The 72,089-nt window shown below is 42.9% G+C and overlaps 1 non-coding gene across 1 annotated transcript; it reads left to right on the forward strand.

The window, feature by feature from the left end:
• The first annotated feature begins 18,255 nt into the window (after positions 1-18,255).
• TRNAN-GUU (transfer RNA asparagine (anticodon GUU)) lies at positions 18,256-18,328 on the forward strand. Its single transcript has one exon. It is a non-coding gene; the product is annotated as a tRNA-Asn (tRNA).
• Positions 18,329-72,089: the final 53,761 nt, after the last annotated feature.

Below are 72,089 nucleotides of genomic sequence, written 5' to 3' on the forward strand. Positions count from 1 at the left end.
ATTCATTTGCTAAGGCAGGAGACTTGAGTTCAATACCTGGGTAAGGAAGATCCCCTGGAGAAGGAAATGGCAACCCACTCCAGTATTCCTGCCTGGGAAATCCCACTGACAGAGAAGGGTGGCAGGCTACAGTCCATAGTATTGCAAAGAGTCAGACACAACTTAACGACTAAACAACAATTCAACCAAACTATCAATCAAGTATGTGGGTAAAATAAAGATATTTTTTGTTCTCAGTATGCCCCCAAATTGTCTTCCGAGGTAACTTTCTTGGGAAACTACTGGATGATTCACTACCTCACAGAAAAGACTTGGGCAAGAAAGGAAAATGTGGGACCTCAGTAACAGGGCTTTAACATAAGAGAGATGAAGGACCCCACAAAATAATAATGAAGAGTGGCTCCGGATGGCAATTCTGCAGGAGGCCAGAGAGGAACCAGCTGGAATGGAACAGGGGAGAGAGGTTCCCTGGAGGAGGCTGTCAAGAAAAAATTAAAATAATAGAAAACCTGGAATATTCAGAGAAGCTTCTCTGACATGTTTCAGAGGAAAGTTGGAGAGATTAATGATTGGAACAAATAAAACTTAGTGAATAAAAAAGTGACAATAATTACTCAGAGAAAAATTCATTTTTATGAAAAAAGAAGAAACGGTGTCCTGGCATAGTTGAAGCTCAGCTGTGAATACTAGTTACACAGCGATAATAACGTAACCACTGGGGAACGATTTAACCAAAACTTTTAAGAAAACAATATTAGAGAAAAGAGGGAGTGATAGGAGAAGAAACATGTGTGTGTGCATGTACAAGTGTGTGTGTGTGTGTGTGTATGTGTGTGTGTCTGTGGGTGTGTGTGTGTAAAGTCAGTATGTCATTGATAAAACAAGAAGTACTAATATAATCATGGACTTTCACTGGGAGAAGGAAACAAAACAAACAAGAACCGGTGGTCCAGCGGTTAAGACTTGGCACTTCCGCTGCAGGGGCACGGGTTCTATCTCTGGAAGTTCCATATGCCTCAAAGTGCAGCCCGCCCCCCGACAAAAAAGAAAGCATCACCTCAAGAATATGAGAATAAGAACACAAAGTTGGCAAAGAACTGTTGTTTTCATTATATGTCTCATATTATTTATTGACTTTTAAACTATGTACATGATTTACTTGGATACAATTCAATTAAAAATTAAGTTGCATGGGAGGGAGTGTGTGGGATGAGACTATGACAGATTGTGAAGAAATTCTGGAAAAGTAAGAGAATGAGATAACCAGGGGTGAAGAATAAGATTGCTCCTCAGCATTAAGTCCACTTTAGATTCAAGGTCATGGTTTTAAAGTGAGACTACCCAGTGTAATTATACGTTTTCCTCCATCTACATTTCTTTAGATATTTACTTATTTTCACTGTGCCTGTGGCACGTGGGATCTTTGATCTTTGTTGTGGCATGTCAGGAAGATCCCCTGGAAGAGGAAATGGCAACCCACTCCAGTATTTTTACTTGGAAAATCCCACAGACAGAAGAGCTTGGTGGGCTACAATGTATGAGGTTGAAACTATCTCAGCTTCATATAACACATTCCTGGACTTCTCTGGGAGTCCAGTGGTTAAAACGCCACACTCCCAATGCAGGAGGCATGCGTTCAATTCCTACTTAAGGAACTAAGATCCCACACGGTGCAGCCAAAAAATAAATAATAATGATTCATTCCTACTGCCTATCCCAGGCCTACAGCTGGGCCAGGACACTCAGCATATGAGTCTTGGCAACAGTGAATACAAAACCTGTCCCAGACATCTTTTCTTCACATTCTCACTAAACAAGGAAGATGTGTCGAAAATTTTAACTAAAAGATATATACAGTTCCACTGGATTCTAATCCTGTGGCAGCATCTTTTCTTCTGGAGATAAAAATGAATAATCCAATACTCTTGCTCCTGGGATACGCATTCATGTTCTATGTCTACCACTCCATTGCTTTTCATCAAACAAAGTCTATCAATTATCTTGCATGTGCCTGGTACAGAGCTAGGAAGTGTGGCAAAAATAAACAGGACATAGTCAAGCTTTCTACAATTCTTTAATACTTAAAGATTACAAATGAGTTTTAGTACAGATTTCCTCTGCTTCTGCAATTGAAGACTTTGTCTACTAAAACAGTAATTTTTTGCTTAATACCCTAATTTGATTGAAGTATGAAAAAATTGAATCCAATTAAAACTTTACTGTCAATTATCTCAAAATCCTTCTCCAATTTTGCTATTAGCTAAGGAATTTATACGGCCTAAAAATAAAGTTTAAACAATTATTTTAATGTTGCACTTACCATTTTTTCATGGTGATTTCAAGGGTATTTTGAATTATTTTTCCCAGAGAAAAAATAATTGGATTTAGCCAATTAATAGGCTCTTTTCAAATCTTCCACTGATTTTTTAACTTCTCATCCATCTTATTTTCTCAACTAGGACAGGGACAATTTCTAATCTTTCCTTATACCATTTACAACATCAACTTCATGGAATATACACAAAATGGCCTTAATACCTGTGTGTCTGGAGATTCGGGGAAGGTGGGTAGCTTTGCTTTGTTTTGTTTTGTTTACAGTAAGACACTCTTTAAGTATGGGCTTCCCTGGTGGGTCAGACAGTAAAGAATCTGCCTGCAATGCAGGAGACCTGGATTTGATCCCTGGGTTCGAAGGGCATGGCAACCCACTCCAGTATTCTTGCCTGGAGAATCCCATGGAAGGAGGAGCCTGTCAGGCTACACAGTCCATGGGGTCGCAAAGAGTCGGACATGACTGAGCAACTAAGCACACACTCTTTAAGAAAGGTATGGAGAATATTTGTTGTCTTTGAAAACTTTATGCATTTTCTTGTAACTACACTATACTTATGTAAGAGAATATCCTTTTTTTTAGAAAATATACACAAGTATTTAGGAGGAAAAAGGCACAATGTTTCTAATTTACTTTCAAAAGTTCAGGGAACAAAAACAGAAAAATAAAGATGGAAAGAGAGGGAAAGGGAGGCAGACATGATAGAGCAAAATAGAAAATGGGGGAAACTGTCAACAGTGAATGAATCAGTGAGGAAAGGTGTATATTCTTGCAACCTTACTAGAACTTTGACATTATATTAAAAGTGTCCATAAAAAACAGTATCTAGAAGGAAGTGTACCCGAGAGTGAAAAGGCCTCTCTCACTACGCTCTAGAAAGCAAGAGGAAAGTTATTTTGAGCGCTGCATTACGATGATGGATGAGGTGGTGAGCACTCCATGGTTTCAGCAGAGAAAGAGGCCCAATGGTAAATGAATTTTCACTTTTGCTCATCTTGGTTTGGCTCTCAGACAATTCATCAGTCAGATTTTAAGGAGCTCTGAGAAAATCTTAGAGCACATGTCTGAGCCCTCTCTAGGACTGCTTCTGGAAGCCTTGCCCTGGGACAAGTCCAACCCAGACACTGTCCTATGGAAAAGGAAGTCAGAGGAACAATGAGTTATAATTACTAGGGAGACTAGACGGCTCAGAGGCTGGGAAATAGCTGATATCTCTGGGCTTCTGAAAGTAAGTCAAGGTTAGCTCCCTCATGCTAGATCAGCCCCTGAAGTCTCAAACACTGCCTTTTCTCCCTCACATGAGTCATGACCAAATGCCAAAATGCATCAGCTGATGACTCTATCTCCTGTGTATTGATGGGAACTTACAATGCAAAGACCAGCCTCAAGGCACACTCTGCAAAGCGTCCTGGCATTCTGGCTCCCCGCTGATGCAAACTGCTCAACTCTTCTGCAGTGACCTGTGAAACCCAGGGTAGGCTTACTGTAAACCAGGCAAAAAACTAAGTCAAGAAGCTTCAAGGCAATAAGCAGATGCTCAGGGAAAGCAGGGGACTGCCGAGGCCTGAGCACAATTGAGGTCTGAGTCAAAAGTCAAGAAGTCATTCACATGCCAAGGGCCATTTCCTCCACCGCACCCCCACCCCGCTATGCTGGAAGTCAATTCTCCACAGTCCGTGGTGAGTCAGGCGTGAGTACTTTGATTACCGCTCGGCTGATGTCATTCAAGAAAGCAGGGGGTCACCCACTGCATCAGAGGAAGAGACATTTCACTAAGACAGGTCCACCCTTTAGCCCTCTGGGGAGCCTGACATTTCCAGGACACAGAAAACAAACTTCCTCTTCAGAGGGAATATGCTTTCAGTGTGGGGGAAAAAGAGAGAGAAAGAACCCGGAGAGGGTCAAGACGTGCTCACCCTTGGCTGAACGCCCACAATCAGGGAAATTTCTGTCCTTTCAGAAAAGGTGAAAGCATCAAATGTCCTCTGGTTCAAAGGCAGATCCAAGTTACTGCACGTAGGCAGAGAAAACTCAGTCTTGACTCAACAGGACTAGCTGCGCCAAGTAACCTCCTAACTCTCTGTCCACGGAACCCTTTGTTCTCACAAAAGTTAACACTTCGTACATATAATGAGTATGTGTTGAGAAGCTCCCAATGTTTGGCACCAGACTCATCCTTTGTGGTGGGGAGAGAGGCCTCAGAAACAATAGAGCCAGCAGGAGAAGCCATGTTGTTTAACAGCTAATCTTGAGTGTTATGTTTCTGCCACACCATTTATACGGATTATCTTATTTGAACATCAACAGTTGTGTGAAGTTGGTACTACTATTTTCTCCACCCTATAAATGAGTGAACTGAGACACTGAACGACTAAGTAGTTTATTCAAAATCACAAAGCATATGAACAGAGGTTTGAACTCAGACGGTCTATACCAGCACTGTCCAATAGAAATTTCTGCAATGTTTGAATGTGTTCCCGGATCCAATATGATAGCCACAAACCACATGTGAGACGTACTTGGTGCACCTGGATGACTAAATTTTAAATTTTTATTTCATTTTAATTCACCTAAATTTCAATAGCCATCTGTTGCTGGCGTCTACCAAACCAGACGATGCAGATCAGAACCAATGTAATTAACCATGTGCTAAATTGCAATATTTAGGATTGACCTTCACCTTCTTTTAAGTCATGGAAAGCCAAATTACAACAAACATCAACGTCATCCTTGCAGGGGAGGACGGTCGTCACGTGCCTATATGGGAGAACGGCAAGTGTTGCACTTGCCAGGAAGAGAATGAGGCATGCCCTGAGCTGTCATTCAGGCACTAAACATATGTGTCTTTGGACACGATAAAGGCAAGTGTCTCACCTCCCTAGCTATCTCCACCTGTCATCCCTGTCTCCATTCAGCCACCAACAGCCTTCTTACAAGTTTGACTTCTGGTCCTATAGATGGGTCAGCTGGTCCCAGAAGAAAGGACCACCGGATGCTCCTCTTTGTGACAGTATTGTGCTTAACACTAAGGAAGATGCCAGAGAAAAGATCTGCCCTGGACATTTGTCCTCTATGAGCTCTCGCTCCAGAAGGCAGGCTTACAAGCCTGACTGAGCTCACCAAAGCATATACAACGAAAGACAGTGTGTAAATGTACCAAAGCACATCTTATGTGCTCAGCCACAACCACATATGACTTGTGGCTACCATAGTGGTTAGTGGGACAGAGAATGGATTTCAGAGGGGGTATAAAATAGGATACTAAATTTGGGCTGGGTGAACAAAGATGGTATTTTGCAGGAAGAGGACTTGAGCTGATATAAACAACAACAAAAAGTGGGTGAACTTGAAAAGTCCAAAAGGAGGGCAAATGACATTTGATGTGGGGCATGGTCACAGAGACCAAGTGAGTCAGTGCTGGTGTGGTGAGGGGCTCTGAGAAATCAGCTTAAAGTGTGAGATAAGTTGGCAAGATGAGGTGGTGGTCAACTTTTTGGCTAGTCCCTCCTCACCTCAACGTTGGGAGCTCTGTTAAAAACATTTTGTATCTCAGAAGAGAACCTAAGAGATGATTTAAGATGGCAGTTGGCCCCCACCTGCAGAACTTTTTTAAATATATAGATTTCAAGCACCACCCTTAGGGATTCCCTGGAACTAGGGTGAGGACCAGGGGGTCAGTTTTCTTTGATTTTAATTTGTTAACCAATGACTGAGATCATTCAAATGCTTCTGAGCCCTCTTGGATATCTGCAACCAGAGATTTCAGCCAGTCCCTGCTCCAAGTAAGAACCTACTCAATGGAGAATTCCCCGAGGCTCACTGATTCACTGGTTAGGGCTCCAAGCTTCCACTGCAGGGGGCACAATTTCATCCCTGGTTGGGGAACTAAAATCCCGTATGCCCTGGGGCACAGCAAAAAAAAGTAAAGAAAAAAAAAAGAAAGAAAAACATTATTTTGAAATATAACTTTTTTAAAAAAGAACCTACTCAAAGGCCAGAGGTAAAGGAGAATGTACCCCATTTTCAAAGTTGTCCAGGCAGCATTATCCAGCCCCCCTGGGGAAGCCTTTCTGAGAGGTTATGAGTTTATCCCAGGAGGGGAATCATTGAGGGATGATAGAAAGGAGTATCTGGTTAAAAAAAAAAAAAAAAGGGAATTTCAATGAGCTGCATAGAGATTCAAGATTTCTTTGTAGGAAACTGAACACCATTTCTCTGATCCTTCACTGTACAGTTGAGTATGCTGAGCTTTAGTAAGAAGAATGACTGATCTAAGCTCACACAGCCACATCAGGGCATAAACAGCAGGTGAAGACAAGTGCCCAGCGAGCCTTGACTCTACTCTGTGGCCTCTCATCTGCCTCATCCTGGACACAGAAGATCTTCATCTTTTGGCACCAAATTCATAGCGCCAATCAAAATAAGAGAGAAATTTTTCTTTGGACTCTTTCATGCTATTTTCATTCCACCATTTTACTTGACAGCAATTCTTTATTAAAAAGCAGGCACTTATCTTTGTAGGACATGTCCTTTGTTATATCATCTCAGTATTTCCCAAAGGCTCAAGGAGATCTAAGGCAAGATAAACGTCTGCCAATAAGACAAATATTATCATTTATTAAAGGGGAAAGAAAATGAAGTCCCTTAGTGCTTCCATTCTGTTCCCACAATGGAAGTAAGCTTTGTTTGTAGTCTGAATTTCCTCTTGCCAAATGCAGGGTCCTTTCTGGTCTCCCAGCCAAGCCAATACACTCTTTTGAAACAATCACTAATTTGCATTAAAATGGAAGAAACAGTCATGTACATATTGCTTAACAAAACCCTTCTTACCTCTGAAAAGCATAACTTTTTTTATTAAAGTATAGTTGATGTACAATATTATATGCTACAGGTGTACAATTTAGTGTTTCAAAAATTTTAAAGGTTATACTCCATTTATAGTCATCATAAAATATTGGCTATATTCCTCATGTTGTACAATATATCCTTGCAACTTACTTTATACATTATAGTTTGTACCTGTTAATCCCTTTCTCCTACAGGTATAACTTTGGGAGAATTAGGCTCAAACAAACAATTTGGTTTACTTACACAGTTGTTATTAGAACCCTTGATTTGTCGATTCATATTATAATAAACACCCATGCCACACACATGAAAACAAATAAATAAACAATCCTTATTCCTAATGGCACCTCTCATTCTCCAGCTCTGGTATATCCATTGGAAATGGGTAAGATACAAAAGCATTACTCCTCTTTCTGCTGTTGGTCAACACCATCTTGTCCACACCTAGCATGATGGGCATCTCTCAGAGGCCAAGCATCTTGGTAAGATAGAAAATACAGATCCCAGCCTCTTCCAGGCATGATAACTGGATTTCCCATTCTTCTGGGAGTTGCCATGTGTTACTCCCCAGTAATGCCTTCAATCCCCACATGTACACCCACTCGAAACCACTTTATAGGATGGAAAGAAACATGGAGTGTTGGGACTTTACAAGGCATTCATCTACCCTATCATTGCATAAACGAAAAGAATGGCAGGTCAAGAATTTTAAGTGATCTGTTAAAAGTCACACTCCCATTTTGTGGCAGATCAGGAACTAAGCACAAGTCTCCTGAGATTCTAGAAAGAGCTATGTGTTCCCTATTATCACTTGGGAACACTGCATTAGGTTTTGGTCCTGACTTTGCAATTGATTTCCTAAGTTCCTGAGGTACTCCCTGCTTCACATTTTTTTGTCCAGAAGATTGGAATTAAAATGTCTATTTCAAAAAAATTAATAAATAAAATGTCTATTCCCCTCAACTCACAGAGATGCTATCAAAATCAAATGATACCATGAAATTGAAAATGTTCTAGAATGTGGAAAGCACTATTTTCTCATTTTTATGACACTTTTCCCATTTCAGATATATCTTCTAACAACCTCCCCCAAAGGGTAGCCATTTTTCATATGTAGTTAGAAAATAACCTCTCAGAAAGAAACTGAGGCAGGAAGACACATGCAAAGCCCATCTCATAAACAGATTGTTTTTAGTCTGATGAAAATGCCCAGGTTGTGACTATTTCTGACAAGTTGGCTCACAAGACAGAGGATATTGCTGGGGAGTGCAGGGAGGAAGATCCCCACTTGAGTCATTAGTCACAACTGGGCTTTTCCTATTAAAAAAAAAAAATTACCCTACGTACAAGAGGAATTGAAAACCCATTTCTCCTTTTGGAGTGATTTCAAGTTTGTGATAGAACATGATAGAAACAAAGGAAAATCTTCTGCAGGTCACTAATCTCCACTCCAGAAATTAAGACCCAGGGTATTTCTGATGTTGTTTTGTTTTTTCCTTCCTTTTCATTCTTAGAAAATAACTAAAACCAAGAGTAAGGATTCCTGGGAGTCATTCTGATGGGCGTGTTGGCCAGGGGAAGTGCTAGAAAATAGAGCACAGGCTGTCCCAAAAACCATGCAAGGTACACTGAACTGGCGGTCCTAACCCCTGCATTCCTGCCCTGGCTCCCAGACCAACCCCTGCGTCACAGCAGTAGAGTAGTTAATGTTTTTTAATAAATAAATATTTCTGGAGGCATTTAGTAGAGCCAGGGTATGTGATCCATTTATTTGGAACCAAAGTTTTATGTAGTGTTTTATTATTTTTCCCTTATAAGAATTTTTTTCCCCCAGAGAAGAGTACTCATTAATTTCAACCATAGCCCTTAGGTATTTTGAAATCTTCTTCTCATATTGGCTGTCACATAACCCAAGTTCAGATACCACTCTTTTGGTAAAAGCAAAGGTTGGTGAATACTGACATGGAATTGGTTTCTCTGTGACAAATCCTCCAGCACCATCCTGGAGACCTCGGATACTAAGTGACAGTGTCACCGAAAGAGGTTGTTATTTGGACCCCCTAGTGCAGATCTTCCAAAGATGGGACCCAGGGCTTCCCTGGTGACTCAATGGTGAAGAAACTGTCTGCCAATGCAGGAGACACAGGTTGGATCCCTGATATTGGAAGATCCCACATGCCACGGAGCAACTAAGCCCAGGCACCACAACTACTGGGCCTGTGCTTGCTCTCGAGCCCGGGAACTGCAACCACTGAGCCGGGGAGCCATAACCACCGAAAACCGTGCACCCTAGACCTCGTGCTCCACAACAAGAGAAACCCCGAACTGCAACTAGAGTAGCCCCCACTCGCTGCAACTAGAGAAAATCCCCGGGAGCAATGAGACCCAGCACAGCCAAAAATAAATAAATTATTCTTAAAACAGCAATTAGTCCATTCAAATTTATCTTTTTAAAGAGACCCAGAGAACCCATATTTTCCATGCTTTTCAACTAAGATTTGTCTTATGTAGATATGCATCTAGCTGCTGTTTACTGACTGTCTTGTGACACATGACAAGTACCTTGAAGACAGTCGATTCACTCCTATAACATGAAAAGTCCAGTACAGTAATTTTTACAGAGTACATATGTTCAGTAAATAACAGGAGCTAACATATTGAAAGCTCACTCTGCGGTAGGCGCTATGATAAGGGCTTCCCATACGCTACCTCATCTAACCTTCCCAACAAGTCAATGATAGAGTCATTGTTAATATTTCCACTTTACAGAGGAGGAACTGAGGAACAGCGATTAGGTAAATGACTCAAAAGTCAAACAGCTAACAAGTGATGGATCTGAGGGACACACTCTAGCAGCCAGATTCCCAAGCCTGTAAAAGCAATGTTTGTCTCAAAACTGGCCTACTCTACCACCTCCCAGGTGACAAAAGACATCGCCCTTTGGATGAGACCTTATACCGCCTTCAAAGAGTCAGTTTTCCTGGGACGACTTTCCCAAGTTGATAAGTGCATAGGTCAGGATAAGTTAGATTATGCCACTATAACAAAGATGACTCAGAAATCTCAGTGGCTTAACACAACAAAAGTTTGCTTCTTGTCAAATTTTGTGGAGGTCTGCCAAGAGCCCATTGGCCAGATCTATTCACGAATCCCCAAGCTGACTACTGGGGGAGATAGGGAAAAACACCCATATTAGGTAAGCAATGGCTATGGCTGCCACTGGGAATATCCTTAAGTCTCTAGGACTTCATGGGAAGAGTCCATACTGCTCTGAAGGATGAGATGCCAGCCTTAGGTCTCCCAACAAACCCACACAGAACTGGCAAATGACTCCCTTTCTGAACTGCGCTTTCCTTGTTTCTCAAATGATGTGATTACACGATTGTCCCTCAAGTCCACTCCAGCATATTTTATCAATGTGCCAGTGAATGTCCCTTACACAAGACTATGGTGTCCCTTATACAAGACTAGGCCGGCACCCTGGGGAGGATATAGAAACATCTCTGGATATGACGGGAGGCGAGGCTGTTTCATGGCACAAGCTCAACGTTTTGCTTGGATGGTGGGCTGGGGGGAGACTGTTTGCCAACCTAACAGAATGGGGTCAGCGGTTCATGGCAACTCCCAGAACTTTGGGGATGTTGGGAGCTTTTTTGTTGGTTTTTACACCTAATAAAAAGTAATTTCCTCTTTTCAAAAGGCACATTTTTTTTTTCTGTTTTGGAAGATTAGAGAGTTTGGGGGTTTGTTTCATTTTTGTTTTTAAAATTAAAAGGACATCCTCTTTCAAGGCTGAAGCTATGGGTAACAAAAAGAATAAGTAGTTTAGCTCAGGTCGCCCAGCAAGATGAGCAGAACAAGGGTGAAATCCACTGCCTTGAATGGGCCTCATCCCCAGGCAGGAAATCATTCTTGGATTAAAAACTCTTGCCAAATGGTCCATGATGAATGAGTGTTAATAAACCTCAAACATGGATTTCATATCCTTTTGAACACATGAAGGAAAGGCAACTTGGTAGATTTTGGCCCAATCCAGCACATAAAATAATGCCAAGACATTATTTTGAGACACACCCCTGAGCCAACCCAGGGATGGTGCCTCTCTGGCACTTTCTGGGAGCAGAGAAATTGTCCCTTTTCTGGAAACAGGATTAAGGGCAGGTATGTGGAGTGGCCAGTAACACACAAACCAGCTCCCCTTCCTTAAAAGCTATCAGTTCTCTCTAGACTAGGACATGAATAACTCAGACACTGGGCTGCCTCCATGCTGGATTCTTACCACCCCATCCTCCAGGCCCCTAAAGAAACATTTGTATACCCAAAGACCAGCCCGGAAAGGAAAAGAAAAAAGCAGCAGGAATCCCACCCCTGGCCCAGCAACAGGAATAACTTCCAGGTGTGTTTAAAAGCCAAGTTGCTTAAGCCACTTCCTTCTATGTCTCCCCAACTAACTGCTTGCCATCAAGTTGAGTATAGCTCCCAGAGGTTTAGGGGACAGCCAAGGTGACCCAGCCATACCCTAGGAACCTGAAAATATCCACCAAATTCCACAATAGTAGAATCTGAGGGGAGTCAGTGCTTCTCTAGCCCCAAGTATCCCTCGTATGGTGCAGGAACGAAAAGACCTTTACATTGTACCACTCTTTTTTTTTAATTAAACTTTTATTTTATATTGGAGTATAGTTATGGGGCTTCCCAGGTGGCTCAATGGTAAAGAATCTGCCTGTCAATGCAGGAGAAGCAGAAGACATGGGTTCAATCCCTGGATAGGGAAGATCCACTAGAGAAGGGAGGGCTACCCACTCTAGTATTCTTGCCTGGAAAATTTCATGGACAGAGGAGCCTGGCTGGCTACAGTCTAAAGGGTCGCAAAGAGTCAGACATGACTGAGCACAAAGCTGTTGTTGACATAGTTTATTTACAATGTTGTGCTTGTTTTAGGTATATAGCAACATTAATACATATAGATACATGTATTTATTCTTTATTGGATTATTTTCCCATGCCAATTCTTACAGTGTGCTGAGTAGTGTTCTCTACGCCATATAGTACTCCTCTGTTGATAATCTGTTTCATATTTATTAGTGTATAGACGTTCATCCCAATATCCTAATTTATGCTTTCTTCCCAGGCCCCCAGCTTTTTCCCTTGTTAACCATAAGATGTTTTTCTAAGCGTTTGAGTATGTTTCTATTGGAATATAATTGCTTTACAATATTGTGTTAGTTTTTGCTGTACAACAAAGTGAGTCAGCTATATGTAAGTCAGGAAGAGAAAAACAAATATCATATTATTGAATGTATGTGAAATCTAGAAAAATGGTACAGATGAACCTATTTGCAGGGCAGAAACAGATACAGATGTAACAGACATGTGGACACAGACGGGAAGAGAAGGGTGAAATGAATTGGAAGATTGGGATTGACATTTGTACACTGCTAAGTTGCTTCAGTCATGTCTGACTGTTTGCAACCCTGTGGACTATAGTGCTCTAGGCTCCTCTGTCCATGGGATTCTCCAAGCAAGAATACTGGAGTGGGTAGCCATTTCCTTCTCCAGGGGATCTTCCTGACCCAGGGACTGAACCCACATCTCTTATATCTCCTGCATTGGCAGGCAGGTTCTTTAACACTCCTGCTACCTGGGAAGCCCTATAAATATACTACCATATGTAAAATATATAGCTAGTGGGAACTTGCTGTACAGCACAGAGCACTCAGCTCATGCTCTGTGTCACTCTTGACATTTTAAAAGTGCTTCCTCACACCATCCAGTATCTCATTTGACTTTATGACAAACCCTGGGCGGAGGTGGACAAAGATTGTTGTCCTCATTCTAAGACCAGAACATGCAGTTCACAAAGTTCTGAGTAGCCAGCCAGGCTTGCCCCGTGTCCACAGGAGCTCACAGGTACTGTGAGAGCAACAAGGTGAACAGCAACATTCTAGTTGCAAATGCAAGTTCCTCCGCAATTTGTTTGGCATTTACGTAGATCCTTGATTGGGTGTCATCAACCTAATGACGAGTGGCCTCAGATCCCGAAATCTAAGCCTGTCCACAAGTTCCATAAACAGAGGCCATATTCCTCATGTCAGGGAAAGGGCTGCCTGGAAATGATTAAGAGAGGAAAGGAAACTGAAGTAAGAACAATCCTGACCCCAGGTCACATCTAGCCCTGGGACAGGAGGATGTTCTGGTTGCTCATGACTCAAAGCTGGTGGGAGGGAGGTCCAGCTAATTCCCAGCTCACCTCCTGGATCATCCAGGTTTGGGGGACCATTTAACCAGGAGAAACTCGGGCTCTTTGTCAGTGGTCAGATGTGACAGGATTATCATCATCGAGTCTGTTTTCTCAGGTGTCCATGCCACTGAGGCCCCAGGGAACATCAGATACCAGGATTTGACTGTTGACAACTGTCCCAAAAGCCCCCACAGGCACTGAGCTCCCCTCCCCAACATAGGTCCACTAGGAAACAGTCCCAGGGCTGGCAGAGGAACACAGACACCAACTTCAACTGTTCTGCCATGGGGGAAAGACCCAATAGAGGAAAAGCAGGCAACTCTACTGACTGAAAGTTAACTGGTTACCTAGAAAACACAGAGAAAGTTACAAAGTAAGCTAGAGAGGACAGACTCAAGAAGCTTCTTTTGCGCAAAGTTTTAATACTCATAAAAATGCATACACAGGCACCCTCTCATTAGATCTCACAACCTCCTGTAAAGGAATACCTATCTCCATTTTAAGCAGTTTTGTTTGGGGGAGTTTTACTTTCTTTGGCCACACCATGCAGCATGTGGGATCTTGGTTCTCCAACCAGGGATCAAACCCACACCTCCTGCACTGGCAGCATGGAGTCCCAACCACTGGGCCGCCAGGGAGGTTCTCCTTATCCTCATTTTAGAAGCAAGAAAATGAATTCCAAAAAGGCAGATTTTCCCTGGGGTCCACATGGTAGAACTACAGCTGTAACTTTTGAGTCTCATAACTCTCCCTTCAGGCTCCTGGTGCTTTTCTCACTCACTCATCATTCATCTATTCACTCAAGGATTAGATTCAAGACCCGTCAAAGAGTTCTTCACTAGCACAAGCATCTCCCAAGGGAATGGCTTTCAGGCAGACTGAAGCTGTCCACTTTGCAATTAGTTGTGGATTGGGAATACTGTTACTCTACTGCTCTAGAATAGTCTTTTCTTTTATCCAGCTCTGTTCCCCTCCCCTGTTTCATTCAACCTTTTTTTTCTGAAAAAGATTTGAAATTCAGAAAATCTTTTACCATGATAAGAGCAGAAGCTATAAGGCAAAAAAGAAATAAAAGCAAAAATTTTTAAATGAGACCTAACTAAGAAGAAAAGCATTTGTACAGTGAAGGAAATGAGCAACAAAACAAAAAGACAACTTATAGACTAGGAAAAAATATTTGCAAATGATCTGACCAACTAAGAGTTAATGTCCAAAATAAACAAACAGCTCATACAACTCAATATCAAAAAAACAAACAAACAGATCCAAAAATGGGCAGAAGACCTGAGTAGATATTTTTCCAAAGTAGACATACAGATGGCCAACAAGCACATGAAAATGTGCTCAGTATTGCTAATTATTAGAAAATGCACATCAAAACCACAATGAGGTATCACCTCACACCTGTCAGAATGGCTATTACCAAAAGTCTACAATTAATAAATGTTAGAGAAGGGTGTGGAAAAAAGGAAACCCTTTTACACTGTTGGTGGGACTGTAAATTGGTGCAGTCACTACGGAGAATGGTATGGAGGTTCCTCAAAAAACTAAAAATAGTTATCATATAATTCAACAGTCCCACTTCTGGATATATATATGTCCAGAAAAAATGAAAACACTAACTCAAAAAGATACATGTACCCAGTGTTCATACCAGCATTATTTAAACCAAGTACTCATCAACAGGCAATTGGATTAAGAAGATGTGATATTAATATATATTTTATATACAACAGAATATTACTCAGTCATAAAAGAGAATGAAATGTTGTCATTTGCAGCAACATGAATAGACTTAGAGAATATTATACTTGTGAGATAAGTCAGGCAGAGAAGGACAAATACTATGTGATATCACTTATATGTGAAATGTAAAAAATAATACAAATGAACATATATACAAAACAGAAACAGATTCACAGACGCTGAAAACAAACTTATGGTTAACTAAGGGGGGGGTGGGACAAATTAGGAGTATGGGATAAACAGATATAAACTATTATACATACAGCAAATAAGCAACAAGAATTTACTGTACAACACAGGGAACTATGTTCAACATCTTGTCATAACCTCCAATGGAATATAGTCTCCAAAAATACTGAATCACCATGCTGTGCATCTGAAACTAACACAATATAGTAAATATAGTAAATCAACAACACTTGAATTTAAAAAAAAAATGGAGCTATGGACCAAGGGATAAATCTAATACAGAACTGTTTCTTTTATTTCCTGTTGCTGTATGATATAGAACATACTTTTAGGGACTTCCCTGCTGGTCCAGTGGCTAAGACTCCAAGCTCCCAAAACAGGGGACCTCGGTTCAATCCCTGGTCAAGGAACTAGATCCCACATGCTGCAAATAAGAGTTTGCCTGCTGCAACTAAAGGTTCTGCGTGCCTCAAGTGGCACAACTAGGACCTGGCACAGCCAAACAAATAAATAATTTAAAAAATAATACCATACCATTTAGCCTTTATATTGTCTACTTTTAGCTATGAAATGAGGTTAAACTTATCACCACGAACTAAATCTCTTGGGAAGCCAATTCAGTGCTCTCTAGCATAGCTGTACTACCTATTGAAAAATAGAAAGTCAATGGGAAAAAAAAAAAAACAACACTTCTCTGATCTTCCCCTAGAGTCACCGACACTTCCCATGGTCCAGCAAGTAAAGGGTTAGCACCTGGACCTAAGCGTGGACTCAGGAACCTGCTCCAACACAAGGCCATTTTCTTTTTCATTGGTAATGCCTGGACATGGAAGGGGCAACAAAAAATCATCACCACACTACCACCACCACCATCATCATCATCACTTTATAAATTAGAAAGATGAAACCTAAGAAGAAGCAGCAGGAGCTCCAGAGCCAGATCATAGCTCCTTTCTCAGAGCCTAGCGAGGTGGTGGCTAAATCCTTGTTCTGTCATGAAACCCTGGGTCATGAAGTCATTTCCACAAAACCACAAAAGCTTTTCTTCAAACATGTCACTTCCCCTATTCAGAAACATTCGACTAGCCCTGATTTCCTGTTTGTTTTGTTTTGTTTCTAGCTTCTCTGTTTGCTGCTCAGGGCATTCCTCAGACTGTTCCCCACAGGTCCCAGACTGAGCCCTCACTGTTGCTAGTCTAATTCCCACAAAGGGCCCCATGCTCCCATCTCTGAGCCTTCCTCATGTGCTTCCGGGCTTCCCAGGTGGCTAGAGTGATAAAGAACCCACCTGCCAGTGCAGGAGACATAAAAGACACGGGTTCAATCCCTAAGTTGGGAAGATCCCCTGGAAAAGCATGAGGCAACCCACTCCAGTATTCTTGCCTGGACAATCCCCATGGACAGAGGAGCCTGGGGGCCACAGTCCATGGGGTCACAAGCAGTCAGACATGACTGAAGCAACTTAGCACACACACGCACGTTCTTCTTGGGTCTGCCGTGTCCCCCCAAATCCTTCAAGGTGAAGTTCCTGTCCATCTTCTGCAAAAAGTTTTGTCCTGCCACTCCCATGCTCCCTGGATGCTCTCTTCTTTGAGTTCCCACAGTATCTACAGTTCAAATAATACTGGGTTGGCTGAAAAGTTCATTTGGGTTTTTCCAGAACATCTTATGGAAAAATCCAAAGGAATTTTTCAGCCAACACAATATTAACTTTCACAGCTTTGTATCATTTTTCTCTCATCTCATGCATGTTGATTTCTTCTCAGTTACATCAAAAGGACAAGAATGAATCCTTAGCTGTCTCTTAGAACCCCAGAAAGTTGGTATAAAGCTAACAACATCCAAATGGTACAGTCACAGCTTGTTCCCTGAAACAAACTTCTAATTTCATCACTCTGCAGAGGACCTGGCTGGAAAGCTTCTATAGGCCTCTGTAAGGCCCATTTTGGAAAATGCATTCTACATCTGAGAGTGTACTCAACCATGTTGCTAAAGCCATTCCAACATCACAAACTGCTAGAAGATCCTAAAACCTTACTTTTAAAAAGCCAGTGGTTACAGAAACCACCAGCTCTGTGGATGGTCCTGGCTTAGAGTAGAATAAGTTTGTTGACTCTGAAATCAGCCTAGAGGAGAAAAACACAGACCTGCCTTTTCTCTTCCTGACAAAATACTCAGTACTTCATTCCCACCTGCCCACTGAAAGCAGAGGGATGGGTGCTGAATTTCTCTCTTCCTCTCTCTCTCTTTCTTTCTCTCTCTCTTTCTTTCTTTCCATAGAGCCTCAAAAAAAGAAGCCTCCTCTGTAGACAACTGAGACCAAAGGTTGTTCATGTGACTTCCTTTTGGAAAAGGTTTGTGCTGATTCTCAGCAAGTCTGACCACATCCAAGACAATGAAAAGGATGACTGACCAGACTAAGCTGAAACTGATAGTCTCCGAATGTCTAACAATAATTGCCTGACAACCTGGGCCCTCCTAGGGTGATGGAGCTGTCTGGGTGCCCATCCCCCTCTCTCCCTCATTTACTTACACCCCCTCTCACCCAGCTGTCCTCCCCCCACTTTGATCTGACCCTCCTTTCATCACTATAGGCCTGGTTATCTAAACATCTCTGTGCTTTGGAGAACTTACACTACAGAAGCCAAACAGATAAACTCTGATCTCAGACCTCAGCTAGATCAAACTTATGAGTCCCATGGGGATGTTTATCTTGGAGAAGCGCAACTTCAGATCTGGGTTCATTATTTGAGAAGGCTGCCAAATCAGTCCATGGTAAGAGTAAGTGGCGACTATGGAACCAGGGCTCAGGTTGAACAGGTCCCGTGAACAGCATCTCCCTCACCCACCTGAGCTCTGGTCCAGTTGAGAAATGAGTCAAAACCTGTCTTTGGAGACTTCCCTGGTGGTCCAGTGGTTAAGAATCTGCATTGTTAATGCAGGGGACCCAGGTTTGATCCCTGGTCAGGGAACTAAGATCCCAGATATATCGGGGCAACTAAGCCTGTGTACCACAACTAGAAAGAAGCCCACAAGCCTCAATGAACATCCCGTGTGCTGCAACTAAGATCCAACTCAACCAAAAAATAAAAATAAATAAATATTCCTTTAAAAACTAAAGACAAAAAAATTTTAATTATAAAGTGTCTTTGATGAAACACTAAATTATCACCCTGATTACTGATAAATATGATAAAAGAGTATGTGACTTACATATAGAATAAATGGGCTTCCTAGTCCTGGATCCCAAAATTGTCCGGATTTGACCAACCAGTCATAGACTGGTTTTAGCACCAAAAGTCTCAGATTCCAGGAAATCCTCACCCTGACAGACTCATCCCAGCTGGGCCAGGGCAGACTGCCCCCAGCAGCCTGAGGGCAGGGCAGACCACACCTCGCGTGGCCAGCTCCCACTTCAAGGAAGAACAGAAGGCCTGGGCTCTGCTGCACAATTTCTTCTTCTAAACGTACCAATCAAATTAAGCCACTGGAGGGCCAAAGTGTTAAACTGGCGGGTCTCTCAGCACATGGAAAGAAACATCTGGAGAGGGAAAGAAAACATTACTTTCCAACAAAATGTAATAGATTTGACCAACAAATGAACTCTCAGCAATGCAACACGATTGGGTTGAAAGTCTGAACCATAGACTAATTTGAAAAGAAATATAATTTTGTGAATTTCACCCAACTTGAACTAAGCTTTAAAACTATTCTTTAATAATAATCATATTGGGGCTTCCCTGGTGGTCCAGCGGTTAAAAAATCCACCCTGGGGACACCCACCTTCGATCCCTGGTCCAGGAAGATCCTGCATGTTGTGGAACAACTAAGCCTGTGTCCCTAGAGCCCTCGCACCATACAAGAGGCACCACCACAGTGCAAAGCCCATGAACTGGAACTGGAGAGCAGCCCCCACTCACCAAGGCTAGAGACAGTCTGTGCGTAGCAGCAAAGACCCAGAACAGCCAAAAATAAACAAGCAAATATTTTAAAACTCAGCATCATCATCGTGTTGTTGAGCAAAGCTTACATGATACGGTGGTGGCCTGTGGTTGGTAAGGCCACGTGATCGGGTCCTGTCATAATTTGTGGGCAGGAGTCGTGCGCACTAGTTTCTGGCCAAGCATGCAACCTCCCAGGTGCGGACGCTCACAGCACTCTTGTCTCCCCTGCCATGGTTATCAGAGATGTTCCAGATCCTCATTGCTCTGAGGGAGGACAAGCTGCAATGGACACATGCCGTGAGCTGGAAACAAATGTATCTGCACCAATATTCCATCAAAATTTGGAGGTGCTTATCACCACATCATAACAAATCCTAGGAGCTTCCCTGGTGGCTCCTGGACAAAGAATCTGCCTGTGATGTAGGAGGCACAGGAGACTTGGGTTTGAGACCTGGGTTGGGAAGAGCCCCTGGAGGAGAAAATGGCAAGCCACTGCAGTATTATTGCCTGGGAAATCCCATAGACAGAGGAGCCTGGTGGGTTACAGTCCAGGACTTCGCAAAGAGTCAGACATAACTGAGTGACTTGCCACGCATGAGCAGCCAATCTTATTGTGACTGATACAACATAATTGTAAATAGAAAAAAGATTGGAAGGAAATGTTAATAGTGATGACCTCTCTGAGGAAGGATTTTAAGTTCTTTCATTTCTGACCCTTTATGTGCTTTTGTACTTCCAAGTTTGGTTTATTGAGTTTTTTCTTAATTTATGATTTTAAAAATTCAAACGAAAACAGATGCTTTCAGACCACCTGCTTTAACAAAATAGAGTGGAATGCTTTAAAAATATTTTATCACTTGTTTATATGTGAACCACATGTCATGATGCTAGTTTGAATCTCAATTTTAAAGCATTCTTACTTAAATTCAGCTCAAAATTTTGCTCTGTGTCACACATAAAAGGAAGCATCTTCCAAAAAGCTTCCTAACTGAGATGACTATAAAACTTTCTGGTTGCTAAGGAATGTGAAAGCTATTTAACTGGTTAAAAATAAGGGCCAAAATATTCTCATCAATTCCTAACCTGAAAAGGAATTCAGAAATGTTTTATTGTTCTTTTTCAAAGTCACCAAGAAATCTACATGTCAAAAGAATAAAATGACATAAAGTGCACTCTTCTTGTGATTGTTCTAACCACTATCCTCTTCCTCCTCTTCTGTGCTATGTACAAGAAAAGGGAGAAAGAGAAAGACAGAGGTCATTTGAAAGGGAAAAAAACTACAATGATTGGCTACTTATTCTAGGAGCAGACTGTTCAAAAAGCCGATGACCAGAGATATCACAAAGGTTGTAACAAGGTCATGTGGCTAGCTAGTCAGAAAGAAGTAACTTGAAAGCATTCTACCACTGAACAGTATACCCTTACCTTTCTAACTCAGGAAGAGTATTGGACCTTCAAAGCTCCTTGGCAACTTTTTTTTAATTTTTTTAATTGAAATATAATTGACATGGTTTTCCCAGATGGCTCAGCGGGTTAAAAAACCAGCCTGCAATGCAGGAGACAAAGGTTTGATCCCTGAGTAGGGAAGATCCCCTGGAGGAGGAAAAGGCAACCCACTTCAGTTTCACTGCCTGAAAGTCCCATGGACAGAGGAGCCTGGCAGGCTGCAGTCCAAAGAGTTGCAAAGAGTCGGACATGACTGAGCACACACATACATACATATAACTGACATATACGACTGTATTAGTTTTAAGTGTATAGCAAAATGATTTGCTAGAAGTGTACATTATGAAATAATCCCCACAATAAGTTCGTTAATAGCCATCAACACACAAAGTTAATTTGTGTGTGTGTGTGTGTGTGTGTGTGTGATGAGAACTCTTAAGATCTACCATCATTACAACTTTAAAACACACTATCCAGTACTGTTAACTATAGTCACCGTGCTGTCCATCACATTCCCAGCACTATTCTTCTTCTAACCAATGGGCAATTCTTTTTATAATTCTCAATCTGCTCTCTCCCTCAGATTCTCTGCAGTCTCTCAAATTCATTTCACCCTCTCGAATCTTGAATTCTACCATCCCTTCCTAAAAGGTGAATGTTTTTGCTTCCAAGAAAAGATAATCGGATGCAGCTGCAGAGTTTGCACAGAGATTACTCAAAAATCTATCAGAGAAGAGCTTTGGTGAGAAAATGCCAAATCATGCACAATGAACAATAGCAATTGTAGGTTAGAAACACAAGCCTTTGAGCCAGAGACCTAGATTCAGATTCTGACTCTACTTCTACCTAGAGACCTAACTTTAGGCAAGATGGTAAACCGCCTTGAGCCTCTGATCTGTAAAAGTAACACTACCTGCCATACTGACAGACTGGGAGGGTTATAATGGATATAAAATGCTTAGCATAGTGCCTGGAACATAGTGTTTAACATAAATTAGTTGCTGTTCCATATCTTTTTAAAAAGTTGCTCCCTAACATAATGTTTAAATACAAAAGGCCTGTATAGTCAAAGCTGTGGTTTTTCCAGTAGTCATGTACAGTTGTGAGAGTTGGACCATAAAGAAGGCTGAGCACCGAAAAATTGATGATTTCGAATTGTGGTACTGGAGAAGACTCTTGAGAGTCTCTTGGACAGCAAGGAAATCAAACCAGTCAAACCTAAAGGAAATCAACCCTGAATATTCATTGGAAGGACTGATGCTGAAGCTGAATCTCCAATACTTTGGCCACCTAGTGCAAAGAGCAGACTCATCGGAAAAGACTTTGATGCTGAGAAAGATTGAAGGCAAGAGGAGAAAGGGATAACAGAGGATGAGATGGTTGGATGGCATCATCAATTCAATGGACAGGAGTTTGAGCAAGCTCCAGGAGATAGTGAAGAACAGGGAAGCCTGGCATGCTACAGTCCATAGGGTCACAGAGTCGGATACAACTTAGCAACTGAACAACAACATGATGTTTAAATACAAGATCAGTTTATATACAAGCCCCTTCTTTCTTTCCTTGTGTTTTTTGTTCACATGGTGAAAAACACCAAACTTCTTTCAAGATTGAAAATGACATCCAGGAGTACCAAAGTAAAAGCAAGTTTCCAAGGTGCCTGAGTGGGCTGGTAAGCAATTTCTTTTGCTCAGATATCCTAAGCATTTCTTTTTTTAGTCTCTTTCCTACTATTGATCCAGATTCTCCATGCACAATAGATCTAAGAAACAAGTGTGGCAGACTGGCCCCCTTTACGTAGCAAATGTTCCCAATGATTCAAGCAGAATTAATTAGCTTTGATTGACAGCACGCATGGTATTCACATCATTTATGTCAACACTTTTTTATTGAGCACTTGAGTTATGGATGCAGACAAGCTGACCCCAGGGAAGATTTATGAATCGTTGGTCCTCCAGATATATAGGTTCCTTTAGCTAGTCTACACAGAGTATATTCAGACAAATAATTTAAAGAGTTCACTATTACTTGGCAGATAAAAGGGTAACTATCCGTAGGATGGAGTGAGGAGAGAAAGAAGTAGGCACTCTCGGAACATGGAACATGTCAATTTATGACAACCCTGCTTGAACAAGGGCTACCCCAGTGGCTCAGACAGTAAAGATTCTGCCTGCAATGCAGGAGACCCAGGTTTGGTCCATGAGTCGGGAAGATCCCCTGGAGAAGGAAATGGCAACCCGCTCCAGTATTCCTGCCTGGAGAATTCCATGGACAGAAGAGCCCATAGTCCATGGGGTCGCAAAGAGTCAGACATGACTGAGTGACTGACACTTTCACTGCTTCAGCAAGGAGACTTTCTTGGTGAAGGCAGCAAACAGGATGGAAATACTGTGCTGCAGAAAGCAAGATTATCTACCTCATAAATAGACACCCTGATGGTCATGATTACTGAAGAACATTCTCCTTGAAGCCTCATTGTCTTCTCTCCAGCAGAGAACTTCACAGAACATCAGAGCTGCATCTCAGAAATTCAGCACCAAAGACACCATTATCAGTAGAGTCACAGTTCTAGTCTTAGTAATTTAATTCAGATAGTGGGATAATCTAACAGAAGACTTTGGTTGGACCCACCAGGTGTGTTTCAGAAATGATGCCCTTATGTACACACTGCTATATTTAAAATGGATACCCAACAAGGACCTACTGTATAGCATATGGGACTCTGCTCAATGTTATGTGGCAGCCTGGATGGGAGGGGAGATTGGGGGAGAATGGATACACACAAATGGATGGCTGAGTCCCTTTGCTGTTCACCTGACATACTGTTAATCGGCTATACTCCAATACAAAATAAAAAGTTCAAAAAACAAACAAACAAACAAAAAAGAAATGCAGTCTTTGACAATCCATCACAGCCTCTGAGCAGCATTCAACACCACTGCTGCATGGATGTAAGCTAATGCAACCAAAAGCAAAAACTCTTGATCTTTTTTTTAGTTTGTATGGCCATATCACAGGTAAATTATGATTCCCAGGAGTCATTTTATAAATACTGGAAAGGTCTCATGAATCCCTAAGCATCTCAGAGCTCGTGCTAAATGCCAGTTTCTAATCTAAGTTTGTCTTTTTATGGATGGGCAAATTTACTTAGGGTCACATAATTAGCAAGAAAGGCAGGTTCCACAGCCCTCATCTGCTGTTCTTTCTACTCCACAGCAGCCACACGGGGGAGAATGGACACTCAGACAAAATACCAACCTGAAGAAGGAGCCGATTTCACAAGGACTCACCTAGGTCTTCTGGCCATTCATCAATCAACCTTTGGGCATTCTTTAGTGAGCGAAATAATCCTAGAGAAACTGACCTCCAGTGAAAGCTTGCCCAGAGTTACACCAAAAAATTCTGGGGAAACAATCTTCTTACACTTCACCTTCCACTGGCCTGACCTCTCTCAGGGACAGTGGACTCCAGAACTCTATTGCTGTTATTAAACCTAACATAGCATGCTGGCCAGGGGGCCTGCAAATGTCCTGACAACTCCTGGCCACCCGACATTCTCCCTGCTCTTGCCCCCATTGCAATCCTCCTCAAAGGACTGATGTTCCAACTCCCAGCCAGTGCTGCAGGAAGCAGTCAGTCCAGTCCAGTATAATTTTCTAGCAGCTCATCAACCCTCCCATATCATTCCAGGGGAGTGTGGACTCACCCAAAGTGACACATAGGGGTAGGGAAGGGAATATTCCCTGTTTTAACCTCATTCTTTTCATCTTTTATACAAACTTTCAAAGTCCCTAGCATCAGACTCTTCAGTGTAAAAATCACTATAGAAAGAACATGAATATTTGTAAGTAGGGGTTTCTTCTATTATGGGGGGAGGGGTATGCTTTCTGTATCTATAGGATTTTCAATTTTTTTTTCTTGCTTTGAGGTTTTTTCACAGATGGGAAGAGAGAGAGGGGCGAACAGAGGAAATAGGGGAAAGCCTTGATGGAGCCCAGAAATATAAACATGAACAGTTTGTGCCTTAAGATAAGCAGGAACTAACTTGTAAACTAACTTGTACCCAGGCAGGGGTCAATCTGTGTCCATGATTATGATTAAATGAGGTGTCAATTTTGGCCTCACTCTGCATATTGAAAAGTGATTCTTCATAAAATTTGATAGCAAAAACAAAAAAAAAATACAGTTAGAAAATTAACAGATCTGAACATTTTTCCAAAGAAGACACACAGATGGTCAACAGGTATATGAAAAGGTGCTCAACATCATTAATCATCAGGGAAATGCAAATCAAAACCACAATGGGATATCACCCCATACCTATCAGAATGAAAGAGAAAGTGAAAGTGAAGTCGCTCAGTCGTGTCTGACTCTCTGCGACCCATGGACTATAGCCCACCAAGCTCCTCTGTCCACAGGATTCTCCAGGCAAGAATACTGGAGTGGGTTGCCATTTCCTTCTCCAGGGGATCTTCCCAACCCAGGGATCAAACCCAGGTCTCCCACATTGCAGGCAGATGCTTTAACCTCTGCACCATCAGGGAAGCCCCTATCAGAATAGCTATTATCAAAAAGACAAGAAATAACAAGTATTGCTGAAGATGTAGAGAAAAGGAAACTCCTGAGCACTGTTGGTGGGGGTACAAATTGGTTCAGATGATATGGAAAACAGTATAAAGATCTCTCAAAAAATTAAAAATAGGACTGCCATATGATCCTGCAATCCCACTTCTGGATATGTAGCCAAAGAAAATGGACAGCGGATATGGAGGAGATGTCTGCACGCCCATGTCGTCTACAGCATTATTCACAATGACCAAGGTATGGAAATAACCTGAGAGTCCATCAGTGGTTGAATAGGTAAAGAAGACATGGAATACACATACAATGGAATATTATTCAGCCATGAGAAAGAAGGAAATCCTGCCATTTGCAACGACATAGATGTACCTTGAGGACTTTATGCAAAGTAAAAAAAGACAAACACCACTTGGTGGAATGTTAAAGAAAGAAAAGTCAAGCTCACAGAAACAGAATATAAAAGTATATGGGGAATAGGGGAAACAGGAAAAGGTTAATAAAGAGTACAAACTTTCAGCAATAACATGAATTGTTGTTGTTGTTGCTGTCCTTGTAGCCGTTTGGCGTCTGAGTTGTGTCTGACTCTTTCTGACCTCATACAGTGTAGCCTGCCAAGCTCCTGTATCCATGGGATTTTGCAGGTACGAATACTGGATTGCCATTTCCATCTCCAGGGGATCTTCCAACTCTGGAGACCTTCCAGGGATTGAACCCACGTCTCCTGCATCTCCTGCACTGGCAGGCAGATTCTTTACCACTGAGCCATCAGGGAAATCCATAATAAGATGAATAAGCCCATCTAATTCTAAAACCCTGGTGGCTCAGATGGTAAAGAATCTGCCTGCAGTGCAGGAGACCCGGGTTGGATCCCTGGGTTAGGAAGTTCCCCTGGAGGAGGAAATGGCAACCCACTCTAGTATTCTTGCCTGGATAATTCGATGGACAGAGGAGACTGGTGGGCTACAAGTCCATAGGATCACAAAGAGTCAGACACGACTGAGTGACTAACACAACGTAAAACATGGTTATAAATCATTATACACAGATATGCATAGCATGTATAATTCAAATTTGCTAAGAGAGTAGAATGAAATGTTCCCACCAAGAAAAAAGAAAATATAATACAATTACATCTGTCAATTATATCTCTTAAACCTGAAATTTTTAAATAAAAATAATTGTTTTTAATTTTGCCACTAAACTTTAAATAAGTCTAAGGAGATATGTTCAAAGAGCAATGGGAAAACAAGACACTTCTACTAATTAAATTAACTGTGAAGGAAAAATGAGATATTTATTCCTTTCTTGGCTAAATATCCACCAAACAGTGGAATTCTTCACTGTAAAATTCTGCAGGTAGCATTCTAATTCCATCTCAAATAAACTCTGAGTTGAAACCTGTATTTTAATAATGAACCAAAAATCATTTATTTTTTAAAGAAATCACTTCTTGAATGAAGAGGGGCATTAAAAATATATTTGAGGGCTCTGAAGGAAAAGATGGTTTTATCATGAAAGAAAAAATCATATAATTAGAGAGCTATAAAATTACCCATTTGCCTTTTGTTTATTTTCTTTTTTTTTTAAGTATAATTGCTTTTCAGTGTTGTGTTAGTTTCTACTGTATTGCAAAGTGAATCATCGGTATATATACATATATACCCTTCCTCTTGGACCTCCCTCCTGCCCCACCGTCCCACTCCTCTAGGTCGTCACAGAGCACTGAACTGGGCTCCCTATGCTATACAGCAGCTTCCCACTAGCTATCTATTTTACACATGGTAATATACACATTGTGTCAAATCTAATACCCCAATTCATTTGCCTTTACAGTGTCCAATAAAAGTCATTTCAAATAAAAGATTATCTAAGTTTCTTCTGAAGGCATCATAATAAATATAAGATAGGGGCAAAGTTCAACTGAAAAATATGGCATTATCCAACCTAAAGCAGCTACTTGGAGCTCCATGTTATGGAGTAATGTGAGTGTGTGCATGCTCATTTACTTCAGTCATGTCTGATTCTTTGTGATCCCATGGACTGTGGCCCACCAGGCTCCTCTGTCCATGGGACTGTCCAGGCAAGAATACTGGAATGGGTTGCCACTTCCTTCTCCAGGGGACTGAACCCACCTCTTTTATATCTCCTGCATCGGCAGACAGGTTCTTTACCACTAGCACCAAGGCGCAGTTAGCACCGCAACAGGAAAAGCCATCCTACCACAAGTCCAGGGGTACACAGGAGGTGCAAAGGCATGAGCAAAGCTCTGACATTAGGGTTAACTTCTGGTTTTGTACCCTGGTACTTGATCCCTAAAATTCACAAGCATGACCTCTATAAACCAGAGAATAACCTCGCCACATTTTACTGCTACCAGCATTATGAGTCTCACCTTCTCTGATGCTTAATTTTATGCAACTTGACTAAGCCATGGATGCCTATATAGCCAGTCAATATTATTCATTGGGATGACTGTAGTAAAGTAGTACATGCTAGTAAAGTAATGCTCAAATTCTCCAAGCCAGGCTTCAACAGTATGTGACCCGTGAACTTCCAGATGTCCAAGCTGGATTTAGAAAAAGCAGAGGAACCAGAGATCAAACTGCCAAGATCTGTTGGATCATCTAAAAAGCAAGTGAGCTCCAGAAACACATCTACTTCTGCTTTATCTACTATGCCAAAGCCTTTGGCTGTGTGGATCACAATAAACTGTGGAAAATTCTGAAAGAGATGGGAATACCAGACCACCTGATCTGCCTCTTCCTGTATGCAGACCAGGAAGCAACAGTTAGAACTGGACATGGAACAACAGACTGGTTCCAAATAGGAAAAGGAGTATGCCAAGGGTGTATATTGTCATCCTGCTTATTTAACTTATACGCAGAGTACATCATGAGAAACACTGGGATGGATAAAGCACAAGCTGGAATCAAGATTGCCAAGAGAAATATCAATAACCTAAGAAATGCAGATGACACCACCCTTATGGCAGAAAGTGAAGAGGAACTAAAGAGCCTCTTGATGAAAGTGAAAGAGAAGAGTGAAAAAGTTGGCTTAAAACTCAACATTCAGAAAACGAAGATCATGGCATCTGGTCCCATCACTTCATGGGAAATAGATGGGGAAACAGTAGAAACAGTGACAGACTTTATTCTTTGGGGTTCCAAAATCACTGCAGATGGTGACTGCAGCCATGAAATTAAAAAACACTTGCTCCTTGGAAGAAAAGTTATGACCAACCTAGACAACATATTAAAAAGCATAGACATTATTTTGCCAACATTATTTTGCCATTATTTTGCTAAAGGTCCATGTAGTCAAGGCTATGGTTTTTCCAGTAGTCATGTATGGATGTGAGAGTTGGACTGTAAAGAAAGCTGAGTGCCGAAGAATTGATGTTTTTGAACTGTGGTGTTGGAGAATTCTCTTAAGAGACTGCAAGGAGATCCAACCAGTCCATCCTAAAGGAAATCAGTCTTGAACATGCATTGGAAGGACTAATGCCGAAGCTAAAACTTCAACACTTGAGCCACCTGATTCGAAGAACTGACTCATTGGAAAAGACCTGATGCTGGGAAGGATTGAGAGCAGGAGGAGAAGGGGATGACAGAGGATGAGATGGTTAGATGGAATCACCGACTTAATGGACATGAGTCTGAGTAGGTTCCAGGAGTTGGTGATGGACAGGGAGGCCTGGTGTACTGCAGTCCATGGGGTTTCAAAGAGTCGGACACGACTGAGTGACTGAACTGAACTGAACTGGGATGACTGTGAAGGTGTTTCCAGAAGAGACTAGCCCTTGAATCAGTGGACTGAGTGAAGCAGATGCTCCCTCCAACATGACTGGGCTTTATTCAATCCATTGAGGACCTACATAAACAAATAGTCAAAAGGGAGAATTCGCTGGTTCTACCTTCCTGTCTTAGCTGGGACATCAGCCTTCTCCCCCAAGACTAGGACTTATACCATCAGCGACCCCCACCGAACCAGTTCTTACGTCTCTGGACTTGGTCTAGAGCTCACACCCTCAATTCCTCTAGTTCTCAGGCCTTTGGCCTGGAACTGAACTAAACCACTGGTTCTCCTGGGTCTCCAGATTGCAGACAATGGATTGAAAAAGTCCAAAGCCTCTGGAATTGTGTGAGTTAATTCCTCATAATAAAAACTCTTGGGACTTCCCTGGCAGTCCAGTAGTTGAGAACTCAGTTTCCAATGTGGGGATGTGTGTGTGTGTGTTCAGTTGTGTCCAACTCTTGGACTGTAACCCACCAGGCTCCTCTGTACATGGAATTCTCCAGGTGAGAATACTGGAGGGGGGCTGTCATTTTCTTCTCCAGGGATCTTTCTGACCCAGGGATAGAACTGCATCTCTTGCATCTCCTGCACTGACAGGCAGGTTCTTTACCACTAGTACCACCCGGGAAGCCTCTCCATTGCAGGGGATACAGGTTCAATCCTTTGTTGGGGAACTAAGATCCCACATGCCGAGGGGCAACTAAGCCTGTGTGCTACAACTAGAGAGACTTTGCACCATAACTACTGAGTCCGTCCGATCTAGAGCCTGTCCATAGCTAGAGAAGACCCTGCACACCACAACTAGAGAAAACCCCATGTGCTGCGACGAAGACCCAGCACAGGACAAGAAGAACCTCTCAAACTCTTTCTGTCTTTCCCTGTATACATATGTGTGTGTGTGTGTGTGTGTGTGCGTGCGTGTGCATGTGTGTGTGTAGCAAGAGAGATTTAGCTAGAAAAATATATAGATACAATGGACTGGCAAAAAGTTCATTTGGATGTTTCCATAAGATGGTACCAAAACACCTGAACAAACTTTTTGGCCAACCTAATATACCCCATTGACTCTGCTTCTCTGGAAAACCCTAACGGATACAAATTCCCAAAGCAGAAGCAGAAATAGTACATTTCCCCAGACTGCCTTGCAGCACAGTTACAGGCCCCTGACCACTCAAATCTACACAACCGTGAATGGAGGAGGAGTCGCGAGTGCAGAGGCTGAGTGCAGGCAGGTGAATTTGGGGACAAAGGTGGTGGTGGAGGTGTCTGGCTTGGAGACAGCTATGGCGGAGCTTCTGGATTGATCCAGGACCCAATACGTCCAGGGGCAGGGTGGTGGCAGCTGTGGTGTTTTGTTTTGTTTTGTTTTTTAGCAGTGGTGTTTTTGTTAGAATAGCTCCAGGCGTAGCCCCTAGCTCATAGTCTCTGGATGTGCTGTTCTTAGTTGTGTGGCATCCAATCCGGTTATCTGGGCCTCCCAGGGATTTTTGTGAGGTATGTAACACCCTTAATGGTAGAAAACAATAGCAAGCGAAGCAACTGACAAACAACTAATCTCAAAAATATACAAGCAACTTATGCAGCTCAACTCCAGAAAAATAAACGACCCAATCAAAAAATGGGCCAAAGAACTAAATAGGCATTTCTCCAAAGAAGACATACGGATGGCTAACAAACACATGAAAAGATGCTCAACATCACTCATTATCAGAGAAATGCAAATCAAGACTACAATGAGGTAACATTTCACACCAGTCAGAATGGCTGCGATCCAAAAGTCTACAAGCAATAAATGCTGGAGAGGATGTGGAGAAAAGGGAACCCTCTTACACTGTTGGTGGGAATGCAAACTAGTACAGCCACTATGGAAAACAGTATGGAGATTCCTTAAAAAGTTGCAAATAGAGCTGCCTTATGACAGCAATCCCACTGCTGGGCATACACACCAAGGAAACCAGAATTGAAAGAGATACATGTACCCCAATGTTCATCGCAGCACTGTTTATAATAGCCAGGACATGGAAACAACCTAGATGTCCATCATCAGATGAATGGATAAGAAAGCTGTGGTACATATACACAATGGAGTATTACTCAGCCATTAAAAAGAATACATTTGAATCAGTTCTAATGAGATGGATGAAACTGGAGCCGATTATACAGAGTGAAGTAAGCCAGAAAGAAAAACACCAATACAATATACTGACACATATATACAGAATTTAGAAAGATGGTAATGATGACCCTGTATGCGAGACAGCAAAAGAGACACAGATGTATAGAACGGGCTTTTGGACTCTGTGTGAGAGGGAGAGGGTGGGATGATTCGGGAGAATGGCATTGAAACATGTATACTATCATGTAAGAAACGAAGTGCCAGTCTATGTTCGATACAGGATACAGGATGCTTGGGGCTGGTGCATGGGATGATCCAGAGAGATGATATGGGGTGGGAGGTGGGAAGAGGATTCAGGATTGGGAGCTTGTATACACTCGTGGTGGATTCATGTCAATGTATGGCAAAACCAATACAGTATTGTAAAGTAAAGGCTAGAGCTAGGAGGTATAGAACATGGCCTCCATGAATGATGATTATTATAAATTCAGGGGTACAGGGAAGGAGTCTTGTGTCCCTCACAATAACAACCCTCACCTACCTGCTACTGGTGCTTGAGCAATGCCCTCAAATGAGAATAAAGCCTTCATTTCTACAGTGAAGGATAAGAATTAGAAGGCAGACTTTTTTGTAGAAATGACAGCTGACAAAATCTCACAAGATCTGTTTTAAAACAAATGTGACCCCTTCTCTAGAGCAGGTTTCAAGATGGGGCTGGGTGGAGAACGAATGAAGCAAATGAAAAAACAGGAAGGAATGACAGACAGGAATCAAAAGAGAAGATAGGGGAACCAATCAGAGATTTCCTCTGTTCTCAGTTTGGCTCAAAATGTGGAGGAAATTGAAAAATCAGTACGTCAAAATATTAGTGGTTGTTATCATCACCCTTATATTTTTCTTCATTTTCGAAATATTTATAATAAACAAATAGTACTTTTTAACAAGATTTTTAAGTAGTATTACTAATAAACTGGTCTAAGTTTCATTGCACTCAAAGCAATTGGTTGTTAACTATTTAGACTCAGAAGAGAGCCTGAGAGTCATTTTGCCTAACTCCCCACAGATGCAGGTTCGATCCTTGGATCAGAAAAATCCCTGGAGGAGGACATGGCAACTCACTTCAGTATTCTTGCCTGAGAAATCCCATGGACAGAGGAGCCTGGCGGGCTACAATCCATGGGTTGCAAAGAGTCGGACACAACACCCATGTTGTCCCCACAGGCAGGCGCATCCCTAAGGCCAGACCTTCAGGACCCAGGGCTCTTCTTTACCCTGAGTTCCCTGAAACACAGAGGACAAGCCCTTGCTTCTTCTCCCCAAGACTATGCCTCAGATGTTTGAAAACAGCTTTCATTTGGATTCTGAGATTTTTTCTCCAACTTAAACATCCTTGTTTCCTTTAGCAATTTCTTAAATGTCTTCTCACATCCTTAGTGACTGTCACATTAACTAATGTCCTTTCTCAAATGTGACACCCATGAATGGAACATTCAAGTTGAATGGAATATTCAAGTTGTCATCAAACCAGGATAAAGTATATTGCTCTCAATCTTACACTGACTATCAAATATATCTTTTGCTTTGCTTCTCCTTCCCCTATCCCTTCCCTCCCCATCTCCTTTTCTGTCTTCCTCCTCTATCTCGAGGTGCAGAGCAAAATACTGTCTTTGAAGGAAGTGCATGAGTGCATGCTCCGTCATTTCAGTCATGTCCAACTCTTTGTGACCCCAAGGACTATATCGCCTGCCAGCCTCCTCTGTCTATGAAACTTCCCAGGCAAGAATACTGGAGTGGGTTACCATGCCCTCCTTCAGGGGATCTTCCCAACCCAGAGACTGAACCCAGGTCTGCTGCATTGCAGGAGGATTCTTTACCACTGAGCCACTGGGGAAGTACACATTCTCATAAAAGCAACTTCTGTCTTATGAAAATCTCAAATAATGTAAAGGATAAAAACAAGATAGATAATCGATAATAGAGTTAAGCTATAAAAAACATACGTATGACATACATCTTTTTATTTATTTTTGGCTGTGCTGGGTCTTCACTGCTCTGCAGGCTTTCTCTCTGTTGCTGCAAGCCTCTAGCTGCAGCACAGCTACTCTCCAGTTGCAGTGCATGGGCTTCTCATTGCGGTGGCTCCCTTTGTTGTAGAGCATGGCTCCTAGGGTGCACAGGCTTCAGTAGTTGGAGTTCCCAGGCTCTAGAGCAAATGCTCCGTAGTATGGTGCACAGGCTTAGATGCTCCATGGCATGTGGGATCTTCCCAGATCAGGGATTGATTAAAGATATATACAAAGAAATAAGATATATAGAAAAGGTTCTGAGTCTACTGTGAAAAATGCATGAGAGTAAGCTTCATTTTTCCATCCCAAATTCTAGGACCATACTCCTGTGTGCAAAATCCCCTGCCCTCCTTGCGTCCTCTTCACTGCAGAACAAGCTCAGGTTCGTGTATGTGAAAACCTTACCCACTCTTCTCAATAAGCATGTTTAGCAAGGAATGTCTTTCCTGGAGTTTGGTTCTATTTCTCAAGGTGACAGCTTTTAGTTAATAAACTCCAGTTCTAATTGATGTATGTACACTGCTATATATGAAATAGATAACTAGTGAGAACCTACTGCATAGTACAGGGAACTCTACTCAATGCTCTGTGGTGACAAAGGGGGATATATGTACAGGTATAGCTGATTCACTTTGTTGTACAGCAGAAACTAACACACAGTGTAAAGCAACTAAATTCCGATAAAAATAATAATGATAATAAACCCCAGTTCCTACTGGTATACCTATGGGCAATAATAGTTTTTTATACCTTAATCCATGACTATTTGCATTTTAACAAAGAATATACCTTTACTCACAAATCACACAGATCAAGGCAAACTGTGGAGGTGAAAAAAAATAACTCTACAAAAGTTGAGCATTATCATCTTTATATTATAGATTTTAAAAGTTGGACTATCAGAATGCTGGAGATGTTGCCAGAGATCAACCCAGGCATGAGTAGCTGAGTGAAGTCCCAATGAGGGTCAACTCTACGCTCCACTGTCCTGCCCATCAAGGTCAGTCACTGGAGCCCCAGCCCCCAGATCCTTCATTCTCTCCCTCTCGCCATTAGTAGCACTCCCTTTCTCCAGAGTAGCCAAGGAATCTTCATTGTCTTCCCTCCTCCCAAATCAAAGCTTGCTCTCAATTCCTCTTCAAGAGGGTTAAACACTTGGGACTTTCCTGGCAGTCCAGTTATTAAGACTTTGCCTTCCAATGCAGGGAACTCGGTTTCAAAACTGGATCAGGGAGCTAAGATCCCACATGCCTCATGGTCAAAAAACCAAAACATAAAACAGAAGAATATTGTGACAAAGCCAATAAAGACTTCAAAAAATATGGTCCACATCAAAAAAAAGAAAAACTTAAAAAGTTAAACAATTAGATATTATATGCTTCAGTTCAGTCTCTCAGTAGTGTCCGACTCTTTGCAACCCCATGAATTGCAGCACGCCAGGCCTCCCTGTCCATTACCAACTCCTGGAGTTCACTCAAACTCATGTCCATAGAATCAGTGATGCCATCCAGCCATCTCATCCTCTGTCATCCCCTTCTCCTCCTGCCCCAAATCCCTCCCAGCATCAGAGTCTTCTCCAATGAGTCAACTCTTCGCATGAGGTGGCCAAAGTACTAGAGTTTCAGCTTTAGCATCATTCCTTCCAAAGAACACCCAGGACTGATCTCCTTTAGAATGGACTGATTGGATCTCTTTGCAGTCCAAGGGACCCTCAAGAGTCTTCTCCAACACCACAGTTCAAAAGCATCAATTCTTTGGCACTCAGCTTTCTTCACAGTCCAACTCTCACATCCATACATGACCATGGAAAAAACCATAGCCTTGACTAGGCGGAACTTTGTTGGCAAAGAAATGTCTCTACTTTTGAATATGCTATCTAGGTTCGTCATTACTTTCCTTCCAAGGAGTAAGCATCTTTTAATTTCATGGCTGCAATCACCATTTGCAGTGATTTTGGAGCCCAAAAAAATAAAGTCTGACACTATTTCCACTGTTTCCCCATCTATTTGCCATGAAGTGATGGGACCAGATGCCATGATCTTAGTTTTCTGAATGTTATATGCTTACTTAGTTGTATATAAAAGTGGTTACAGTGATCAATAGTACAACTCTTAAGTCCATTTTGAGTAGTATCAGGCTGGAACAAGAGAGAATTCTTCTAAATCACACCATGTTTTTCCTTTCATTGAAACTTACTCCAACAAACTGCATAAAGATCAAGAATTTAGAGCAAAGTTGCAAATTCTAGGAGGACTATCTCTAATTCACCTCCTGTAGTCCCAGCACCTAACTCATTGCCAAGCACATAGTGAGACCTCAGTAAATACCTGCTGAGCAAATTAGTGAACTTCAATTAGCCAACCATCCTTTGGAATGTTCCACAGGCCTGAGGTGGAATTCCAAAACTCTCTTGCTTCTTGATACTGAACCTCCCAAGAAGAAGAGATCTGAGCTAGAAGAAGACCCACTATGCTCCACACTTGAATTCCACCACTGACAAAAGACAGAAAAGGCTGGAATATTCTCATTAAACTTTGGGATTCATTCACATATGCATGAATCAAAAGACTTGTATAAAGCCAGCACTGTGAGCAAGACTGAGAGTCCTAGGTTGAATATAGTGAAAATGAAGTTGCTCAGTCGTGTCCGACTCTTTGTAACACCATGGGCTATAGCCTATCAGCCTTCTCCATCCATGGAATTTTCCAGACAAGAGTACTGGAGTGGGTTGCCATTTCCTTCTCCAGCAGATCTTCCTGACCCAGGGATCAAACCCGGGTCTCCTGCATTGCAGGCAGACGCTTTACCCTCTGAGCCACCAGGGAAGCCCAGGTTGAATAAAATGTGGCCTCTACTCTCAAGCCACATTCTACTCTGCCATATAAATGCCTTAATAGATCATCATCAAATGACATGTCAAAAGAAAGTGGAACACCCCCATCCCCATTCCATTGAGAGTATTTTGAAACTAAGGAAAATCTAATAAAATCTGTTGCCAACTAGCCAGGACTTAAGGGCATTTGTAGATGGCATAGTAGACTACCACTTACATTAGTGGTAGGTGTTACTATTTCACATCAGACAAGAGAAGGAATGGACTTTGCTCAAATAAGACTCAATTGTGCTGCCTGCCTCAGCAAGGTGACCTTGGTTTTAGTTTAAACTGTTGGGGAGACCATACTAAAACTTGATCACCCACTTCCATCCCTATTTTAAAACTCTGAGTCCATCTCCACTCCAACCAGAGGCAGCAATGAAAAGCTGAGAAAACGTCATTAGCATTCAGGTAAAGCAAGAAACACTCAGATTTGTAAAGCTCAAGATTTGTAAAGGCCTACACTCCTTGTGGGGAGGGGTGAAACTGCGAAAGGGAATGGAAGCCCCAGTTTAGGAGACGTTAAGATGCAAAGGAGGAGAAACTATGGGGGTGGACATATTGGACATTCTCCTTTCAAAGGCCTCCATGTTTAAGAAACTTCCCTGGGATAGACAAAGGAACAAGCAAATTATTAAATGATTTTTTCCATTCAATGTGCTCTGTCGTGTTTTTCTGATAGCTACACAACCCCTCAATAAAAACTTCTTACTCTTCCACTGTGATACAGTGTACGGCCTGAAGAAAATTAGAAAATCTCCAGTAAGTCATAGGAATTGATCCCCCTCCAAAAAAAAAAAGTTGCACAGCCACAGCTCAGGGTGGGGGGGGCATCTATTTCTCACCCACCCCACAAGCGCCACCTTTCCAGAGAGCAGAGTCACCACTTATTCGAAACAGGTGCCAATAAGAGCCCTGTGTCCAAGAGGCAGTAAGACTAACTTCCCAGGAAATCTTTCATCAATTAATCCAAGTTAAAAAAAAAAGTGATGAAAAAAGGATCCTTCCTACATCTGAGTTATATAAAATCTAATAGATACAATGATGAAGATGCAAATAAAATAATGTGTGTGTGCTCATTCGCTTCAGTCGTGTCCAACCCTGTGCAACCCTATGGGCAGCCCACCAGGCTCCTCAGTCCGTGGAGTCCTCCAGGCAAAAATACTGGAGTGGGTTGCCATGGCCTTCTAATTACCATTTGAGTGCCTACTAATGTCTGGCACTACACACATATACATTATTTAAGATAATCCTTCCCAGGGACTTCCATGGTGGTCCAGTGATTAAGAATCTGCGGGGGATTTGGGTTCCATCTCCAATGGGGGAACTAGGACCCCACATGCTTTGGAGCAGCTGTGCCTTTGCAGTATGACTAGAGAGCCCGTGCACCACAAAAAGATCCTGCACGATGCAATGAAGCTCTCACGTGCTGCAACTAAGACTTGATGTGGCCAAATAAACAAATATTTTTTAAATAAATAAAAATTTTTAATTAAAAAATAAATAATTAATTACAAAACTAAAAATGATAATCCTTTTCATATCCTTAATCAACCGAAGACAAAACTGACTGAGGCCCAAAATCAGAAGTACCTTTCCCAAGGTATCAATGGTGCTATTTTTTTTTTCTTTTTCTTTTTTTTGCATTTTAGTTTTTAAACTATGAAAGTATGGGACTTCCATGGTGGTCCAGTGGCTAAGACTCAGGGTGCCCAATGCAGGGGATCCAGGTTCAATCCCTGGTCGGGAAACTAGATCTCACGTGCCATGACTAAAAGACCCTGCATGCTGCAACTAAGACTCAGTGCAGACAAATAAATAATAAATTAAACAAGAATTATTTTTTAAAAAATAATTAAAGTATGATGACACATTTATAGGAGACTTGAAAAATACAGAAAAAAGTTACATGGAGCTCCACAATATAATTATTTTTTAAGTAGATAAATTAAGATTTTTAGTTGGACTTTCAATATCAAACTCTCAAAAATTAACAGAATGAATATATAGAAAAGTAAAGGGTATAGTAGACTGGAAAAGCACCATGAACCAATTCAACATAATTAAGATTTATACAATTTTCACACGACAGTAGAATAAAAATTCTGTTCTAGTTCCCACAGACTATAAACTAGGAGGCCCTGGAATATATCCAAGGACATGAAACAAGGTGCAAAAATCTCTTGGTCTAAAGGTACTGAAATCATACAGAGCCTGTTCTCACATCTCATTGGAGTTATTTATATCCAGGTCAGTCTTCCTCTAAAGCCCTTGTTCTTTTTATTATCCACATGATGAGATACATACAGACGTTGGAGGACTCTGAGCAGTAGCAAGTTTGAAGGCTCAAGGAAGCTTTCCCGGAGCAAGTTTCATATGGATAGGATCTTACATGACTAATACAAGAAGGGGCAGGAGGAAAGAGATCATCTTCACCAAGGGGACCATCTAGGCAAAACCATGAGGCAAGCAGGAGCGGGGCATGGGCTGAGACTGCTGAGCCAGCCAGTATTGTTAGGAAACAAACATGAGGCAGGCGGGCAGAAAGGAAGGCCGGAGGAGGCAAAAATATCTGGAGAGGCTAGTTGGTGCAGGGTCCCACATGCCATGTTAAGAAGTGTGAACTTTATCCCATTGACAATGTGGAGCCATTGAGAGGTTTTAAACCTGGAGTGACATGGCCAGAGCAGCATTTTAAACAGATCACAGTGGCAGATGAGCTTAGTGTGGATTTAACAGAGATAAGATTAGAGGCAGAGATAAAACAGGAAACTTACAGTATTAAGTTGATCATTAACAAAGGTACAGATTAGGGTGTTCATAATACGAATGGAGGTGAGAGGCCAAATCCAAAAATTAATTGGAAAGAACAAGTGCCAGGACTCGGTGATCGATTAGATTCATGTGAGAAGGAGCAAGTCCCTAAGAATAGAGTTGGTTTGAAATGATGAGTCAAGTATTGAAGATGCTGAATTGAGGTGTCTATGATCCTGATAGCTCAGTTGGTAAAGAACATGCCTGCAATGCAGGAGACCCCAGTTTGATTCCTGGGTCAGGAAGATTTCCCTGGAGAAGGCAAAGGCTACCCACTCCAGTATTCTGGCCTAGAGAATTCCATGGACTATACAGTTGCAGAGTCGGACATGACGGAGCAACTTTCACTTTCACTTTCACGTCACTTCATGAGACCTCAAGTAGAGATGCAATGGAATATACATATCCAGTACTCCCTGGAGAGACGTGGATGTTACCTACATCCAGGTGGTAACTGAAGTCATAAGTATGGATGATTTCTTCGAGGAAGAAGGGCAGTGAGCCAAGGATGGGCCCCAAGGGTGAACCCAGACCCTGGAAAGTGGCACTGAAGAAGAGCTCCTGAGGGAGACATTGGTAATTAGAAAGTGGTGGGAAAGGAAGGAGAGGGTGGGATAAATTAAGAGAATAGCATTGACTTGTATACACTCAGTTCAGTTCAGTTCAGTTCAGTCGCTCAGTCATGTCCAACTCTTTCCAACCCCATGAATTGCAGCACGCTAGGCCTCCCTGTCCATCACCAACTCCCGAGTTCACTCAAACTCATGTCCATCAAGTCGGTGATGCCATCCAGCCATCTCGTCCTCTGTCATCCCCTTTTCCTCCTGCCCCCAATCTCTCCCAGCATCAGAGTCTTTTCCAATGAGTCAACTTTTCGCAGGAGGTGGCCAAAGTACTGGAGTTTCAACTTTCGCATCATTCCTTCCAAAGAACACCCAAGACAGATCTCCTTTAGGATGGACTGGTTGGATCTCCTTGCAGTCCAAGGCACTCTCAAGAGTCTTCTCCAGCACCACAGTTCAAAAGCATATACACTATTTTGCACATATTTTACCATGTGTTAAATAGATCACTAGTGGGAAGCTGCTGTATAGCACAGGGAACTCAGCTCAGTGCTCGGTGATGACCTAAAGGGCTAGGATGGCTGGAGGTGGGGTTGGGGGGAGGCTGTGGGAGGAAGGCTCTAGAAAAGGGGGATATATGTATACATATAGCTGATTCATGTTGTGGTACAGCAGAAACTAACACAATCTTGCAAAGCAACTATACTCCAATAAAAATTCATTTCAGAAAATAATAATAATTGAAAAAGTAACAGAAAAATCAGGAGACTGTCGAGTTCTGGAAGCTGAAAGATAACACTTTAAGAAAATGAGAGTCATCCATAGTGCCAGATTCAGAAGGAAGCTAGAGAAAAACCAGAACAAATAATAATAATAATAATAAATCCCCTGTATAGAGCCACTCAGGAGACATTGGTTTCCAGAAGTGCCACTCGATAGCAGACTGAAAGAGGAAAGTGACTAAGGCGGTCGGAGACCAAAGGAGGGTTTGGGAAACCTTAGTGTTGTTAGAATGGGGAAGAATTGACTATGTTTATAGACTGAAAGGAAGGAACTGTTAAGAAAGACTGAGGATATTAGCCAAGACAGGGAGGAGGTAGAGGGGTTGATTAACACAGCAGTACCTGAAGCGATAGACTTGCCGGTGGCTCAGACGATAAAAAAATCTGCCTGCAATGCAGGAGACCCAGGTTCAATCCCTGAGTCAGGAAGATCCCCTGGAGGAGGAAATGGCAACCCACTCCAATACTCTTGTGTGGAGAATCCAATGGACAGAGGAGCCTGGCGAGCTATAACCACAAGTGCCTGATTAGAAAGGAGGTTGGACCTAAAACATTGGTAAAGCCCTTGATCTGAATGTGAAGCACAAGTAAGCTTTGAACCAGCAGAAAACAGCAAGGAAAAAAGAAAAGAAAACAGCAAGGAAAGTAAAGCTTCAGATAAATTATAAAAGGTTTTAAGAAAGTTTAAAGGATATTGATCATATGGTAGCTCTTCTGAAATAATGTCATTTGCAGCAACATGGATGGACCTAGAGATTGTCATACTGAGTGAAATAAGTCAGACAGAGACAAATATCATAGGATATCACTTATTTGTAGAATCTTAAAAAAAAGATACAAATGAACTTATTTACAAGGCAGAAATAGAGTTACAGATGTAGAAAACAGCCATATGGTTACCAAAGGGGAAAGGAGGGGAGAAGAATAAATTGGGAGATTGGGACTAACATACACACATTATACTGGGAAAGACTGAGGGCAGGAGGAGAAGGTGGCAACAGAAGATGGTTGGACAGCATCATAGACTAAATGGACACGAGTTTGAGCAAACTTTGGGAGACAGTGAAGGACAGGAAGCCTGGCATGCTTCAGTCCACTCAATTGCAAAGACTCAGACATGACTGAGCAACTGAACAATAACAACACTATTATATATAAAGTAGATAGCTAATAAGGACCTACTGTGTAGCAGAGAGAACTTGACACAATACTCTGTAATGACCTATATGGGAAAAGAATATAAAAAATAGTGGATCTATGGAAATGTGTATCTGATTCACTTTGCTGTACAGCAGAAACTAATATGATATTGTAAATCAACTATACTCCAATAAAATTAATTTTAAAACAATATTTAGGAAGGTCATCCTTTTGGCCTCAGTTTTTCTTGATGAAGTAAGAAGCAAGTTTTCATGAACTTGTGGTGATATTAATCCCCCCAGGTGTGTGATTCACTTCAGCAGTCCCAGGAGGCAGGGAATGGCATGGAGGAGGGTGGAATCTGTCAAGGAAAGCTGGAAGAAACTCTAGAAAATACTAAATGCACTTGTGCATGCTAGGTCACTTCAGTCCCGTCTGACTCTTCTTGACCCTATGGGCTGCAGGCTGCGAGATCCTCTGTCCATGGGATTCTTCAAGCAAGAATACTACTGGGTTGCCATGGGCTCCTCCAGGGGCTCTTATCAACCCAAGGCTTGAACCCCCGTCTCTTATGTCCCCTGCATTGGCAGGCAGGTTCTTTCCCACTAGCGCCACCTGGGAGGCCCAGAAAATACTAAATGATGGGAATCAAAGAGTAAGTTTAGGAAGCCCCATGTGGGCATTTCCAGGAGATAACAAAATTCATTTTACTAGAACTCTACCTCAAAGAAAATACCATCCCAAGATTCCTAACCTGATTTTAGTCCTAGAGATAAACAAGATTCTTAGACCTACCCTTGTCACTGAATAAGCTGACCTTAAACATGCTAATCTGGAGAAGGCAATGGCACCCCACTCCAGTACTCTTGCCTGGAAACTCCCATGGACGGAGGAGCCTGGTAGGCTGCAGTCCACGGGGTCGCTGAGAGTTGAACATGACTCAGTGACTTCACTTTCACTTTCATGCATTGGAGAAGGAAATGGCAACCCACTCCAGTGTTCTTGCCTGGAGAATCCCAGGGACGGCAGAGCCTGGTGGGCTGCCGTCTATGGGGTCGCACAGAGTCGGACACGACTGAAGCGACTTAGCAGCAGCAGCAGCAGCAGCAATCATGCTAATCAGAAGCTGCTAGCTTTGTGTTATCCTTTTTTAAAAAATTAAACTGAAATAACTAGCAGGATTCCAGCCAACTCAACAGTGCAGGAACCCCCTTCTTCTCTGGCATGAGTAGCATTTGTTTATTTCATTTGTTTGCTTGTTTTCGATTTTGGGTGCCACTAAGGGCATTAGACTTTGCCCTTCTCCCCACCACATCTGTAGGTCTATTTCTCTTCCAATAAAGCAAAATTTTTCTGCATCAGAGTTTTAAAAATCAAACCCTTAAAATCATTTAGTTCCATGCCTCTCATCTCCTTGACCTCATTTACGACACATCCCCCTCTGCCTCTCAGCTGACTCATCTGCTCTCTGCTAACCTCCCTCCCAATATTTTCAAAGTCTAGAAACCCCAGGCACACTTTTGAAAGGTGCTCCCACCACCAACCTGCCATAGCTGACATTGACCCTTCCCCAAGGATATCACTTCCCTTACAACCTTCTAGGATGTGGAGTGTACACATTCCCAAGTCCCATATTCTAGAGGCAGGATACACTCCCAACTTGTCATTTTCATTTTTGAAAGTTCTTCTCTTTGACCAACTCGCTATCTGGCTCTACCACTCTCTGCCTGGCCTCGTAGTAATCATGTCTGACTTTCTCATAAATCTACCTCCTCTCATCCCATTGACAACTGGCTCACTAGTTTCTCCTCACCCTAACACTTCCCTCAGACCACCCATCCAGCACCCCGGCTTCATCATCTTTAAGTCAACAGTGCATGCTGGAATTGCCTCCCTGCCAAAATCTTAGCCTCTTAGACTCTAGGGGTCCACATCCAATGACAACACCTCTCCTTGAGCTCCCCTGCTCTCTTTCCTCCAACTTTACTCTCCATCTTCATAGAGTGCTCCAAGCCTTTGCAGTCTTCTCCCCCAGTCTGTTCTCTGCTTCATCTCCTCCTCCCTCTAGACCAGACCCTACACAACAGGTTATCAATCACTTCTCCCCATTGCCTGCAGCACCTTGGTCCTGTCCTGCTGCTCTGCTCATCTAGCAAATCTCCAGTATTCCAAAACCCATGTTCCCCAGGACTGCAGAGGTGACTGGAAAAAATTCATGGCTGGGAAGTTTTGTCATTCCAAAGGCATGGTTTCAGTTCTCAGATGAACCCTCAAGTCTGCTCAGATACCCTGTTACTTGCCCAGATCAGCTCTCTGTCCCTAGTCACTATAGTAATGTGTCCAACACTGTCCTTAAACTCTCTAATAGTATCTTCACTCTAGCTATGTGTTTTGCCTCTTATTTCACAAAGAAAATAGGCGTGAGAGCTCTCGCAGCATCCCAAATGAGTCCGTGTCTATACCGACCCTTCCTTCTCTAGACCTTTCTTCTGAGGTGAATTCCTCCACCTTTCTCTGCTTTAGAGCCTATCCTGAAACATTAATTCTATTTTTTTCAGGATCTTCTCTCTCATTCCTCTCAGATTTTAGGTTATAAATGCACCTGAGCTTTTTCTTCCTTAAAAAAAAGTCACTATGACTCAAGAGCCCTCTTCTAATTGATGGTCTTCACAGCCCAACTGTGCAATAAACACTCCTCACTTTCCATTTTGAAATCTTAAAGTTATATACAAGCATAGCTTTTGAAGTCAAATAGTGCTATGTCTTCACAATTTTTCTATAATCCTCACTTTCCTAAATAGTCCATTTACATTCTATTTTAACTTTTTATATTTTGACATTATCTTTTCTCTTCCTATGACAGTCAGTAAGGATTCATTTCTTGCTCCAACCCCTCACCATCTCCCACCAGACATATAACATCCCTTTTCCCTCCCTCTATCCTCCTCATATAGTTATATCATGCTTAGTGATGAAATTATTATTCAACAGTTACATTCAGTTCAGTTCAGTTCAGTTCAGTCGCTCAGTCGTGTCCGACTCTTTGCGACCCCATGAATCGCAGTTGTATTAACGTATCTATATATTTGGGCTTCCCAGATGGTACAGTGGTAAAGAGTCCACCTGCCAATGCAAGAGACGTAAGAGTTGAGGGTTCAATTCCTGGGTTGGGAAGATCCTCTGGAGTAGGAAATGGCAACCCACTCCACTATTTTTGCCTGGAAAATCCCATGGACAGAGGAGCCTGGCAGGCTACAGTCCGTGAACTATGATAAGGTTTTCCCTTTTACATGTTTTAGTTTGCATAAATGCTTCTTTTTCCAATCTACCTTTCTAGTATCTATCTTTAATTCAGCCCACATTTTCCAAAAGAATAGTAAAACTCTCAACACAGTGAAACACACCAAGAAATCCACCACTTATTACATTTCTCTCCTACAGCCTCCCATCATCACTTTCATACGGAAGGATTACTCTAGGCTGTTCTCCACTATTGCCTTGAGCTTCGCTTTACAGTCAGCTTTTAAATTTCCTTTACTTTCATCGGTTTTACTGTCTGTGATCCTAGATTTCAAGTCTTCCTGTTTTTTTGGTTTACATCCTCATTTGGTAGAGCACTTCCCACAGCTGCTTTCTCAAAACAGGGTGCAAGGAAGGCACATTTTTTGAGATCTGCCTTCAAGTCTTGACTGATCGTTTTGTTAGAACCAGGATTATAGGCGGAAAATCATGATTCCCTCAGAACAATGAAGGCACTGCTGTATCATCATCAAACAGTTGAGAATTTTTTCACCATTCTGATTTCTGGTCCTTTGTATACAATCTGCTTTGTTCCTCTCTGGCAGGGTCCTTATATTTCGAAATAATGTGCTCTGCATGAGACCTTTCTTTCATCCTATTATGCTAAACACTCACTGAGTCTTTTTGGACTGGAAATCCAAGTCTTTAAATGCTTTGAAAATTTTGTTCTCATTTCTTCGATAATTAACCCCTCGATTTTCTTTCTTTCTTTTTTTTTTCTTTCTCCCTCTTGAGCTCCTAATCATCAAATGTTTGACCTTCTGGACTTGCCTCAAATTTTGGTGATTCTTGGCTTCTTTTCATACCTAATGGTGAGAAATGAAGCATTTATTAGAGGTTTCTCATGTGTGGGCAGGACTAATTGCCTGGTGAGCTTCACCAGAGCTTCAGGGAGGGTCCATCTGTTCTGTTCAGTCTGTCTGAAACAGGACAGTTTTCCCAGAATACAGCCTCCACTCTCCTCACCTGGCCACCGGCATCGAGTGGATACAGCGGCAGAAGGCGATAAGGGAATCTCAATGTTCAGGCTGCAAATCTTCCCTTGTGTTTTTAGCACATTACATGAATGTCAGACCAAGTCTACAGTCCTGATGGGAGCATTGCTGGTGAGAAGCACTTGCCTGGATACCTGAAGAGAGAATATGAGTATCCAAGCATTCTTTTCGAAAACAAAAATACTTTTTATTTATTTTTGGCTGCCTCAGGTCTTTTTTGCTGCACACAGGCTCTCTGGCGCGCAATTTCAGTGGGCTCAGTGCGTGGGCTTAGTTGCCCTGAGGCATCTGGGATCTTACGGCTTCCCAGGTGGTACAAGTGGTAAAGAATCTGCCTGCCAATGCAGGAGATGTAAGAGATGCTGGTTCAGATCCCTGGGTCAGGAAGATTCCTGGGTCAGGAAGATTCCCTGGGGGAGGGCACGGCAACCCACTCCAGTATTCTTGCCTGGAGAATCCCATGGACAGAAGAGCCTGGAGGGCTACTGAACATGACTGAAGCAACTTAGCACATGTGCACACACATATGGGATCTTAGTTCTTTGACCAGGGATCAAACCCACATCCTCTGCATTGCAAGTTGGATTCTTAACCACTGGACCACCAGGGAAGTCCCCCTAAGTGTTCTTTGGGCAGACTTTCCACTGACCCTCCTACTTTTTGCCCCTTCCTAGTCTCTCTGCTTTCAGTTCAGTTCAGTTCAGTTCAGTCGCTCAGTCGTGTCTGACTTTTTGCAATCCCATGAACTGCAGCACGCCAGGCCTCCCTGTCCATCACCAACTCCCAAGTTCACCCAAACTCATGTGCATCGAGTAGGTGATGCCATCCAGCCATCTCATCCTCTGTCGTCCCCTTCTCCTCCTGCCCCCAATCCCTCCCAGCATCAGAGTCTTTTCCAATGAGTCAGCTCTTCTCATGAGGGGGCCAAAGTACTGGAGTTGCAGCTTTAGCATCATTCCTTCCAAAGAACACCCAGGACTGATCTCCTTCAGAATGGACTGGTTGGATCTCCTTGCAGTCCAAGGGACTCTCAAGAGTCTTCTCCAACACCACAGTTCAAAAGCATCAATTCTTCGGCACTCAGCTTTCTTCACAGTCCAACTCTCACATCCATACATGAGGTATTGAAATTCCAATGCTTCTGATTCCTAAGGCTTCCAGGGTTTGCGTTCCTTGATTATTGTGGTCCACCTCACTTCCACAGACTGTTAGGTCTTAGCTTTCTCTGACAGAGAAGGAAAGGGGGAAGGGGAAGAGGGAAAGAGGGAAATGGGCAGGAGGGGAGAAGAGAAGGGAGGAGGAAGAAAGGAAGGAAGAGAAGAAGGAAAGGAAGGAGGGAGGGACGAAAGATGAACAGGAGCAGGGAGGGGAGAGGGAAAGAGGGAGGTAGCATTTATTGAGCATCTATTATGCACCAGACCTTCTCTGTGCTGAGCCCTTTACAAAAAGAAACATTTTAATCCCAACAACAGTCCTCTTAGGTGAGTGTGCTGTGCTCAGTCACTTCAGTCATGTTCAACTCTTTGTGACCCCATGGACTGTAACCCACCAGGCTCCTTTGTCCATGGATTTCTCCAGACAAGAATACTGGAGTGGGTTGCCATCCCTTCTCCAGGGAATCTTCCAGACCCAGGGATCAAAACCACATCTCTTGTGTCTCCTGCATTGAAGGCAGATTCTTTTATCTATTGAGCCACCTGGGAAGCCCTTAGGTGGGTACTGGTGTCATTATTCACATCATGCCATTGAGGAAACACTGTTCAGAGATATTGGTTAACTTGCCCAAGGTCACACAATTAGAAAATTGCCTACATTCAGACTCAGGGCTCTGTGACCCCCCAGACCCACGCTCCTTTCCCTACCTCATGCTAAGAACAACTTATGACCCTGGAGTCAACAGGCTACCTCTTAAGTCACCTAGTGTAGGCACTTTGCAGGCTCTCGATCCATCCTCTGGTCCCCCCAAGCCTTACAGGCCTTTGAGGGCAATGGGTAGAGCCTTTTCTAGCCTCCCTGGAAGGGGACCAAGGTGCTGTGTTCTCAGCTGCTTGAGCTGAGATCTGAAGCCCAGACCCAGCCACTGACGTCACTCGGTGTGCTCTCCACTTCCACCGGGCCGTTTATGCTGGCACAGCCCGAAAGCAAGGTTGGCGGGAAGGGGATCAGCCCAAACAGGATTAATAAGAGGCAGCTGGTCTTTAAAAGCCTTCCTGACAATGTAAAGAAACTAAGTCAGATGTTTTTGGAAAGCACTTTTGAATGAATGTGTCCAACTCCTGGCCTTTTTCTAGTGGCCCTCTCCACTTCCTCCCCACACACTTGAATCGAGGTTTCTGTTGCTTTTTTTTTCAGTGGCCTGATTGGCTGAGGTCAGGCCCACGGGAGTTAGTGTCCCAGGGTGAACCATTTGAGCAGATCCTTAAGCTTGGCTCACCCACTAAGTACCCTTAGCACCTCCCTTGCCACACCCTAGTTCTGGACCTTCTGGACAGAGTTGGTGAGACAGTTGGGTGGGTAAAGAGGAAGTGGACACAGGAGGTGGGCAGGGATTAGCCCCTTTGTGGATTAACCTAAAAACCACACTGGATACCACAGCAGAGGCCTGCATTACTAAGTAATCTTTGAGGACTAGAAAAACCCAAGCTAAGTGTATTCATACCAGGTGCCTACTACACACTAGTCTTTCAGTGTTTTCATTCCCTTGCTTCACCAAGCCATGGCCGGGCTCTCTTCCCTTACAGCTAATCCAGATCTTTCCATCCACAAGGGAGAGGTCTTACATGTCTCCTCTGTGAAGCCTTCCTGAGCAAGTCCTCCCATACAGAGTGGTCTGTCCATCCAGGCCATTCTCCATCACATGATTTATGTTGAGGATAATCTGCCATTTACGTTAGTTTATGAATCTGAGGGGAGGGATTCGGTGCCAAAGGAAATTCTCACCCATAAAGAGCTAGCGTGTTCTCTCCCTTCTGACAATGAGATCTTTGTAACTCATCCCGTTTCCCTCTTTGCTGACGGAGAAGCTCCAAGCACAAATTTGATTTCTTTCAGTTGAGGGCTTAAGGAAAGGTCTCCTCTCTAGAAGGAAAAGACCTTTCAGCTGCAACCCAAGCTAATGAATAAGAATTAGCCAGATGCAGATTGGAGGGAACATCCTCAATCCGGAAACCGCAGCCTGCGCTAAGGTTCTGCAATAGAAAAGAACTGAATGTCCAGTGAGGCTGGATCATGCTAAGTGAAGAAGACCGTGTTACTAATAAACTGTGTCATGAGTTTTAGACCCTCAGAGACCGCTGAGCCAGCTCAAATCTTGGGTTCCAGATTTGTGCTCAAGTGCACCAGGAAGCACTTGAGTTTTATGGGGAGGTTGTGTCCTAAACCAATTTACCTTTTTTTTTTTTTTTTCCAATTTACCTTTTAAGATCATTTCTCTAGAGCCCTCTGGAGAGCACACTGGAGACAAAAGCAGAAACCGGGTAATCAATTAAGAAGCTATTGCAGATTGCCAGTTAAAAGATGATGCTGGCCCAGCCTGGATGTATTCATGTATATGAAGGGAATTAGACAGAATCAGGACACATTTTAGAGACAAAATCAAAGAACACTTGAATTGCATCAAGCGCCATAAAGAATGGCTTTGGAGCCAGGCAGAAGTGGAACTGAAAATCTGGCTTTGCCTCTTAACCACTGTGTGACCCGAGGCACTGCTTAACCTCTCGGAGCCTCAGATCACTCATCTGTGAAGCGGAAGTGATAATACCTACCTCAATAGATGAGAATAATCTTAAGAAAGGTGATGTGTTGGAAGTTTCTGGCACATGTTGGACAATCAATCAATTGATGGAGGATGTACTCCTATATAGGGTTTCCCAGGTGGCTCGGTGATAAAGCATCCACCTGACTATGCAGGAGATGTGGGTTCAATTCCTGGATTGGAAGATCGCCTGGAGAAGGAAAGGGCAAATCACTCCAGTATTCTTGCCTGGGAAATCCCATGGACAGAGGAACCTGGTGGGCTACAGTCCATAGAGTCCCAAAGAGTCAGACATGACTGAGAGACTGAGTATGCAAGCATACTCCTATAGACAGTCCAGCAGCCAGTCAGGGAGGGGATTGGAGGGCAGCCAACATCTGCCTTGGTGGATGAAACAGGAGCCTAGGCTGAGCCACCCCATTAGCTCAGGAGCACCTTTTCTTATCACCCCTCCCCTCCCCCAGCTCCTTAGCTTGGGAAATGCCACTCTAATAACTTCCACTTCCATATCCTATAGTAAACCAGATTCTGCCCCCAGAAAGAGCACTTGAGGAGAGAGGGACAGAATGACTTAGAGGAGGAAAAGCTTGTGGCTTTGGGAGGCAGGGGCGTCTACAGCAAATAAACCATTTCCGGTACATTTGGCAGCGTTTTCTCTCCATCCGCCCTCTCCGCCCCCTCATTCTGCTTCCTTTCCATTCTGTTTGCTCCCGGACTCTCTCCTGCTTCTGCTCTTCATCCTTCTCTCTCCTAGTCCCAGGGACCAGCCTGTCACCCAGCTGCGGGGAATCAGGGCTAAGAGGACCCACCTCTGCGTCTCCTGCACACCCCTCTCCTCATCAGTTGGCTCACAACCAAGGTCCATCACGTAGGAGCCTCAGGGGAGAAGACAGTCGCCACGCCCTCTGTCCCTTGGGAACCTCAGAAGGTCAATTTCACCTCCTTTCCCAGCACATCGTCTCCGGCTGCGAGCCCTTGGCTCCAGGAAGCAGCGGCTTCAGTGCACCAGACTAATGCCGTTGCGTAATTCTCAAACCGGCTCCCAGAAGCCTCACAAAGCCATGCTTCCAAAATAACCCCAGTGAGCGAGCCCAAATAATACATGAAATGGTATCGTCCCACGGAGCCCAGAAGACTCACCCGGATGGGAGGGCCGCCGGCAGCCTAGGCGGCTGACATTTGATATCTTCTCACCAAGACAGGATTAGAAAAGGATTAGGATTAAGTGGACAAGGGGCAACTCCAGTGCACGAGGCAAGGTTGTGACTGGGCAGGAAGGAGAGGAGCCCTGTGGAGCAGCTGACAGCCCACACACTTGGGGAGGCCACTCTCGTGACCCATCACTGCGCCCACATCACTGTCTTTGAGGTTCTCATGAGTCTCGGTTCATCTCGTCCAGCTGAAGGCATCAGGGCTCAGAGTTGTTCTCCAGCCGGTATGTGGCCACATAGCGCAGGAACCTGGACTGTCCTCTTTCTCCAAGCCCAGGCTTCGGTCCACCAGCCCCCACTGGCCCTTCCCGAAATCAGAGGCCAGAGCCACTCTCTTAGGGGAGGCCGGGCTTCAATCTGAGAGACTGGCTCAGCTGGAGAGGTTTGTTAGATCCTTCTGTTGCAAAATGTCCATAGCACTGATTTTAAAGTCCCTCAATTCTAGTCCAGTCATAGTTTAACAGCTGGGATAGCAAGGAAAACAAAGAAGAAGCTATGAACAGAGTGGGAGCCCCCTGGGGAGTGGGGACTGGTGGGTTGCAGACAGGTCTCAATCCAAGGGTCACTGTTCCCCTTGCAAAGCTTGGAGGGGTGGTTTCATTCTCCCCACTTCTCACCCCAGCTCCTACACCTCCACCAGGCCCCTGTCTCCTTCCCAACTTCTGCCAAGAGATTCGGGGGTAATTGGTAGGAACTCTCTTGGGGAGCCTCCACCCTTACTAAGCCTGCATTTACTTACATCTTCCCAACTCCACTGCTGACTTTCTTGCCACCATTCCTGTGCAAAATGTTTGCCCTTTCCCTAATCCAGGCAAATCCACCAAAAATGCACTTGTGATTCCTGCTTCCTTTCTCTTCTCTAGTTTTTTGGGTGTGTGTGGTTTTTTTTTTTTTTAATTATTATTTATTTATTTGGTATACTGGGTCTTGGTTATGGCATGTAGGATCTTGTTCCCTGAGCAAGGATCAAACCTGGGTGCTCTGCATTGGAAACTTGGAGTCAGCCACTGAACCATCAGGGAAGTCCCTCACTTCTCTAGTTTCGAAATCTGCCTGACCCTCCCAGAGTCTAATCTTGCATGTGTTTCATTTAAAACATCATTTACCAACCCCAGCATCCAACCACAAATGAATGGATAGACAAAACATTCCCACTGATTGTTGAAAGCCAGGTGGGTACTTACTGTACACCTCTCTGAGGTGGGTACCCAACAAAGCACTTAGCACCTTGGGTACTCAGTAAGTAGATAGGAAATGAGTTGCTGATCCCTAAGCACTGGCTTTATAGCCCTGATCCTACTAGTCACTTTCCTCTTGTGAAAATCAGAGAGAAAGCAAAAAATAGGCAGGAAGCAAGTACAAGTGGGGTGCAAGATTTAAGGAAGAAAGAGGGAATGAAGGAAGAAATAAATGAGAGAAGGAGAAGAGGAGAGAGAGAAGAAAAGGAAGAAAGGAAAGAAGGGAAAGAGCAAGGAAGTAGGGAAAAAGAAGGAAAGAAGAAGAAAGAATGAAGGGAAGAGGACCTTCCCTGGTGGTCCAGTGCTTAAGACTTCGCCATCCAGTGCAAGGGGTGTGGGTCTGATTTGTGGCCAGGGAGCTAAAATCCTACATGCCTCATAGCCAAAAAAAAAAAAACTAGAAATAATAGTGTAACGAATTCAATAAAGACATTTTAAATGGTCCATTAAAAAAAAAAAACTTGAAGGAAGGGAAGGAGAGGGGACAAAGGACAGAAAAGGGAGGAGGAGGAGAAGAAAAAAGGAGAAAGGAGGGGAAAGCAGCAGAGCTGTCTACGGAACTGGCTCCCTGAAGAGAGCTGCTTCAGTCGACTCTAGCAAATCCTTCCAGTGCCATCTTGTGCCTCCTGGGGTAGCTTATTCTGGCAGAGTGATTTATATCTGGGGGTGGGGGAGCAGTCAAATACCTCCCTCCCCTCCCTTAGTCGGCAAGATCTAGGACAGATCATCTTGCAGAAAGAGTAGCGCTTCACAATCATCTTTGCTTGTAATTATCCAATTAAATTCAGGCACTCAGCCATCCTTCCAAACAGGGGCTGAGGGCTGTAATCCACTGTGCATTTTGTGAGCTTGCAGCAGCTCAGACCAACAGCTGTACTGTGTTTAGTTTTTCGGGTTTTTTTTAGAGGGGGTGGGATGAGCTTTTTTTTTTTTTTTTTAAGAAAAGATAGAAGAGGAAGCTGGGTAGATGCTGGTGAACATTGTCCCTGAGGATATAGAGCATCAGAGGGGAATCACCTTTCTGATGACTCAGAGACAGGAAGTGGTGACCCAGAGGGAGGCATCACACAAAGGGGGAGGAATGCACATGTGTGATGACATCACTTCCTGTTTTTGTGAGTGTGGGGGTACCAGAGTGCAGAAGGGAATGAGAGAGCAGACAATCAAAAGGATTCGAGAGTGAGTCTCCTGCGTGTCTCTGCTCACATCCTCACACGCCCAGCTCCTACTCCTTAGGACACACCTATGACAGCTTCCTCTGTTTCACCCTCATGCTTTGTCTGGGAAGAAAACTAACACAGCTCATGTTGATCCCTTCTGAGTAAGGACATAGCTAGATTGACAGGTAGGGACCCTCCATCTTACACAAACTACCATGCTGGCAATGGGAATTCTCTTAACAGTCAGTGGAAAGAACCATGATCTGAACCTCCCAATTCCTCCCCAGCCTCTGTGCCAGACTCCATCCCTGGGAGGGCTGGGAGGGCTACACAGAGCAGCCAGCAGCCTGGCGCAGAGCGAAAATGGAGAGACCCAGTTATGAGCAGCAGAACATTCAGAGCTTCACCAGGGCATCTGGTGGGTTTGAAGGGGAGAGCACTGGGCATTGAAGCTAGGTCTATTGAAACAACAGCACCAGGGGGAAACTGAGGACACTTCTTAGTCCTCCTTGCCCAGAGCATGACAACTAGAGTCCCGAGCACAGTGGATGTGCCAGTTCTGCACCATGAGGCCAAGCTAGAGAGCAACCCCACCTTGCAGTGTCTGCCAGGGTCCATCCTACCTTGCCTCTGAGGTGACAGTGAAGAACTCTGTCCCAAGAATGCCCTAACTTGGGCTCCACTTGTGGCTCAGTGGTAAAAAAAAAAATCCACCTGCCAATGCAGGAAATTTCTCTATTCAAATCTCTGATCTGAGAAGATCCCACATGCCACAGAGCATCTAAGTTCATGTGCCACAACTACTGAGCCTGTGCTCTAGAGCCCAGGGGTCACAACTACTGACCCTGCAAGCCTAGAGCTGGTCCTCTGCAACAAGAGAATCCACTGCGATGAGAAGGCCGTGCACCACAACTAGAGAGTAGACCCTACTGGCTGCAACTAGAGAAAAGTCCAAGCAGCAATGAAAACACAGCACAGCCAAAAGAAAAGGATGCTCTGACTCTACAGAGCAGCTCTGCTTGTCCAGTCTTTTCCCCCAGCTCCCAAGGGCAAGCACTAGGAGAAGAGAAATCACTGTGTAGGTATAGTGAGGAGTCTGATAGACAGAGTGCCTGATGAACTATAGATGGAGGTTTATGACATTGTACAGGAGACAGGAATCAAGACCATCCCCAAGAAAAAGAAATGCAAAAAAGCAAAATAGCAACCTGAGGAGGCCATACAAATAGCTGTGAAAAGAAGGGAAGCGAAAAGCAAAGGAGAAAAGGAAAGATATACCCATTTGAATGCAGAGTTTCAAAGAATAGCAAGGAGAGATAAGAAAGCCTTCCTCAGCAATCAATGCAAAGAAATATAGGAAAACAATAGAATGGGAAAGACTAGAGATCTCTTCAAGAAAATTAGAGCTACCAAGGGAAGATTTCATGCAAAGATGGGCTCAATAAAGGACAGAAATGGTAGGGACCTAACAGAAGCAGAAGATATTAAGAAGAGGTGGCAACAATACACAGAAGAACTGTACAAAAAAGATCTTCACGACCCAGGTAATCACGATGGTGTGATCACTTACCTAGAGTCAGACATCCTGGAATGTGAAGTCCAATGGGCTTTAGAAAGCATCATTATGAATAAAACTAGTGGAGGTGATGCAATTCCAGTTGAGCTGTTTCAAATTCTGAAAGATGATGCTGTGAAAGTGCTGCACTCGATATGTCAGCAAAGTCAGAAAACTCAGCAGCGGCCACAAGACTGGAAAATGTCAGTTTTCATTCCAGTCCCAAAGAGAGGCAATGCCAAAGAATGTTTAAACTACAGCACAATTGCACTCATCTCACACACTACTTAAGTAATGCTCAAAATTCTCCAAGCCAGGCTTCAGCAATATGTGAACCATGAACTTCCAGATGTTCAAGCTGGTTTTAGAAAAGGCAGAGGAACCAGAGATCAAATTGCCAACATCCACTGGATCATGGAAAAAGCAAGAGAGTTCCAGAAAAAACATCTATTTCTGCTTTATTGACTACGTCAAAACCTTTAACTGTGTGGATCACAATAAACTGTGGACAATTCTGAAAGAGATGGGAATACCAGACCACCTGACCTGCCTCTTGAGAAACCTGTATGCATGTCAGGAAGCAACAGTTAGAAGTGGACATGGAACAGCAGACTGGTTCCAAATAGGAAAAGGAGTGCATTAAGGCTGTATATTATCACCTGCTTATTCAACTTATATGCAGAGTACATCATGAGAAACGCTGGGCTGGAGGAAGTACAAGCTGGAATCAAGATTGCCAGGAGAAATATCAAAAACCTCAGATAGGCAGATGATACCACCCTTATGGCAGAAAGTGAAGAAGAGCTAAAGAGCCTCTTGATGAAAGTGAAAGAGGAGAGTGAAAAAGTTGGCTTAAAGCTCAACATTCAGAAAACTAAGATCATGGCATCTGGTCCCATCACTTCAAGGCAAATAGATGGGGAAACAGCAGAAACAGTGGCTGACTTTATTTTTCTGGGCTCCAAAGTCACTGCAGATGGTGACTGCAGCCATGAAGTTAAAAGACGCTTACTCCTTGGAAGTAAAGTTATGACCAACCTAGACAACGTATTAAATAGCAGAGACATTACTTTGCCAACAAAGGCCCATCTAGTCAAGGCTATGGTTTTTCCAGGGGTCATGTATGGATGTGAGAGTTGGACTATAAAGAAAGCTGAGTGCCAAAGAATTGATGCTTTTGAACTGTGGTGTTGGAGAAGACTCTCGAGAGTCCCTTGGATTGCAAAGAGATCCAACCAGTCCATCCTAAAGGAGATCAGTCCCAGGTGTTCATTGGAAGGACTGATGTTGAAGCTGAAACTCCAGTACTTTGGCCACCTGATGGGAAGAACTGACTCATTTGAAAAGACCCTGATGCTGGGAAAGATTGAAGGCAGGAGGAGAAGGGGATGATGGAGGATAAGATGGTTGGCTGGCATCACCAACTCAATGGACATGGGTTTGGCTGGACTCTGGGAGTTGATGATGGACAGGGAGGCCTGGTGTGTTGTGGTTCATGGGGTCGCAAAGAGTTGGACACAACTGAGCAACTGAACTGATAGTGAGGAGTATCCCCTGTGTGTCATTTCTTTTTTCCTTTGTTTTAATTTTTATTGGGGCTACCAAAGGATAAGGGGGCAGGAATAAATTGAGAGATTAGAATTGACATATGCACACTACTATAAATAAAATGGGCTTCCCTGATGGCTCTGTGATAAAGAATCCACCTGCCAATGCAGGAGACAGGAGTTCGATCCCTGGGTTGGGAAGATCCGTTGGAGAAGGAAATAACTCCCTGCAGTATTCTTGCCTGGGAAATCCCACAGACAGAGGGGCCTGCACGCTATAGTCCATGGGGTTGTGAAGAGTCGGGCATGAGTGAGTGACTAATCAACAACAAGCTATAACTATATAGAATAGATAACTAAAAGGAACCTACTCTATAGCACAGGGCACTCTACCATGTGTGTCATCTCTTTATGAAGAATTATCACTGAGGAACCTGAAGCTCAGAGAAGGTGAGTAACTAGTGCTAAACCTCAGAACTAGCAACCAGCAGAGGCAAGCTTTGACTCAGAATCCCATCATGTCCTTTCTCCAGTACACTCACCTCTGAGGAGAAAGTAACAGAATGTGGGGCGATGCCTGAAGTGCTATGGAAACCTTCTGCAGCAAAGTTCCTCTCTGCTCCTGTCAGTGAACCTGAAATTGGATGTTTCCCCTTTTATCTAATGTGTTGTCATTCTTGAAGGTCTTAAAAAGATTTAGAAGTTTCTCTAAATTAGTCAACGAGAAATGGTTAGATTTCTGTGCTGCTGTGCTTTACTTAGTCACTCAGTCATGTCTGACTCTTTGCAACCCCATGGACTGTAGCCCACCAGGCTTCTCTGTCCATGGGATTTCCCAAGCAAGAATACTGGAGTGGGTTGCTATTTTCTCCTACAGGGGATCTTCTTGACCCAGGGATGGAACCCAGCATTTCCTGCATTAGCACTTGGATTCTTTCCCACCAAGCCACCTGGGAAGTCCAGGATTAAAGAACACAGTGTTGTAAATTAACTATATCTCAATAAAATTTGTGTTAAAAAGTAGATTAGTGGTTGTCTCAAGCTAGAGGTTAGGTGGAATGTGTATGGAATTTCTTTCTGGAGTGATAAAATTATCCTAAACTGGGATTGTGGTAATAGTTGTACAACTCTGCAAATATACTAGAACTCATTGAATTGTATGCTTCAAATAAGTGAATTCATTGGTGTGTGAATTATATCTCAGTCAGATTCTTTACCATCTAAGCCACCAGAGAAGATCATGTCTCAATAAAGATGTTTAAAACAATAGAACCTGACCTTTAAAAGTTTAAAATTTAACTAGTAAGGAAGATATAAAGACAAAGACAGGATATGCCAAATAGCAGGAGGCATCAAAGGAGTTTGAAAGGAGGAGGATCGATCCTAGAGAAGGTGGGATCAGTTGTGTTTTGATAAAAGGAAAAAATCAATTTTCCAAGGTGATTTTTCAAGTTGGAGGAACATGGGCATGGGGGCATGAGAAAGTATGAAACATGCCTGAGAAATCTTGAGTCAACTAATGAAACTCTGGCATGCAGATACAAAGATGACTTATAATACTGTATCAGCTATCTATGGCTGTGTAACAAATATGGCACTATGTGTAACAAACACTTAGTGGCTTAGGACAACAACCACCACTTAGTTGTTCAAAAGTCTACAGTTTACACAAGGCTCAAGAACACGGTTTATCTCCCCTTTACGATCATCTGGTTCCACCAAGACTGGAAAATCCAGAATGGCCTCAGACAAAGTCTGGCATCTCCACCAAGATGACTGCAACTGGCTAGCACCTAGATGGCCCTCTCCCTCTCCACATGGCCTTCCTACTCCAGGGCTTCCCTCTTACCAGGAACTTGCATCCAGAAGGAAGCCAACTCAGGCTTTCTCACACAGCACTCAAGACAGCAAGCAAGCAAAAACTGCAAGGCTTCCTGCAGCCTAGACCCAGAACTTTCACAACATCCCTTCCACGAGGTTTTATTTGTATAAGCAAGTCATGAGGTCAGCCCTGACTTAGTGAGGGAGGGGAGCTCACAGGGTTTGAATTCAGGGAAGCATGATTCATTAGGTGTCTACCACAAATGGTCAGCCATGTCCAACTCTTTTGGGACCCCGTGGGCTATAACCCACCAGGCTCCTCTGTCCATAGGATTTTTCCAAGCGAGAATACTGGGGTGGGTTGCCATTTCCATATGCCACAAGAACCAAAGAGTAAATCATACACCTGCCTTGGAAGAGCTCATTGTTTAATGACATGATGGCTTGAAAGTCATTGAAAGGAGAGGTATGTCTAGGAATATGACTGAGGACAGAACGTAGAGGACACTGAATACAAAGCTAAGGAGTTTGGATTTCCTTCAAGAGTTCTTAATTAAAGTCCAAAAATCCCTAGGTGAGGTGATATTTTAAGCCTTTATCAGCCAGCATCTTAGAAGGAGTTGATGGTGTGTGCAAGTAAGACAGATTAGAACCTTGGGCCTATTTAAGAAATCAGATAAATTGCAAGAACTGTGTGTCTCATCACCTGAGTCAGGAAGCGTGACCACATCACAGAAGAGTGGGAGATGCCTGCATCAGCTTGTAAACCTGCATCCCAAGGGTCAAGACACACACCGCCAAGAGACTCTGCTCCCTAGGCAGCCTTTTCTCCCTCTTTAGCTTCCCTACCCTTCTTTCCTCAACATACTGTGTGCACGTCCAGATCAGTGGGCTATAAAATACCAAAAATGGGCTTAAATTTGCAGAGTCAAATCAAGGAAAACTAAGGCAGCCGGGAGAGAAGTCTTACTTTAGACTGTAGTGCCTGGAGAATCCCATGGACAGAGGAGCCTGGCGGGCTATGGTCCTTAGGGTCACAAAGAGTCGGACACGACTGAAGTCACTTAGCACGCGTGGAAATTAACTACAAGGAGAAAACTGGAAATGACCAATCCAAGTGAACTTATTACTTGGGTGACTGCTATTGCTCCTCTGACCATCTCTCTCTGCATTTCACATTTCACTCCTCTAAAGCTCAAGGTAACTGGAAGCCTGAGCCTGCTCTGGCCCCAGCATTCTCACAGTGACCTGCTGCACCAGCAGATGACCACCTATGGCCTAAAATGACAGAGCAAAGCCATAAGATGTTGCCAATCGCACCTAACAAACTACACCAAGAGCTGAAGCCCACTTGTTTTCACCAACGAGCAACGAAACTTTTCTTCTCCAAAAACTTTGAGTTTATTCCGTAGTGACTTTCTCAACATAAAGCAATTACTGGGAACGAACAGAATGCCTATAAGTTGGTTACAGTACACACAGACATGTATCAAGAACCCTAGCAAAGTATAGTGGGCCTCTCCTCTGCTAAAAGATTACCCAAGGCATCCATGTTGCATCAGGAGAGTCCCATTCTTATAAGAGGCTAGCAGTTCTCAACATCACCTGGCAAAGTGTCTTCATTCCCCCCAATTCCATCTTAGTCCTTCCTTCTGCTGTCTGGCATCTCCCCAGATTTTCACCCATGCCTCATGATATCCATGGTCTTCCCCCATTGAAATTTTCAACCATCCCCATCATCCTCAGGTTTCCCTGATGGCACAGTGGTAAAGAATCCACCTGCTAATGCAGGAGACATGGGTTCAATACCTGATCCTGGAAAATCCCACATGCTGTGGAACAACTAAGCCCATGCGCCGCAACTATCGAGCCTGTGCTCTGGAACCTGGGAGCCCCAAGTACCAAGTCCACGTGTCTCAATTACTGAAGCCCACTTGCCCTAAAGCCCATGTTCTGCAACGAGAGAAGCCACCACAACGGGAAGCCCGGACACAGCAACTAGAGAGTGGCCCACTTGCCACCACTAGAGAAAAGCCCAAGCAACAAGAAAGACCCAGCACAGCCAAAAATTATTTCTTTAAATTATTTTTAAAGTTTCCTTACATTCCTAAAGTATCATTTTATCTCCAATATGAAAATTCTGATTCCCAGATCAGGGTGATTTCAGCCAGTTATAGGTGTGAATGAATGTATACTTGATAGGAAGATTCCCGATCATGGGAAGAAATGGATGTGACCCAGTGGCACTTCAGGAAGGATGGAGAGCAGATGCGGGAAACACAGACATTTTTCCTATCTCAAGAAAAGTTGAATCAGGGAAAGAAAGGGATGAGGAAAAGGGATGGACTCTACCTTCACTCTGACATCTCTCTCCTCCCTTCTCTCCCTCCCCACACAGGCCACTGTAAATATCAACCCCCCGCCCCCCGCTTCCTTGCACAAGGCATTTCTGAACATAATCATACAACCAAGAATAAAAGCCACGTGCCACACGCGTAAACAAGTCAGACAACACACTCCTACCCTAAAGCATTTTCAAATACCCAGAGGTAAGGATTATTTCCCATTGAAAGCATCGCTGACATCACTCACCAAGTCAGACACCAGTAACTTTCCACTAGGATGAAGGACACTGACATCAGTCTGGGGGGTCACAGGGAGATGTCAGCAGCTTCAGAAGAAAAAAGGAAAAAAAAGAAAAGAAACACTCACACTTGACAAGCAGCACCATCTAGGGGACCTACAGGGTAAGACTACTCTTCCTGCAAATACAGAGCTAGGAGTGTTCTTTTCTTGGTGGCCACATCAGCAGAAGCCTGACCTAAAATGTGCATGAACCTTGGTGACCCATGCCAGGCAGCTACACTTGAAGTACTGTGCCCGGTTGAGATATCCATGTGACAAGTTGGAGCAACTCCAGAGTCCAAAAAATTGCCTCTAAGACAGCAGCATGAGTGCGTGCTCAGTCATGTCCAACTCTCTGCAACCCCACGGACTAGAGCCCTCCAGGCTCCTCTGTCCGTGGGATTCTCCAGGCAAGAACAGAGTTGCCATTTCCTTTTCCAAGGGATCAATAAGACAAATCCTGCATAATTCCATGTATCTGAGGCATCTAACCAGTCCATTCTGAAGGAGATCAGCCCTGGGATTTCTTTGGAAGGAATGATGCTGAGGCTGAAACTCCAGTACTTTGGCCACCTCATGCGAAGAGCTGACTCATTGGAAAAGACTGATGCTGGGAGGGATTGGGGGCAGGAGGAGAAGGGGATGACAGAGGATGAGATGGCTGGATGGCATCACCTACTCGATGGACGTGAGTGTGAGTGAACTCCAGGAGTTGGTGATGGACAGGGAGGCCTGGCATGCTGCGATTCATGGGGTCACAAAGAGTCGGACATGACTGAGCGACTGAACTGAACTGAACTGAGGCATCTAAGATAATCAAACTCCTAGAATCCAAGAGTCGAACGGTGGTTGCCAGAGGCTAGGAGAAGGCGGATGAAGAAGTGTCATTAGATGAGATGAAATCTCAGGTATGCAGGGTGGATCAGTTCTAGACATCTGCTGTACAACATCGTATCAGATTGGACTGTTCACTTAAAAGTTTATTATCCATCACCCACTGCTATATTTAAAATGGATAACCAACAAGGACCTACTATCTAGCACAGGGAACTCTGCTCAGTGTTATGTGGCAGCCTGGATGGGAGGGGAGTTTAGGGGAGAATGGATACATATATATGCATGACTGAGTCCCTTTGCTGTGCATCTGAAGCTATCACAACACTGTTAATCAGCTATACCTCAATATAAAATTTAAAGTTTAAAAAAATAAAATAAAAAGTTTAAGAGGGGAGATTTCATGTTAAATGTCCTTAACACAATGAGAGAAAAGGAAAGGCAATATGCAAGGGGTTTCTGCTTGGGTAATGGGGGAGAGGGAGAAATGGGACAACCGTGCCGCTGAGACGTGCCTGTGATCTATAAGGTGTGAGAATCTATGATTCTAGGAAAGCAAAAAAATTAAGATCCATGTTTCAAAGTCTTAATCAATGGAGATTTCAAGTCTAGGTAATGATCAGTTTCACACTGAAGCAATTGAATCCAGCATGCCCCGTGTGCCCCCAACTACGGAGCCCGTGTGCCTAGAGCGCATCCTCCACAGTAAGAGGAGCCGCTGCGATGAGACGCCACACACCGCCACAGAGTACCGCTGCTCATTGCAGCTAGAGAAAGCCCATACACAGCAACAAAAACCCAGCGCTGTCAAAAATAAATAAATCTTTTTAAAATCCTTAATTTAATTATATCTGCAAAGACCTTTTTTTCCAATAAGGTAACTTTCACAAATTTCCAGGGATTAGGAACTCTGGGGACATTTTTCAGCCACTGCGGTGGTTCCAGCACGCAATGGAGTTGAGAAACCACTTACGTATGGAGCCCCTGCCTAGCCCCGATACGCCTGCTCTCTGCTCACTCTTACCTCTTGCATTCCCAGCTCCCTCTGTGCTCTGAGTCTTCAGGCCCCCTGTACACCCCAGATGCCTCACCACCTCACTCTGGATTCCCCTAAACACTGTGCGTCCCATATTCAGTACCTCATTGCTGCTTCTCTAACAGAATAAACTCCACTCCTATAATTGTGTTTCTAAAAATACCCATCTTATAGATACAAAAATATCCAGTAATGATGAAGTCAGAAAGAGAAGCAGTTTGGACAAGTATTTGAACACTTTTTTATTTGCAAAATAAATTAATGTGACATACTCACATGGGAGAATACTAAATAACTCCCTGAAAAGAAGGTCTCTGAAAAATAAGACTATCAATCAGAAATACTTCTCATTGGCTTAAGGTCAGATCTTCTTTCCATTTCTTGATCAGTTTGCTTCTGTTTGTTTGACTTTTGAGTTGTATGAGTTCTTTATATATTTTGGATGCTAACTCATATCAGATATATGATGTGCAAATACCTTCTCCCATTAAGTAGGTTGCCTTTTCATTTTATGAAGGTTCCTTTAGCTGTGCAGAAGCTTTCTAGTTTTATATAGTCTTACTTGTCTATATTTTTAATGTTTATTTTTATTTATTTATTTATTTGACTGCACCAGGTCTTAGTTGCGGTATGTGGTCTCTAGTTCCTGACCAGGGATTGAACCTGGGGCCCCTGCATTGGGAGTCGTAGCCACTGGACTGCCAGGGAAGTCTCCCACTTGTCTATTTTTGCTTTTGTTGCCTTTGCTTTTGGAGTCAGATCTAAAAAAAATAATAATAATAAAAATCATTGCCAATACTGATGTCAATCTTACTGTCTGTGTTTTCTTCTAAGAGTTTTATGGTTTCAGATTTATATCCAAGTGTTTAATCCATTTTGAGTTAACTTTTGTGTGTGGTGTAAAATAATGGTTCCTGTTTTGTTCTTTGCATGTGGCGAGAATGCAGTTTTTCTAATACCCTTTATTGAAGAGACTGTCCTTTCGCCATTGTGTATTCTTGGCTCCTTTGTTGTAAGTTAACTGACTATATATGCATGGGTTTATTTCTAGGTTCTCAATAGTGTTCCATTGATCTATGTGTCTGTTTTGATGACAAAGGTCTTATAATATTGTTTGAAATCAGGGAGTGTGCTGCCTCCAGCTTTGTTTTTCTTTCTCAAATATTTGAATACTTTCGATATTTTAATTTTCATTAAGGATCTAAAGTCACTTTGTTAGCTTAGAAATACATTGTGCATAAAGTAGTTTTCTCAAAAAAAAAGCTCATTTGCGGGGTGTCTAATTTCTCATGTGAAGATGCTGGGAAAACAGGAAGACTTAAATTTTTAGAAAAAATTTTAAACTTTGAAAATAGGAAATAATTTTTTTTTCTGAAGTTTTTAGTGCCTTTATTTCTATACATTTTCCCCTCTCTGCAGGGAGCTTTTTTCAGAATTAAATGGACATTTGGTAGAGTTTCTATGAAATGAAAGGGGTCCATTTATGCCATTGCCATCTTTCTTCAGCAAGATCCCAAGAGTCATTATACTTTCTAACCACCCTCTGAGTTGCCATATTGCATTAGAAAAAGAAGAGTAAATATATCAAGTGCCAGGCACTGTGGTTAGATGCTGTACATAGATTATCTCATCTGATCCTTTAACCGCCAGGCTCAGTCTCTCCATCGTGTGGACACGATGCAACCCCAGGGACTGTAGCCCACCAGCTTTCTCTGTCCATGGGATTTTCCAGGCAAGAATACTAGAGTGGGTTGCCAATTCCTTCTCCAGGAACCTAAGAGGAACAGTAATATTATTTGCTGCCACTTTAAAGATGGGGAAACTGACGCTTAAATATTTGCTCTCTCCAGCCCAAGGTCTCATTGCTGTTAAATAGTGGAGCCTGATTCCAGCCAAGCCTTCCAATTCTGAAGTCTATGTTCGGTGGCTTCCCATGAAAACAAGGTAAAAGGGGCTCAATTCCTAACTTATTGGTGTAGGATTCGCAGGACCCACCTGTGACTGAAGCAGAGATGAGCCAGAGGACAAAGTCCGGGTAAGGCCCAGGTGGCACTAAGAGGAAAGACCACAGGGTACAGGCAAGGCCGTTGCTGGCAAAATGTGGTTTCAAGGCACAAAAATAACTAGGACCTCATCACTGTCAAATATCAAGGGAGGATTGGGAGAGTGGAATTTAAAAGAACTTTCTGGGCTAGGAATCACAGGGTCTGGCTTCTAGTTCCAGCTCCACAGAAACCTCCTATGTAAACCAGGAGATGATGGTAAAGGACAGGGAGACCTGGTGCGCTGCAGTCCAGGAGGTCACAAAGAGTCGGACACAACTAAGCAACGGAACAATAACAAATATAAACCAGTACAGCTAACTTCATTGGCCAGTTTAGTTTGAAAGCTACTCAGAAGGGTAAAGATAACCTACATCCCATGATCAGCACCAAGTGTGGGGCTTCTTCATGAAAGCAGATACCTGGCTCCAGTAGTAAATTGTTCCAGTCGATTCTCCGTGGGTGCAGCCCTGGAAACTCTGACATGAGCCCGGGTCTGAAGGTCAGTCGAGTGGGTGATCTCCCAGCAGCCTTCCCTGCTCTTGCAGAGGAATCTGACCCTTGGATTCTTGGTCCTGGAGTAAACCAAGCCGGTGCATGATACAACTTTCCCAGCAGAGGGCAGTATTGGCTCAAAGTTTCCCCATGTATCCCCTTTTGGCCTTCAAGTTTTCATCTTACCTTGTTTTAGGATTTTTTTTTAATATATATAATTCAAAAGGCACCAAAAATTGCCTATAATCCCATCATTTGTCTTTTGAATTGTATAAAGGACACTCCATGTATGCAGTCCATGTTTCAAAGTTAGCAACTGTCAACATTCCATTTGTATACTTTTTACTTCCTATATTTAAGCCCAAAAATCCATTGTGAATTCACACACACACACACACACACACACACACACACACATACACACTTTCCCAAATGTGAAATCTTGTTATTTTTTTTGTCTACAACTCATACTTTCAGTTAAAAAATATCACACACATCTTTCTTCCAAATCCAGTAAGTTTTAAGTGACTACATTCTATCCCATTGTATGATCACCAAAATGTCTTTTAATGAATATCTAAGCTTTTTCTGTATTTCAATTACAAATACCATTCTAATTACCACACTGGAGGATAAATTTTTGCATAATTATGGTATCCCTTCTGTAGAATACAGAAGTAAAATTGTTAAGTCAAATTTTTCTTTACTTTTCATACCTTTCTTTGGTTTATTTTTTATCAAGTACTGAATAGTTTAAAAATATATTCCAATGAGGCTAAGCATAAAAAGTTATACCAAATGACCAGAAGCCATTTTTTTATTTAACATGATTTTTTTGTTATAAAATGGGTTTGTTTTCCCAATTACTGAGTATTTTTGAGACAGAAATTTTCTCATTGTCACTAAACTATTCCACAAGTCCAAAGGAATATTGTCTGTATTATACTACACATCTATTTCACTCTTAAAAATGTACTGTGTTGCTTTCTTTCTGTGTTACCAATGATGCTTTGAAATTATAAACATTGTCTGTTACTTACACTCCTTACATACAAAGTCAGGAAACTAACTCAAAGACCCTTTCCCCCACAGTGGTGCTGGGAATTACTCCTGTTAAAAAGTCTAAGACAGCGACTTCTCTGGTGGTCCAGGAGCTAAGACTCCAAGCTCCCAGTGCAGGAGCCCAGCTTTGATCCCTGGTCAGGGAACTATTAATAGATCCCACCTGCCATAACTAAAAGATTCCCCCATGCTGCAATAAAGATAGAAGATTCCACGTGCCACAAGTAAGACCCGGTGCAGACAAATAAATACGCGTATTTTGAAAAAACTCTAAGACAAAGAGTTCATCCAAATTCCTGCTCTGCCTTGTCATTTCATTACAAAAGAATAAAATATAGCATACAGGACTTCCCTGGTGGTCCAGGGGCTAAGACTCCTAATGCAAGGGGACTGGGGTTTGATCTCAGGTCAGGGAAATCAATCCTATATGCTGCAACTAAAGATCTCGCGTGCCACAACTGGTGAAGTCAAATAAATATTTTTAAAAAGAAAAAATAAAAATACAGTATACAAAGAGGAAGACACAAAAAGTGAGAAAAAATTTAGATAATAACTTAGTCACTTTTACCATCATCTGCTATAGAAAGTTAGTTGTAACTATTTCTCTTACATATTTTTAAATTTTTATTTGGAATATAATTACTTTACAATGTTATGTTGGTTTCAGGTATATAGCAAAGTGAATCGTTATACATCCACATATAATATCCACTCTTTTCAGGTTCTTTTCTCATGTGGGTCATTACAGAGTATTGAGTAGAGTTCCCTGTACTTCACAGTAGGTCCTTATTAGTTATCTACTTTATATACAGTTATATATAGTAGTAAATATATATATCACTTGCAAACTCCCAATTTATCCCTCCCTTAACCCCTGGTAACCATAAGTTTGTTTCCTATATCTGTGACTCTGTTTTGTAGATAAGTTCATTTGTAGCCTTATCTTAGATTCCAAGTATAAGTGCTATCATATAATATTTGTGTTTCTCTGTCTAACTTACTTCATTCAGTGTGACCACCTCTAGGTCCATCCGTATATAAAGTTTTAAAAGATAAGACTATCTGTGTATATGTGTTCTCAGCCTTGTCCGACTCTTTGCAATCCCCATGGACTGTAGCCTGCCAGGCTCCTCTGTCCAGGGGATTTTCCAGGCAAGGATACTGAAGTGGTTGCCATTTCCTCCTCCAGGGCATCTTCCAGACCCAGGGATCAAACTCTGCTTCTCCTGCTTTGGCAGGCAGATTCCTTACCACTGAGCCACCTGGGAAGACTTTCTGGTCTTCTAGTTACACATGTAACTATAACAAAAAATAATATGAAATTAAAATCAAAACTCAAAAGCTGAAGCAGCAATTGGAAGCAGGGGCTAAACTGGTCACTCTGGGGCAGGAAACTAGCTTGTCTGGGGCGAGACCAAGGTGATTCAACCCATTGGCATTACTGCCCTCCCTGATGAAGGGTTATTGAAGTCTGGGTCTCAGCGACAATTATGCTGCCTGACCTGCCTAAATTAAGCTCAAACTAGGCTGAAGGGAAAAACCAGTATGGCTTGACTGACTGAATCTCAAGGAAGCACAATCTTTCCCAGACAACCGAAGACCTTACAGGGGTAGCCAGGGTCCCTACTGACTAGACTGACAATATTTTAAGCATTTTTTTTTTCTAATGTGGACCATTTTTCTGTAAGTCTTTATTGAATGTGTTATAACATTGCTTCTGGTTGTTTCGGGTTTTTTTTTCACGTTTTGGCCTCAAAGCATGTGGGATCTTAACTCCTCAACCAAGCACTCAACATGCTCTCCCCACATTGGAAGCCGAAGTCTCAACCACTGGGCCACCAGGACTGACAATATTTTTAAGTGACCCCACAGACTCCTGCTCCAAAAAAAGGGGCCTTACTGGATGGAATAGTGTCAGAATAGATGATATGCTGCTTATAGAAGGTATTTTATGAGCTTTAAGCCACCATGCTTGAATTTTCATGATTCAGGAGTTGGTGATGGACAGAGAAGCCTGGTGTGCTGCAGTCCATGGGGTCTCAAAGAATCAGACACAACTGAGCGACTGAACCGAACTGAACTGAGAGTGAACTCAACTGAGGGTATAATGACCAATTCCCACTCAGTTTTTCAAGATACCTACATGCTTGCTGAACTCCACATGGCTCTCCTCATTAAAAAAAGACATTTTTAAGGTATCAGATGGTGAAATGGTGATTTAAGCCCATTTTTAGTAAATTTCACCCTTGGAGGGGCTAGGGATCCTGCTCCTACACCCTCGAAAGATGTCAACAGCCCCAGGACACACCACACAGCAGCTGGGGGTCTGTTGAGGCCTGAAAGGGACAAGGGAAGACACATCAGTGTGAAAACTGATCCATTTGTATGGTTGTTGGGGGCAGGGAGGGGAAGGGAGAGGTCTGGAGAGAAGGGGAGAGAAGGAGGGGGACAGGAGAAAACTCCTTCCCAGAGCATATGGGCACTTGTGACTCACCCACTACATACAGTAAACATATAGTACTATTGTTTAGCCGCTCAGTAGTGTCCAGCTCTTGGCAACCCCAAGGACGAAAGCCCGCCAGCTCCTCTGTCCCTGGGATTTCCCTGGCAAGAATACTGGAGTGAGTTGCCATTTCCTCCTCCAGGGGATCTTCCCAACCCAGGGGTCAAACCTGTGTCCCCTACATTGCAGGCGAATGCTTTACCACTGAGCCACCTGGGAAGCCCACTATGACTGTTACCCACCACCATAAGTTTCATGAACCTCCGTCCATAATTCTTCAGGCACTCTATCAGATCTAATCCTTTGAATCTATTTGTCACTTCCACTGTAAGGGATTTGATTTAGGTTGTACCTGAATGGTCTAGTGGTTTTCCCTACTTTCTTCAATTTAAGTCTGAATTTGGCAATAAGGATAGATGGAGCGCCTGAAGAACTATGGACAGAGGTTCATGACATTGTACAGGAGGCAGTGATCAAGACCATCCCCAAGAAAAAGAAATGCAGAAAGGCAAATGGTCGTCTGAGGAGGACTTACAAATAACTGAGAAAAGAAGGGAAGCTAAAGGAGAAAAGGAAAGATACACCCACTTGAATACAGAGTTCCGAAAAATAGCAAGGAGAGATAAGAAAGCTTTCCTCCATGATCAATGCAAAGAAATAGAGGAATGCAATAGAATGGGAATAGAATCTCTTCAGGAAAACTGGAGATATCAAGGGAACATTTCATGCAAAGATGGGCACAATAAAGGACAGAAATGGTATGGACCTAACAGAAGCAGAAAATATTAAGAAGAGGTGGCAAGAATACACAGAACTATACAAAAAAGATCTTCATGACCCAGATAACCATAATGGTGTGATCACTCACCTAGCACCAGACATCCTGGAATGCGAAGTCAAGTGGGCCTTAGGAAGCATCGTCACAGACAAAGCTAGTGGAGGTGATGGAATTCCAGTTGAACTATTTCAAACCTTAAAAGATGATGCTGTGAAAGTGCTGCACTCAATATGCCAGCAAATCTGGAAAACTCAGCAGTGGCCACAGGACTGGAAAAGATCAGTTTTCATTCCAATCCCAAAGGAGGCAATGCTAAAGAATGTTCAAACTACCACATAATTGCACTCTTCTCACGTGGTAGCAAAGTAATGCTCAAAATTCTCCAAGCCAAGCTTCAACAGTATGTGAACCATGAACTTCCAAATGTTCAAGCTGCACTTAGAAAAGGCAGGGGAACCAGAAATCAAACTGCCAAAGTCTGCTGGATCACCGAAAAAGCAAGAGAGTTCCAGAAAAATATCTACTTCTGCTTTATTGACTACACCAAAGCATTTGACTGTGTGAATCACAACAAGCTGTGGAAAATTTTTCAAGAGAGGGGAATACCATATCTAACCTGCCTCCTGAGAAATCCGTATGCAGTTCAAGAAGCAACAGTTAGAATTGGACATGGAACAACAGACTGGTTCCAAATTGGGAAAGGAGTATGTCAAGGCTGTATATTGTCACCCTGCTTATTTAACTTATATGCAGAGTACATTATGTGAAATGCTGGACTGGATGAAGCACAAGCTGGAATCAAGATTGCCGAGAGAAATATCAATAACCTCACATATGCAGATGACACCATCCTTATGGCAGAAAGTGAAGAGGAACTAGAAAGCCTCTTGATGAAAGGGAAAGAGGAGAATGAAGAAGTTGGCTTAAAACTCAACATTCATAAAACTAAGATCATGGCATCTGGTCCCATCACTTCAAGGCAAATAGATGGGGAAACAGTGACAGATTTTCTTTTTGGGGGCTCCAAAATCACTGCAGATGGTGATTGCAGCCATGAAATTAAAAGAGGCTTGCTGCTTGGAAGAAACGCTATGACCAACCTAGACAGCATATTAAAAAGCAGAGACATTACTTTGCCAACAAAGGTCCATCTAGTCAAGTCTATGATTTTTCGAATACTCATGTATGGATGTGAAAGATGGACTGTAAAGAAAGCTGAGTGACAAAGAATTGATGCTTTTGAACTGTGGTGTTGGAGAAGACTCTTGAGAGTCCCTTGGACTGCAAGGAGATCCAACCAGTCCATCCTAAAGGAAATCAGTCCTGAATATTCATTGGAATGACTGATGCTGAAGCTGAAACTCCCAATACTTTGGCCACCTGATGTGAAGAACTGACTCATTGGAAAAGACCCGGATGCTGGGAAAGATTGAGGGCAGGAGGAGAAGGGGACGACAGAGGATGAGATGGTTGGATGCCATCACCGACTCTATGGACATGAGTCTGAGTGAACTCCAGGAGTTGGTGATGGACAGGGAGGCCTGGAGTGCTGCAGTTCATGGAGTTGCAAAGAGTCAGACACGACTGAACAATTGAACTGAACTGATAAGCTTCACTATGTGAGTTAGATTTTTTTTAGCAAGTCCACTGATTTTTCCTTTAAAATAATTATGAAAAAATTTCAAGTCTTTGGACTTTCCTGGCAGTTCAGTGGTTAAGACTTTGCCTTCCAAAGCCAACGATGCAGGTTCATTCCCTGGTCAGGTTGCTAAGATTCCACATGCCTCATGGCAAAAAAACCAGAACATAAAAACAACAGAATCAATATTATAGCAAATTCATCAAAGATGTTAAAATGGCCCACATTAAAAAATCTTTTTTAAAAATGCATGTATTTTAGAGTCCATCTTGGTGCTTGGTAAGTGAAGTGAAAGTGATGTCTTTCAGTCATGTCTGACTCTTCTGACCCCATGGACTGCAGCCTATCAGGCTCCTCTGTCATGGGATTCTCCAGGCAAAAATACTGGAAGAGATTGCTGTTTCCTTCTCCAGGGGATCGTCCTGATCAGGGATCGAACCAGGGTCTCCAGCATTGGCAGCGGATTCTTTACCACCTGAGCCACCAGGGAAGCCCTGGTGCTTGGTAAAATGGGTGTTTTTCTGAGATAGTGGAAGTTGTGACCAGATGTTCAGCTTCTTTCTAGGCAAGCCTAACCATGAAGTTTGTATTCATGCAGTTTGTTCTCAGGGGACCGTCTGTGGACTCTGCGGACTTGAAGCACCTCACCTACAAGCCAGCTCACAGTCTCCAGAAGCACTGGAACTCCGTGACATCCCTTCATTTTTAAAATGTAAAGTCTTGAGGCCCTTTCAGATGAAATACTGGATATTGAAAAGGTGTGGAGTTGCAAACAATGACGCTTTATGGAAACTTAAGGATTCTGGAATTTTAAAACAATGCAGGGGACAGTTCCCATAGTCCTTACTTAGACTTGGGTTCTCTTGTCCTGGAAAAAGCAGACCTTCTGACCCTTAAAGTCGATCTGATGGACTTCCCACAGAGCTCTCAGCCAGCTCGGCCTGACACCTGTTAGCCGTCTAGACCAAGGCATTCTTATTAAGCAAGATCTTCATTGACTTACATGAACACCCCAA

This window comes from Ovis canadensis, chromosome 2 (assembly GCF_042477335.2).
Source record: "Ovis canadensis isolate MfBH-ARS-UI-01 breed Bighorn chromosome 2, ARS-UI_OviCan_v2, whole genome shotgun sequence".
NCBI lineage: Eukaryota > Metazoa > Chordata > Mammalia > Artiodactyla > Bovidae > Ovis > Ovis canadensis.